General features: G+C 35.4%; 5 protein-coding genes across 7 annotated transcripts in view; 2 read left to right on the forward strand and 3 right to left on the reverse strand.

Moving 5' to 3' along the window:
• Positions 1–12017: 12017 nt before the first annotated feature.
• Positions 12018–21354, reverse strand: LOC117333890 (another transcription unit protein-like). Its single transcript, XM_033893307.1, has 4 exons — positions 21324–21354; positions 17178–17194; positions 12736–12795; positions 12018–12473 (listed from the first exon to the last, which is right to left on the reverse strand). Exons 1-4 carry the CDS (start codon positions 21352–21354, stop codon positions 12018–12020), a joined length of 564 nt encoding a protein of 187 aa, XP_033749198.1.
• On the forward strand, positions 21355–29957 carry LOC117335118. 2 transcript variants are annotated; one of them, XM_033895041.1, is made up of 3 exons: positions 21355–21402; positions 26259–26918; positions 27551–29957. In XM_033895041.1, the coding sequence occupies exons 2-3, from the start codon at positions 26369–26371 to the stop codon at positions 29128–29130; spliced, it is 2130 nt and encodes a 709-aa protein (XP_033750932.1). In that variant the 5' UTR covers positions 21355–21402; positions 26259–26368; the 3' UTR covers positions 29131–29957. The 2 variants fall into 2 exon arrangements, with proteins under 2 accessions (XP_033750932.1, XP_033750933.1); XM_033895042.1 differs by having other exon boundaries at positions 21364–21402; positions 26256–26918.
• LOC117335119 lies at positions 29172–36591 on the forward strand. Its single transcript, XM_033895043.1, has 5 exons — positions 29172–32529; positions 32833–32901; positions 34997–35080; positions 35584–35631; positions 36497–36591. Exon 1 carries the CDS (start codon positions 29576–29578, stop codon positions 30662–30664), a length of 1089 nt encoding a protein of 362 aa, XP_033750934.1. The 5' UTR covers positions 29172–29575; the 3' UTR covers positions 30665–32529; positions 32833–32901; positions 34997–35080; positions 35584–35631; positions 36497–36591.
• Positions 36592–48821: 12230 nt separating this feature from the next.
• Positions 48822–51008, reverse strand: LOC117334968 (TELO2-interacting protein 2-like). Its single transcript, XM_033894837.1, has one exon. The coding sequence runs from the start codon at positions 50855–50857 to the stop codon at positions 49307–49309; it is 1551 nt and encodes a 516-aa protein (XP_033750728.1). The 5' UTR covers positions 50858–51008; the 3' UTR covers positions 48822–49306.
• Positions 51009–61506: 10498 nt separating this feature from the next.
• Positions 61507–72089, reverse strand: part of LOC117334969 (mortality factor 4-like protein 1) — a 16952-nt gene continuing 6369 nt past the window's right edge. Inside the window, exons 7-15 of one of the 2 annotated variants that reach the window (XM_033894838.1) lie at positions 70858–70965; positions 69318–69473; positions 68889–68990; positions 68493–68581; positions 68169–68268; positions 67224–67293; positions 66469–66480; positions 63495–63579; positions 61507–62142 (exon numbers count right to left, since the gene is read on the reverse strand). In XM_033894838.1, the coding sequence (XP_033750729.1) occupies positions 62055–62142; positions 63495–63579; positions 66469–66480; positions 67224–67293; positions 68169–68268; positions 68493–68581; positions 68889–68990; positions 69318–69473; positions 70858–70965 (810 nt within the window). In that variant the 3' untranslated portion in view covers positions 61507–62054. The remainder of the gene's footprint in view (positions 62143–63494; positions 63580–66468; positions 66481–67223; positions 67294–68168; positions 68269–68492; positions 68582–68888; positions 68991–69317; positions 69474–70857; positions 70966–72089) is intronic. The other variant, XM_033894839.1, reaches the window with a different exon arrangement.

Raw genomic sequence — 72089 nt, forward strand, 5'->3', positions numbered from 1 at the left:
AGCAACAATGTGTTAGAAATGCTTCACCTGATTAAGTTTGAATTCAGATATATTTTATTTGGTTTCAATCGGTTATATATAACAAGCAAAAAAAATTATGTAAACGGACGTATTTGGTCATATATTTGTATAAGAATAACTTCACAAAAACGTTATAAAACTCTACAACTCTGTCGCTACCATATGTACCTCATCTATACATTTTAGATCATTTATCAATTTCAGTAATTCTCCATTTCCTGTAATTCTTATTACATGTGTATACTGGCAGGTGTTTTATGTACATACTGTAGGAATATTTCATATTTAGGTGAATCTGTAAGTACACTTTAAGATGTATACATAATAATTGTATTTCTTAAAAAATATTGATACATGTAATACTATTTGTGATCATTTTAAATGAATAAATTAATGTCAATCAATAAAACTGAAATTAATTTAGATGATCAGATCTTGCGATAAAAAAAACTTTATTTCAATTTTTCCAAGAAATTAAGAAAGGGGAGATAAATAACAGGTGATTAAGGAATCTATTTTATTAATTTAATTCTTTATTTTATGTCATAGTTATGTCTATGTCAGACAATAGTGATAACTTTGACATTGTCAATTAATGATTAATTTTGTATTATGTAATACAATATAATCCAATGAAAAGGGTTAATATATTACAACACGGGGTACATATATGGTAGCCATCATAAACGGATTTGGGGAAGAAATAAGTCAGGGTTACTTATATGATAGCCATCATAAATGTATGCGGCTGAGAGAGACAATGAAATAGTAGGGGTACAAATATACTTGGTATCAACAAAGGATCAGACCAAGGCTGATGAAGAAATATTACGGAGGATAATATTTGATAGCCGTTATTAAAGTTTCTGGAGAGATTATGAAATATTAGGGGGATATATAGAGGTTACACAACGAGTGGTTGTTGGATATGGAATTTATTTCACACGAGTAAGTTATTTTTTAAGTTGCAAAAGACACGAGCTTTAGCGAGTGTTTTTTGCAACGTTTAAAAAATAACTTACGAGTGCGTATGCAAATAACGTGTACCGGTGACGTCCAGGACCTGGTGATGTGACGTCATTAGATTATTGATGACGTCAATAACAATTGCAGCTTGGGTCAAAGTTCACCGTGTTAGCCAATCAAAATGCGTACAGAGTTTATACCACGTGTGGTATAAACAGATTGTTAATCAACAGCTGTAATGATTAACTGATGGTCTGAGAGTGGAATAACACAGGGTATTGTGGTAGAAATATATATATGGTATACATCATAAAAGCATCAACGCTATCTTAAAAGTATCCAGAGAAGATGATAATATATTGGAAGGGTGAGGTTAAAAAAAAGTATCCGTACATAGATACACCAATGAGCTATCCTCTTTGTCAAAATTCTATGACATACCTATGTAGATACACCACTGTGAGCTAGCATCTGTCAGATACGCCACAACTATTACAGTTCAATTAATAATATATAATTAAACAAATTTATTTTGGATTTTCGATCAATAGATTTGAGTAAAGGGCGAGTGTTAAGAGTGAAATAATGACCCGGATATCAAAGGTTAATTTAATGGCTGTTCAGTTATCTCTCAATTATAGATGGTCTTGCCATTAGTCGGTGCAGGGGGATATACATTTTATAGCTATCAGGGCACCGGTCTCGGTGGCCGTTTGTATATGTCAGATAAGGTTAACTGATGACCCCTCCGGGGTAAGGGAGGCACAACTTAGCTTCATGCCTATTGCATCTGATAATTGTTTAATTAATCATTTGTCATGTAAAGGTATATCGGGAGTATCCTGCATGAAGCTGATCAGTTCTCAGTAGATCTCGTAGCACTTGACACGTTCATGAGCAGCACTCTTATAACAACCGGTTTTTAGTATTAAATTTCCCCACCATCCACCCCTTTCACACCGCCCTATTTCAAATAATTTAGTATTTCAATTTTAAAGTAAGGTTACATGTATTTAAAATAAGGTCTCTTATGTTGTATTAATACATGTGTTTACCGCTGACGGTGTATACGTATCCGTGGCTGATGTACAGCTACAAAGTTATACGCATACATTCAAAGTTGATATTTAATTATTACTTAATGCATTTGAAAGTTGAACGATTTTGTGTTATATTACCACTTTTCTGCTGTCGAGTTTATCTCTTTCAGTACTTGATTATTGTGGAAAATCAGCAAGTGGATGGGACTTGAGTGTAACAACATTTTCTGTGAATTGGGTCCAAACATCAACCATATGAGATCTATGTATCTTGAGTGACTTTGAATTTTGGTGAAGGGAGGTAATTACATTACGGAATAAGGACTGGAACGCGGGTCAGCAGTTTTGTAATACTGTGTATTGGACTACGATCGCGAGTGCTATACTTTTATGCAGCAGTCTTTATTTCAGGGCAGGATATATAATTATATTTTTTAAGTCATATTATTTAATTCTGGTGGTATTAATTATACTAGACTGTGCTCTGGTCGGCCAATAGTCTTGCTATGGTTTACCCTGGGGGACTAAATCTTGCTAAGGAGGTATCCTAGGAGTTTCTGGCAGGCCAGTGCTAAGTATAAATATAATAATCCTGATCTTGTAATGCTTGCCACGTGATATCCTGGGAGCTAAAGGCAGGATTATGGTTTTCTCCAGGCTGGAGATGTTGGTTCCTCTTGCGAGAGGTGGTTTCGGATTTTTACAAGTGCAGGCAAAATCTGCTAGGTCAGAGGGCAAGGGGCTTTATGTCCGGGTACCTGCGGGTAGACATTTAGCATGGGTCCTTGCCTTTGCATGCACTTGTAATACTAAGTTTTGGCTGCGGCCATTGTCATAGTAAATTCATAAATTGATAAGCCTGCTCGCCATATTCTGAGGTTGTATACGTTTAGTATTAAATGAGGCTGCGGTCATTTAAATCCAAATTCATTGTTTGTTTTTTTGTTATAAAGAAGAAAAGTATACTAAAATAACCTCTGTCAGACCTCTATGAGACATACATACATAGATACACCACAGCTATCCTCAGTCAGACCTCTGTGTTGAGACATACATACATAGATACACCACAGCTATCCTCTGTCAGACCTCTGTCAGTCATACATACATAGATACACCACAGCTTTCCTCTGTCAGACCTCTGTGAGACATACATACATAGATACACCACAGCTTTCCTCTGTCAGACCTCTGTTAGACATACATACATAGATACACCACAGCTTTCCTCTGTCAGACCTCTGTTAGACATACATACATAGATGCACCACAGCTTTCCTCTGTCAGACCTCTGTGAGACATACATACATAGATACACCACAGCTTTCCTCTGTCAGACCTCTGTCAGACATACATACATAGATACACCACAGCTATCCTCTGTCAGACCTCTATCAGACATACATACATAGATACGCCACAGCTATCCTCTGTCAGACGTCTTTGAGACATACATACATAGATACACCACAGCTATCCTCTGTCAGACCTCTGTGAGACATACATAGATACACCACAGCTATCCTCAGTCAGACCTCTGTCGGTCATACATACGTAGATACGCCACAACTATCCTCTGTCAGACCTATGCGGTGAGCCATACATACTGTACATAAATACACCACAACTATCCTTCGTCAGACCTCTGTGTTGAGAACTTGAACATACATACATAGATACACCACAGCTTTCCTCTGTCAGACCTCTGTCGGTCATACATACATAGATACACCACAGCTTTCCTTTGTCAGACCTCTATCAGACATACATACATAGATACACCACAGCTATCCTCTGTCTAACCTCTATAAGACATACATACAGAGATATATTATTGCTATTCTGTCAATGCCAGTGTTCCTATCCTGAAAATCAGTCTGTGATTTTGTTGACTTCGAGCAAGTCCTGATGGCCTTGGGATAACATATCCCAAGGATTGTTGAACCATCCAGTACCGTTGTCCCCTTTTGACTACCGCTATCATGCAGATGTTTTTATTGAACGAATGTAAGCTCTCTCCATGAATGTGGACAGGGGAAGAGACACCCGCTCAGTCTCTTCAGAGTTCATCATGATTTTCTTCGGGATTTATATTCCTAATTTTAAAGTGGACAGATTTCAAGTGCTACATCAAGTCACATGACTAATGCAAGCAGGAAATTACTTGTTTATCGATGGAACCTAAAGGTAATTTCCTGCTGAACGTTCAATCTAGAATTCACTAGAATGTGTTGAAGATAAGCATAAAATTACAGAGAACATGTATATGTGCAACCAGTTCATGTGTGCCCTCCTCAAACAGCATCTGTATCAACTTATCAAATGGGAAACAGATACTTAACGAGATATGAATATAATTATACGTATTGTGGCACTAATTGTGAATCAGTGCTGATATACTTTCCCAGTTCGTGTTAATGTCTTCTCAACCTGACAAAAATCATCCCCTGTCACGGGATGGACATCCACCTCCCCTATCGGACAATTTTAGGACACAGTGTCGTACATAGGAACTTTGACCCATATTCTGCAGTGGGTCCCCCACCAATGAACATAGACTGGTTAATAACAGTAACAGGTAAGGGCCACGTTCATATAGTGAGATGATGAAAGATTATGGTTAAAGCTCTTAACTTCTTTATATCTTTATAGATTTCTCTGTCCATTTGTTGTCAAATGTTACTTTCATGTTAAAAAGACTACTTCTGTAGAATTTTAGTATCCATGAAAAAGTAGGTTTTCCATAAATATTCAAGTGGGGTAATGCAAATTCATTATTTGCCCTGTAAGCAAAATTAATACTATTATGAATCAATTAAATTGAAACTACATCGGTACATTAGGGACCGTGTATACATTTTGGTTTTGGTGGAAGGTTTACTTGTTATGGTAATGGGGTCACTATACCAGGTTTTGATATGAAGGCCCATAGCTCGATTATGCATGCAGTCCGTGGGTCATTTTATTCAAATTTGGTCAAAAGTAAACAAACTTCATTTGACAATTTTTCATTAAATCATGATTGTTGCTGTCGGTATGAAGACCTTAATCAGACATTAGAGATTTCATTTTTACTGTCATTTATTTATAATTACAATATTCTGCTCTATAATCAATTATATTTAACTTGATAATGATTTTCCATCAAATAGGCATATTGTAGTTTAACAACAATCTTTATTTTTTTTATAAAATCATTTCTAGTAAAACTAACTTGTCAAAGTGTTACAATACTTAAAAGCATTCTTCAGACTATTTTAACTGCCCATTTTAAGGAATATAGATACAGCAGTGATGAAGTAAAGGCGAAATGAACAACTAGAGCCTGTTGTTTTAGGGGGGTGCTGTCAATTTAACCACATATAACCCCCTATATAGATGGTGACAAGTCACCTGGTGTTTTGGAAGAAACGTATATTTCTATGTGATTTTGCTGCAAGTCCCGGTGTAATATAGAATTTGCATCACCATCAAAATAGTATCCGAATACTCTTTTGCTCATCATAAATGTATCCCCCTAAAGCATTTGTAACACCCAGCCCCAAAACATACACACATCATTGATTGACTGCTAACAATCTAATTATCAGGTATTATATGATGCATCAGGTAAACAGTTATAAAAATGCTAGTTGACTACGGGGATATCATGGGTACCTGTACAGGTGTCATGGTGACTCATTACACATTGTCAGGTATTGTTACAAAACAACTTGTCTAGAGGCAGGTCTGTGTCGATATACGATATACATGTATAGCCACTAAACTGGTAAAGATACAGGTAGTATCTACCTGTCTTAATCATGCAGGTATCAGGGTACCTGTACAAGAATTTTTTTTTATTACTTGAATCATCTAAAACAATATACTGTAAAAGTGGATATTTTCGCGTGTGGAAATTTTCGCTTAGCCAGCTTCCAAAGTGTTCGCGGTGTGGATATTTTCGCGCCGTCAAGATAGTTTTGCGCTAACTTGTATCTTTTATATTTAGTATTTTTATGTGTTAATATATTCGCGTGTGGAAATTTTCGCGGAGATTTACTGATAGCGAAATAAGCGAAAATGTCCACACCGCGAATATTTCCACTTTTACAGTATATTTTTTTGTGTGGCTACCATATGTACATCATATATACCTTGCATATCATTTATTGATTTCAGTAATTCTCCAAAAATTCTTAATATAGGTATATACTTAAAGGTGTTTATGTATGTAGAAGTACATGTATTCCATATTTTAGACGAATCTGTAAATACTTTTTTTATAAACTTGTACATCAGATATTGATCATACTATTTCTGATCATAATCAATTAATTAGATAATGGCAATCAACTTTGGTGTTCATACAATAGCTGAAACAGTAATGTATGCAATTGCATATAAACCAATTATAATATTATCATTGTCAGTGACAACAGGTTATATAACATCTATAATATTTAGATATAAAACTAACCCTCCTGTTTAGCTCGTACCACAAATGCTCGATTTTGGATATAGCTGGACTGTATAGTGGCCAATCATGAACTGGAACATTGTTTTGAGCCATAAAGTCACGACAAAGTCTAGCTAGCAACATATGGGACTTCACGTTGTCCTGCTGCAACGTAAGGTGATGAGAGTAAGACTGCGTGTGTCTCAAGAAATAATCTCGATACTACTGCTGTAAGATAACAGCCCCCCCCCCCCCCCCCCCCCCCCCCCCCCCCCCCCCCCCTCAATATAACGTTACCTAATCCAACTCATTAATTAAACAGTGTAATTTATATATAGTATACTCATTATACCCAACATTAAATCATGTATTAAAAACTTTTATACTGTTATTATAAACCTGTTAAAAGGAAGAAAAACACCTCAAAAATACATCTTAATATTGATATCATGCAGTGAAATATTGTTTTACAAAGAAAACAATTTCAAGTCTATATTTTACACCGGATATACTTACCTCTAGGAATTGATGTCAGCATGATGTTTATATGTAACTCTCACTGACAACATCAATGTTATTTGACCGCGCTCTAGCTTACATCTTGGTCGTCACTGGGGCACTGAGTCTACTGTTTTGGTATGTCTGAGGCTTATAGGTGGACACTCCAGTGTAATATCTCGGAAATTTTTATTTTCATTTATCGTACTTTTACATGTATCTCTATATGTGAAAGTTACTAATATTCAGGAAATCTAAAATTATATGACACTCAAGTGTCACATTCAGATTACGAAGGTCGAAGTAAATTTTAAAGTGGATAGTTTACAAGTGCTACATCAACCACAGTCACATGACTATTGCAAGTAGGAAATTTCTTGTTTATCGAAAGGTAATTTCCTGGTGAAGAATCTAGAATTCACTTGAATGTGATGTAGATGGGCATAAAAATACAGAAATATGTACATGTACCAACCAGTGCATGTGTGTCCTCCTCATACAGTCTCTGCATCAACCTATCGAAAGGGAAACAGACACTTTACGAGATATGAGTAATTATACGTATTGTGGTGCTAAATGTAAATCAGTGTTGATATCTTTTCCCGGTGGGTGTTGATGTTATTTGAGACCTAAAACAACATCCCCTGTCACGGGATAGACATCCACCTCTCCTATTGGACAATTTTAGTACACAGTGTAGCACTGTAGGATCCACATTGTAAAGTTGGCCTCCCTAGGTGGTTAAGCATTTTTACAAATGTAACTTCTTCTTTCTGTCCATTTGTTGTCAAATGTTCAACAGAATACTTTTGCAGAACTGCTTAAGGGTTCATAAAAATTTAGAATCCATGAACAAGTAGGTTTTGCAATAATGTTCAAGTGGAGTGATGCAAATATATTGTTTGCGCTGGTAACCCAAGGAAGCACTAAATTTGGGCAAAGATCTCTTAAATTATTAATCATATTGTGAACCAATCAAAATGGAACTACGCGGTTACATTAGGGACCATAGGAAGATGTGTATGCATTTAGGTTTTGTTGGAGGATTGGCTTGGTATGGTAATCTGGTGTCTATCACAGTTTTTGGCATAAAGACCCAAATACTCGATCATGCAGCCGGTGTGACAATTTTGTTATCTCAGATGGCACGAGGTGCATGCACTTTGTTTTTAGTGGATTTTTTCCTTGTCAGTGGTAATCTGGTCACTGTACACAGGTTTTGATATGAAGGCCCTTAGCTCGATCATAGATGAAGCCCGTGGGTCAATTCTATTAAAAGGTAAAAGGTCAACAAGCCTCTTATGAAAAATATCATTCGTTGACTTATGATTGTTAGTGTCGGTATGAGGGACTTGAATCATCAGAAATCAGAGATTTTCATTCTTACTGTCTTAAATTTGTAGTTGTATAATTGCAACATTCTGTTCTATAATCAATTACATTTTAACTTAACAATGACTTTTGATCAATTGGGCCTATTGTAGTTTAACAACAATTGTGTAACCCTTGATAAAATCATTTCTAGTAAATTACTAACTTGACAAAAAGTTACAATACTTTATAGCATTCTTCAGTCTCTTTCCATCTACCTTTTTTAAGGAATAATTCTATGTAATACTATATTATACCATGAACAGGGCCAATACAATACAGTAGGGGTATATATAAGATAGCCATCATAAAATTATCTGGGAAATGGTTATGACGGGGATACATATATGATAGCCGTTATAAAGAATGCGGGGTTGAGTAGACTAAGAAATATCGAGGGGGGAGGGGGGGGGGGGGGGGAGGGGGGGTCTGTATATCATAGGTATCGTAAAAGAATGCGGGGGAGAGAATGAAATATCAGGAGGGTGAGGGTTGATACTAATATGACAAAAAGCATCATAGCTGCGTTGTCCATCGTCCGTCGTCCGTCCGTAAATGAAACCATTGAACAAATCTCAATGAAAATGTTTAAGAATCTTCCATGGTATATCTTCTACTAAACCTGAAGAGAATGAAATAGTAACGGATTTTTTAAAACAGTATGATAACCATATAACGAATTCTGCATTTTAAGAGTTAGATGCTGATATCACTAGAAATGAAATCCTTAAAGATATTTATACGTTGAGTACATCTAAAGCATGTTGTAATGATTTACTAATTGATAAATACTTTATTAAGGGAAACGATGCCTTTTCACCTTGCCTTGTTGAATTATGTAATAGTGTTTTTAAGTCTGGTAATTATCCACCTGCATGGTCAATAGGTAGCATTTCCCTGATTTTAGAAGGTAAACAGGAATGATACTAATTACTACCGAAGTATTACTCTAATCAGTTGCTTGGGAACACTTTCTACTTCAATTTGAATAATAGACTCGTTGCTTTTGACTGCACATATTCAAAAATAAGTGATGCTCAGTTTTAGTTTAAGAAACATATGTCAACAGTTGACGCTACAGTTGTGTTACAGTCATTAATAGGTAAAACACTTACAAATAAGAAGAGATTATACTGTTGTTTTATTGATTACAGGAAAGCATTCGACTTTGTAAAGAGGCTGAACTTATGGTTTAAACTTATCAAAGACGGAGTAGAAGGGAAAATGCTTTATGTTCTAATTTACCAGTTCAAACGAACATCAATTATTTATCAAATAAAACTCAACACACTGTGTTCAGATTACCACTTACTGCAGCTGACGCTATTTACTAGGCACTCATTTTCACAACAAAAATCACAACAATGTCCGTAAAGCACACACGATACCGCCATAATAGTCCTTGATAATCCTGACGTCTTTACCACATCCTTGTCCGGGTTACAGACCTGTAACACAGAAAACAAGACAAGAAAATCTTTCCAACATAGATTTGGTGGGCGGGGGTCAATATAGCGCCTGTCGAGGTGCGCTGCAAAAGCTCGAATGACCCACGTACCCAGTTACACCTGTACTGCCTGTAGAACTCACCTGTATCACAGGTAAAGCACGTGCACCTCGCGCCACGTTACCCGATACATTCAATGCCCTATAGTCACCCCACGGGTGCACCTCACTGTAAACACAGTATAAAACGTAACATTGATAAATTCAAAACTATAATCCGTTCACTGTATAATGATGTTAAATGTTGTGTAAAATATGACAATAAGATGTCAGATTTTTTTCAATTGTAAGAACGGTTTATTCCAAGGAGAAATTGTGACACCTTTAATGTTTTCCATGTACGTAAATGATTGCGAGATGAGTTTTTTAACCAATGATTGTCCTACTATTGAATTACAATCTATCAATCTATTATTATTGATGTCCGCAGATGATGTGGTACTTTAAGCAGAAACTGCAGAAGGTTTACACAAAATGTTAGATACACTACTTACGTATACTGAAAAATGGAACCTAACTGTAAATACTGAAAAAACAAAAGAGCTAGCTTTCAGAAACGGCGTTAAACTACGAGATGATGAGGTATGGTTAAACAATGGCTGTGAACTAGAAACTGTGAGTGATTTCAATGACTTGGGTACATTATTGAATTTCAATGGTTAATTTAGAAAAGCACAAGATAAGATTTCTTAACAGGGTAAAAAAATCACTTTTTGCAGTAGCTAATTTATGTAAGCAAAACGTTTTTAATATAGAAACAGAGCTACATGTATTTGATGTTTTTTAAACTACGGAAGTGAAGTGTGGGGATTTCATAAATCACTAGGGATATAAAAACTACATTTAGGTTTTCGTACGAGATTACTAGGAGTTTAAAAATGCACGGCAAAAAAAGATATATCATGAACTAGGGAGATTTCCGATGACCATTATTAGGAAATTGAAGATTTTTTTTTTTTTCTCTTTTTCTTTTTTTCCTTTTTTTTTTAGTGCTCAGAAATTGGCTCATGTAATTGTTAGTTTTGCCTTTATTATTATCACCGCCCATTCTAGCATCAACATGCTCACACAGGTACATAACATATACAGGTATACAAGTCATTAGCACATACACATTGAAATACACTTCAGCTCGCTCTCTCTCTCTCTCTCTCTCTCTCTCTCTCTCTCTCTCTCTCTCTCTCTCTCTCTCTCTCTCAAATGAATAAACATCATCACAACGTTGACATTCGTCTTCTTATGCAAATATAACACGATTTACATAATTAACTTTACATATAAATTACAAGTTTTAGTACATTTTTTGGAGCTAGGCACCCAGAGCCTCAGTATTATCATCATTGCACTTTTCTGTTGATTTTTATTTTTCATCGATATCTTATGAAACATAAACATATAATAATGACATCATTGCGGGTCGACTTTTAATTAAGAAGTTATCATATTATGATCACTGTATATGCACGGAATTTTCTTGGAGTTAACCATACCATTGAACAAATTGTCAGATAATAAAATGTAATCGATTCTAGATCTGGAGTTTCCTCTTCTAAATGTGAACTCTTTATTTTCGGCGTTTCGCTCCCGCCACAAATCTCTGAGCTCACATTTTTCCATAAGATTTTTAAATTGTTGTCGTTGGATCATTTGTATTTGTTACTGGGATTCTATCATTAATATTATTTAGCGTGCAATTAAAGTCTCCCATAACAATATAATTTGCTACAGGTATTGTTTCGCCTATTTTGTTGAAAAACGTTTTTTTTTCTGCACAAGTATTTGGTGAGTATATATTCATCAAATTAGATACCAGGGTATCATCTTTTTTAATACAGCATTCTAATATTCTTCCTTCTACGTCTCTATTTGATTCAGAAACAGTTATATTCGATGTAAATTGAGTTACTATTGCTACTCCTCTAGATGAAGAAGTACCGCTATTCCATACACTATCCTTTCCTCCCATATCCTTCCATTCGTTACCCCAAACATACTCATCTGCATCTGTACAATGCGTTTCTTGTATTGCTATTATGTTAAATTTCTTTTTAGATAACCATGAAAAGAACTCGTGTCGTTTTGTTTTTTTCTCTTAAACCATTAATATTAATGGATGCAATACACAAAGATGACATGATTGCCGTAAATGAATAAAAACAGTAATTAGGGACATACTATCAACCTTCCTGAATGACAGCTGTTTTGCTCATTTTATTGGCCCGTCGTTCTGCCGACTGTGGCGTTGCTGACCTATCACTATTCGTCCTTTTATCGGCCTGTCGTTCTGCCGACTGTGGCGTTGCTGACCTATCACTATTCGTCCTTTTATTGGCCTGTCGTTCTGCCGACTGTGGCGTTGCTGACCTATCACTATTCGTCCTTTTATCGGCCTGTCGTTCTGCCGACTGTGGCGTTGCTGACCTATCACTATTCGTCCTTTTATCGGCCTGTCGTTCTGCCGACTGTGGCGTTGCTGACCTATCACTATTCGTCCTTTTATCGGCCTGTCGTTCTGCCGACTGTGGCGTTGCTGACCTATCACTATTCGTCCTTTTATTGGCCTGTCGTTCTGCCGACTGTGGCGTTGCTGACCTATCACTATTCGTCCTTTTATTGGCCTGTCGTTCTGCCGACTGTGGACTGTTGTTTTATTGATTACAGGAAAGCATTCGACTTTGTAAATAGGCTGAACTTATGGTTTAAACTTATCAAAGACGGAGTAGAAGGGAAAATGCTTTATGTTCTAATTTACCAGTTCAAACGAACATCAATTATTTATCAAATAAAACTCAACACACTGTGTTCAGATTACCACTTACTGCAGCTGACGCTATTTACTAGGCACTCATTTTCACAACAAAAATCACAACAATGTCCGTAAAGCACACACGATACCGCCATAATAGTCCTTGATAATCCTGACGTCTTTACCACATCCTTGTCCGGGTTACAGACCTGTAACACAGAAAACAAGACAAGAAAAACTTCTCTTTCCAACATAGATTTGGGCGGGGGGGGGGGGGGGGGGGGGGGGGGGGTCAATATAGCGCCTGTCGAGGTGCGCTGCAAAAGCTCGAATGACCCACGTACCCAGTACACCTGTACTGCCTGTAGAACTTACCTGTATCACAGGTAAAGCACGTGCACCTCGCGCCACGTTTCCCGATACACTCAATGCCCTATAGTCACCCCACAGGTGCACCTCACTGTAAACACAGTATAAAACGTAACATTGATGAATTCAAAACTATAACCGTTCACTGTATAATGATGTTAAATGTTGTGTAAAATATGACAATAAGATGTCAGATTTTTTTTTCAATTGTAAGAACGGTTTATTCCAAGGAGAAATTTTGTCACCTTTAATGTTTTCTATGTACGTAAATGATTGCGAGATGAGTTTTTAAACCCATGATTGTCCTACAATTGAATTACAATCTATCAATCTATTATTATTGATGTCCGCAGATGATGTGGTACTTTAAGCAGAAACTGCAGAAGGTTTACAAAAAATGTTAGATACACTACTTACGTATACTGAAAAATGGAACCTAACTGTAAATACTGAAAAAACAAAAGAGCTAGCTTTCAGAAACGGCGTTAAACTACGAGATGATGAGGTATGGTTTTACAATGGCTGTGAACTAGAAATAGAAACTGTGAGTGATTTCAATGACTTGGGTACATTATTGAATTTCAATGGTTAATTTAGAAAAGCATAAGATAAGAGTTCTTAACAGGGTAAAAAATCACTTTTTGCAGTAGCTAATTTATGTAAGCAAAACGTTTTTAATATTGAAACAGAGCTACATGTATTTGATGTTTTTTAAACTACGGAAGTGAAGTGTGGGGATTTCATAAATCACCAGGGATAAAAAAAAACTACATTTAGGTTTTCGTAAGAGATTACTGGGAGTTTAAAAATGCACGGCAAAAAAGATATATCGGGAACTAGGGAGATTTTCGATGACCACTATTAGGAAATTGAAGATAATTAAGTGTTGGTTTAAATTAAGAAATTCGAATAACTGTATTCTAAACGCTTGTTACCAAGAAATTCTTGAGAAAGGGAGTGAATAGTCTGATAGTATACGAGATGAATTATATAGAATGAGGTTAGGGTATATATGGCAAAGTGTCGTTGACAATCCTTTTGAAATTGTCCAACAAGATTGCAACGATAAGATAGTTACATCTACAAAATGTTCTTTATACAAACACATTAATGAGGGTTTTAGTTTAAAGACCTATAGGTAGTCATAATCTGAAAGAAATATCGAAAATGCGTATGTCGTCACATAAGCTGAATATTGAGGTTGGTCGTTACAACAATACTTAACGATGCCGTAGTCAGGAAAGTGGTATGAAATTCATTTCCGGTCAAAACACACAATCTGAAATTTATTGAAAATATCGCTGATGAGATCTTGCTATTCATTAAATGTAATGACACAATCTAATTCAGATCCTTATTATCATTCCGTTTCAAAGAGGATCTGACGACATCCAGGTAACCTTTACGATTAACAAATCAAATTACTGCCTTCAGAATCTTGAAGATAAATTTAATATGTGCGAACTAGCATGACTAATGTGCATAACTTGCGCACGCAGATCTGGTACAACCAACATCGCAACTGTAAACGATCTTTTACAGTGCATCCCTTACGACTTTCTCAGCTATAAAGTTCCAAATGTTTCCGCGCACTCGGCAACCGTAGATCAACAATCAACCGATCCTCGGTCAATTAGTAACCGAATAACCGATTAAATTCCATCATCAATTAAAAATCGATAACTGAAGAAAATCAATAATTGATCACCAACGACTGATCTGTTTTGAACAATTGCTACAAAGGTTATTATGATGTATCACAGTATTATAGGATTACAACCTAAAATTATTTTCTTGTATCATATCTGATTATTGTTATTTCTATAGCTGTCGTCGTCCAAATGATGTTAATGTGTTTGTACGTTATCGTGGACATTTTGAGTATCTGCATTGTAAAATTCGTTCATATTGAAATAGTTAGGCCGTATATGTACATGTGTACAACGTTTAAAGACCGAGATTCAGTGTTTTTGGTTGTCGAGGCAAACCACCGCCTATTAAATCTCTACAGCAAACTTATAACATATCGTTCATTATTAATCTTAGGATTTATTGATGTAGAATTAATATATATATATATATATATAGCATAGGCGTCTGCGCTGGTTAGTATTGATAGAAAAAAATAAATTAGCCCCTAACTCTTACTATATGGACTTTCCTGAAGAGCAGCAAGAGCTGTGAAAACGCTAAAAAAAACTTTTGTTTGTTATATATATATACCTGTAGTATATTTCGTTATTCTATTGTATTTAGTTAGAAATGTTAGTGTTAGTAGCTTTAGTAGTTCAGGTTTATGTTGACCACGAGTAATTAGATGGGGTGCCCTATTTGCCCTACATTACCCGACTTAATTATGTACATGCCGACCGTGAGATTTTAGGCAGCGTAATACACCGGTCATTCACTGATAACGTTTTAATTACCTTGATCCGTGGCTACTGGTCTACGTTTGACACTGTTTGGGATTTATTGCCCCATGGCTTCGGGAGATCACTCTGGGGGTTCTTTATGGCTCCTCTGTCTATATTACCTATGGTCATCATATACTCATCCCTAATGTGTATCCACATATCTAGGTCAACGGACCGCCTGCTCCGACAGTTTGCCCGACTGCTCCGGCAGTTTGCCCGACTGCTCCGACAGGATTTGGTCAAGATATATCATAAGGTCAGTTCAGGACACGTTTGCCCGATCGGGCAATCGTTGACTGACAGACTTTAGTATATAAGGAAGAGTGAGAGAGAGCTCGGGGAGTTCAAATTCGAGGTGCCTATGTGTTGCTATGTTGGATTATGCTGGATATGTTTGAGTAAATAGTGTATTAACATGTGTTTGTGGTTTGATCCCCGTCACAATATTTTGATGCAAACTTTCATATTTCATATATTGCCATTTATCAACCATGGATATCTGGTTTCGACAGATTATACGCTACATTCTTGCATGATATCTTTTGATTTGCACATTTAACTGATATTTCCCTTGACAACAATACTAGGACTTAAATAATAATCAAAAGTATATATATCTCCTGTTATATTTCACTCACAACTTGTAGTAAACTTGTATTATAATACAAATATTGTTTACAAATGTGTTATGTTATATATGTTATATGTTAGGCTCCCAAAACATTTTATTTTTATATACCTTTCAAGTTATGCTTTCTAATTGTGATACAATTATTCTGATGCAAATTATATGGAATATTAGTAGTATGGAATTAAATAATGTAATGTACGTGTGATACTGATTATCTGTGAACCACATACAATAAATTTGCTATTTAAAACTTTATGTCACATATATTATATATAACTTTATGTATTTTATTTTCATTAATTCTTCAATTGATTCTTATCATTTGATGATATAAAGCAATACATTTGTATGTACCAAGACAGAGGTGTTTGTCCACAAACACATTCATGACTTGTCCCTTCACTACACTGTAGACCACAGACACACGGTGTGTTTCCCCTTCAGTGTAAACTATACCTTAGGGAGCAGTGGTTGAAGCCCCCCTCGACAAAATTAATTGATACTGTACATGTCAATGGTCCAGATAACACCAACATACACAAATTGCATCCGGTGAATCTCGGCCCAATGATGTCGCCTAGTGGGAGGTATAGCTTGTGTTTCACCGTTGTTACTAAAAATAGACATTAAAACTTAATGTCTCTTAAATTAAAAGACTTCCAGTTGATATCGAATATTAATGTTATCAACACAGCAACTTCACACTACCTATAATCTGGCATCAAAACATAGAGCCATGGATACACAGTTAGACTTAAACAAGAAATATCTTTAAAAAAGATAAACGGCATAGTTTAAATGCTGGTGTTTATAATATAAAACTGCTGGTGAAATAAATGAACGAACTAGTGTGTTTCAGCATAGATAACAAAATGATATCAGTTTGAATAATTTTGGTGGTAATACCATGTGCGTAGCCAAGTTATTTTGTATGTGTATGCAGAGAAATGCAATGAGGGGTGAATGAGTACCGTATTGTTTAAGCCCGTCATTTAACGATGTGCGAATAGTTACGTTGTCCTGTTTTCTTGAAACGACGAGCCTTGTACAGCATTTAGAATGATAATTTGTGTTGACTTTACCTTATTCTGCACGCTTGGAACACGTTTACATAATGTCCGAATATGTGTTCAATAACCATACGTATATAACCATTGTCCATTGGGCAAAGCAATACCTTTCCTGCGGGAAGGGCTGTAAAAGAAAGAAATCAAGACCAAAAACCTGAGATCAACCTTGTATTTAAGTCGCGTTACCGTAACACGACGTTTTGGGATGATCATTGCGACAATGGGTGATGTTTTCATGGCGGTATGTGTAGGTAAAATACATTTATATATAAAAATGCAGTTGTAGCTCATGATACAAGTTCCAGTAAAGTCGAATTGAATTTACATGTAATACAAATGAATCTTTCAACTGTACCGGTGGTCATAACATAGCACGACATGTGTTCTGGAGTTAAGTTAAAAGTTGGAATTATAACGATTATCATTATACTCAGATAGGGGTTGATTGACGAGGATTTATGTCCTTGTTCCTGTTATAGCCGAGCCTAGGACACTCTCTCAGATAGGGGTCAGAGTTCATAAGCTTAACTACCAGGGAACAGTGTTCAAATCACACTTGGTCTCGTCTGGAGACGTTAATCCCACTACTTAGCAGTCTTGATATATAAGGCAAAACATTCGTGACAGCGTTGGTGTGCAAACCTTATGATTTAAAAATACATTAATTTACTTATTTCATTGAAGATCAGACAAGGGTACATATGATAATATCAAAATCTGTACATTTGAAAATTAGATTTCTGTGTCTATCTGCGGTCAGAAAGCTGTGTTTCATTATATTCAATAACATTCCTAAACATACGTATAGTAACGTTCACCTAACGTTTGAAAGCAAACGATTTCCTTAAAAGTATTGATTCATTTCTGCATCTTACCAACTGTCATGTAGTGAGGAAAATTCCAATAGTGAATTTTGTACTCTATGCGCATATATAACTCCAGACCTGTTCTTTTGGTTAATGTTTTATAATTCATTTTAAGAATAACAGTAACAAATATGTAAATCAGACTTCACCCTGGTTTCCGGTTGTAAGTAGTCCTTTATAGGAATGGGCCCAAAGGGAGGATGGTGGGCTAGATGAGACCCCAGAAAAAAATGTTAAATGTTACTATGCCCAAATTTTCAATCATATTTAAATGAGCAATTTAAATATGTAAATGAGATATTATCTCCAATTTTCACTATTCGCTCATTCACTACATGTACGTTTAACAATAGATGATCCAGGCACTTATTTTACTTTTCTTAATTGAGAAAGTATCAGATTATTTTTTCGACAAGTTTCATGCAATTTGTGCCGAAATACACACACACATATTTGAAAAAAAAAAGTTTTTCTCGTTGTGTATAATTGTTATAATGGAATGAATTAAATTATAATTCTATTTTGTATTGTGTTTCGGCATATTATCGTGATAACATATCTAATATAAGATAATACATTTTAAGGGATAGGAGATCTAACAATGCTATATAGTTTACATTCAGCACGTATCTGAATATAGCTGTTAGATTGTCTGACATGTGTAAAAGAGCTTTCAGATACCCCTTTTCCTCGTGAAATCAATTGAAATCAATTGAAATCTACTTTTACCTGAAATGGTTTTACATGTACGTCTAACTGTAAAAAAGCAAATACGTGTACTTGAGACATATTTAATCTGTTTAGTATACAAAAGATAATCTGAATTGCATAAAATAAATATGTATTGTAAAAGGGAATGGTAGAAGAGAAAACAGAAGAAAACTAGGAGAATTTAGAAAATAATTTGCTCTATTTTGAAGGTACAATACCAAATAGACTGATTAATCAAGACAAGAGAGGTGGAGGACGTCAAACCGGAATCAAGTTAATAATCATTTAGTAGAGTAAAATTAAAAAAAAAATATTATTGAATTATTCTATTTTTTTTTCTTTTAATTTAAGTTTCCTGGGTTAAGGACTTAACGTTTTTGTATCAAAGCTCATTTTAAACTTATCGAAACACTTTTAAGTCTATATTAAGTTTTTAAGTCTATATTAGTATATATATCTGGCATCTTTTTTATTTGACAACTAATTTTGAAATTATTTGGATTTATTTTTATTTTTCCCATATTTTGTGTAAACCGTTGGATATCAAATCTACGTTTTGTTTGCTATTTAGAATTTGCTTCAACCTCTCATATATACATACATATATCTTGCAAATTTTGTATATAAAATGCATAAATTTGGCTTTGATCTTTTATGTCCTGAATGCTCTAAAATGTTAGCGTAAGCATTTTGCAATTCTGACAACCACCAAGGAGCTTTGTTACATCAGGTGTACCATTTTGACTTGTTTCTGATGCTGATGCTGATGGTTCCTGCGGGGCGAGCTGAAATTTCTTCCAAAGAACAGGTCTTCGGATTTTTCTTTGTCCCACTTTAATATTTTATTTTTTTAAAGTCATATTTAACTTGTCATATTCATATGTTTTCATCATGGAAAATAAGAACAGACTATAGCTGAAACTCACTCATATGTAAAAGTTGACATTTGGCCAGGTAAAACAGGTAAATTTCAGAATGTTGGCTAAGTGAGAATGAACCGAATGATAAAACAACGTTGAATGTAATTAATACAAACAATATTTAATTATATCTATCAATTCTATAAACAAGCTTTATAAGCAACATGGTGATTAACAAACAACTAATTGGAGATTATGTATGTTATAATTACTGGTATGCACGGAATAAATGTTATTTGGTTTCTTTTCTGAATCCGTCATTTTGTCAAAAAAAAAAATTACTATTACTGTTAATACATATCTTACTGAAAGAACAATTTACACTCTTGAGATGACGGGTTCATTACATATGTGGATTTGATAAAATTGGATATACAATGTATTTTAAGTATCCACTGCTAACATGTAAGATTCATTATAATCAATTGAACACGTCAATGCATTTAAATATTTTATTTTTTAAAGTCATATTAAACTTGTCATTTTCATATGTTTTCATCATGGAAAATAAGGACAGACTATAGCTGAAACTCAATCAGGTGTAAAAGTTGACATTTGGTCAGGTAATACAGGTAAATTTCAGAATGTTGGCTAAGTGAGAATGAACCGGCCAGTCCAGTTCCCACATCCTTTCTCTGAAAAATTCACTCCAGGGGTCCATTTACAGTAAGTTTATGCAGTGTCTCTCTTACCTGGCGTAATTATTACTGGGGTGTTTACCTGTGGTCACGTTTAAATGGTTCATTTCAATCTACCAAACATTTTAATTTAACACCATTCCACTATGTCAACATTTGTACATGTAAGGCTCAAATTGATTGGTTGATTGTTTATTGCTGAATCTGTCGTTCCTAAATGGTTAGTTTGCTGTCTGTCCTATAGGTCGTCCGCTTGGTCGTGCGTCAAATCTCGATCTAATCTCAATTTCATTTTCAATTTCTTTATTAACTCCTCTCTCTGTCTACAGTCGGTTCCTGCCTCTAATTATCGCATCATAGGCGGATCAAGGCATATATTTAAATTATAGTTAATTAATTTTGCAACATGTGTGACCACCAAGTCAGTTCTAGGTAAGTCATCACCTGCCTGTATTTGGTAAATTTCAAATCTATCACTTCACACTTTACTATATATGGCCATCTACAGATACATTTTTTTGTATATGTGGATTCTCTGGAGAATGGAAGAGGGGGCTCCTATATGCTGGCTACAAGTATGCCATTAAGACAAACAGGGTCAATAGAATATGTATGATAATACCGTTTTGATGACCATTGAAATAATTAACTTGTATCATTTGAAACTGCTTTCCAACTGAAAAAAATAAGCCTTATATAAACATGACCAAAAAATCTGTTTAATTACAACTTTATACAGATATCTTTATTAATCGCTTATACTTATGGACTCATTAAGTACCTTAACAATCCTTGTTGCGTGTAAGTTTTTTTAAAATATTTTTTGTTATGTGACGTGGATACTGTCTGCTGAATAAGCTAGCCGAGTTTCACCTGGCCGTGACACCATGTATTTAAGCTATATCTATCAGTAATATCAAAAGGTAAATGTGTATACAATATTAGGAAAATTTACGCTCATTAATCCAATGTTAAATAAGTTAGAATTTAAGTTGCAAGTTGACGATGAAATAACAGCCTTCAATATCAGACGTTCTGTCATTACTGTGTGTCGAACCCCTCCCTCTGGCCGAAAATCCTAGCATCGCGATGCCAGGCATGGGTAAGCTTCAAATTACCTTCACTGCGCATGACGCGTATTCCCGCCATCTTTGTTATGATTTCTGACAGAACACGCGACTCGGGTTGGTGACACTGGTGAGTTTCCTATTTAAACATAGCACGCTTCACGTGAAGCATATCTCGTGTAAACAACATGTACATAATAGTCTCGTGACTGTTCATACCGTCTTTTTTGAAGGTCTGTAAACAAATGTATTCATAACCGAAGCTAACTAGACGGGTTTTTCGTCTAGTCAAACTGTCGACAATAGACCTAACTATTTGGGGTGTCCAGTGACATTGGAAACTATGCTCTTGAATATGGTGATTATATATAGGGCACATGTATATACTGAATTTAGAGCTGAATTGTGGATCGTGTTATTTCTATTTCAAATCATAAATGCTATACATGAAACAAGAGACCAACTGAAGTGCCCGTTGACACTCCTCTGCAATCGCGTAAACACTCCGGGCCCCATGACATGCATGTACACCCAAATTTGAATTGGTGTACACGTCTAACCGATCAACTTCTCTCTCACGTAACAATCATAAAACATACTTAACAAATCTCTTAAATTGCTTTTGATCATTTACCCTAGATGCACTAAATGCACTAAGTATTGTTCATTCGTTTTAAAACACATTCAAATAGAGCTTCTTTCGTAGAACAACTGCTTGGAACTCGCTTCCAGCTAGTGTCGCAGAGGTAGAAAGCCTACAGGCTTTCAAAACAGCTAGGCCTCTCTACACAAACTTTCTAATTGATCACAACCATGCACACACACACCCTCACCAACGCACATGTATACACACTTGCACTCATGATCATTGTACATCAATATCCACACACTATTCATGTACAGCTACACATGTACATCATACAGCAAATGTTACAAGAGCACCTCTGCACAACGCAGAGTAATTGTCAAGTTAGACAGATCAGTGTTTTATATAGATGTAGATGTAAAATGCAATTAAGCCAGTAGAAATTTAAATTTAAAAGATGCTTGTAGTTTTTCTTCAGTTCAGTTTATTTTTCAGACCAGGATATATATCAATTCTCTTCTCTGGACTCAAAAACATGCAATGTGTATGAATGATTGATATATCATATAATGATATATGGTATGTCACATCAAAATATTAAAGAATGCATGTCAAATTTAATACCCCATTCTGAGACTCAACGATTTGAACAAACATATTTTATTCTGCCTAATAGAAAATTCCAAGAAGTGTGTAACTTAATTGTAAGCATATTGCTAAAAACTGGTTAACACTCATCTTACAAACGATATGGCCACCAATATATCCCTAGTATAAAACAAAAGAAACAAGTAGATTGGCTTTTGAATAAACTAAAAGATATATATATAAAGCCACAAGAACCTGTTGATTTAGGCCTATATCACTACACAGTTATTACAAGTAGTATAGATATATAGCCTGTCTTTAATTATAACAAAAATTCGGTGCAAAATAATTTATCCCATACTCTGAAACATACTCATAGAAGCTTCCTAAAACCAACCAAAATGACACATCGAGAGAAGAAAATAGGATAAAAGCTAGTTGTTCATCCAATAAGATATATACATGAATATGTATCGGATAGTATCATTGACAAGGCTTGTGATTGTACCCAGCTCAATCAGCATTAATAAAGAATAAAAGGGAGCTAACCCTTAGATACATTTCTTCTTACATCAGTAAAAAAAACCAACAATAATGCAGCATTTGTTCTTGAGAAATATTCCAATTATTGTTTGGAATTCTAAGAAAATACAAATAATTGAGATAAAGAGGGGATACTGTCTACCACCAGCAGCAACAACATTATTAAATTAATTGTATACTGTATTGTCAACTCATGTTTGATAGGGTTAACATTCTTAACAATAACAGTTTTGTAAGCAATGATATAAACACCATATGCCATAATCTATAATACCAAGGAATTTTGAACGCATATAAACTATATTTATCCTGCAACTGCCACCGCATTGTCAGAATACACCCATCGTATATATTTTTGCTGTATACGGCAGTGACGGAAAACAGCTGTATTTTGGAATCTTAGTCAGTTCGACTGACCTACTTCAAAGTGAAACTACGTTTAAAAGGCGAGAATATTACTGTCATTTTTGACACTGTTTCACTTCAAAATGACTATTTTTGATGATTTTATTTTTATTGTTACAGGATAAATAGAATACATGGTCAGTGTCTTAAAATATAAGCTGTATTTTTGGCTCGGGACAGAAAGACAAAAGTGGCTCGCCACGTTTGTCTTTCTTTACCCTCGCCAAAATACAGCTTATATTTGAAGACACTGACCATGATGTATTCTCTATATATATGCAGACTTTAAATTTAAAGTGAAAACCAGTACTGGAATTCCAGAAGAAAGGTAAAAAAAAGCCAGTAGGCCAGTAGAATTTGGTTTTTGCAATATATAATTGGTGCAAATGAATTGATGGTGACTGCCAGGACATACTTGCCTGATTGGCAACAGCGAAATTTCTGGCAACTTTTTCCTTTTCCTTGGAGTATATGTAATTTAAGATGCTACTAATTCAATATAATTAGACCACTATGTTTAACTTTAGGCAAATAAATATAAATCAATATAGTTACACTCCTACTATTTTAATATTAAAGAAGGCAACTTCAGGCCATATTGTGTTGACTGTTGATAGAGGATAAAACTACAACTACCAACCACACCTTCCTGATCACATACAAGGACATCCAGAGATATACCATGTCCACTGTTCTCTTGTCATGCAGATTTTTTCGGCATACAGCCTCATTACAGGTAGCTATATACATATAGGGCATAAGATTTGAAGAGGCAACTATTACTAAATTTCTGATCTTTAGTGGATGCGCATTAAAGTCAACATCAGTTCCGTTCACAAAACAAGAAACATACCACAGCTTCACAAAACACGCACACACCCACAGGCACGCATCTTGTTCACGGCCATTCTCAAATTTATGACAAAAACTGTTGTTAAGGCATTATACCACCATTCTCTTTTGGCAGAATTCTACATCTAGATTAAAGCATTGGACACTGCGAATATAAGGTCTATTGTACATGTTTGAAAGCAAAAATAGGCTGTTGTATATTTTTTATACAATACCAAAAGCTGTGTCTTTACCCTATTGTTATCCTCCAAAAGTTTCAGTTTATTGCATTTTTGCCAGTGAAATATAGAAATTTATCAAACAACTAAAACTTGATTTTCACTGCAGTGATGAGCAGTGAAAATATCGGATTTTGCAGTGAAAATATAAGATTTTGTAGTGAAAATATGTTTTTCGTTTTTTGACCAGTCAGAGCGAATCTTTGTATTCACGTAATTGAAACTTGCTGATTTTTCCAATTGAAGCAAATATAGATAAAAAAAATTGGTATATAATTATTTTGCCCTTTTTGCAGAGCACTGTGCTCTTATTTTCAATCTGAATATCTTTTATTTATTTCCTACATGCCTTTTTTGTATAAATTTTCTTGGCCACCATTTTGTTTTTCTCTAGTCATGATAATTAATATATAAGCTCTGCCCTTCTCAAACCCCAGCCCCAGGCCTGTACGTATACAATGTAAATAACATAAATGGCATTGGCAAGGACCCCCTGGACACTATAATTAGTCTGTAAATTGGGACAGTGTTGTGTGCACTCAACCATGGAGGGCACAACAGAGCCCCTACCCCAGATCAGGTCCATTCCTGACTGATTTTCACACCTTTGCAAGTGACCAACTAACATAAGGCAACATTTTGGGCAGCAATTAGAAGTAAAAGGCAGACTATGAAGTGCTTAGAATGACATTGCGGCTTCCGCTAATGACATTAAGATGAAACTAAATCTATATTTCATATTGATTTTCAACACCCTGTTCCTAATGTTGAGCAATTTTGATCTGATTTATTATGTATTTTTTGTTTACTGTGAAGTTAATTCAGTTTTCAGACAAAATTTCATGAATTTTAACATATTGCTTTGATTTAAATATCAATTTGTTGTGTGAATACAGTTTCTACAAATTTGCTAGTTTTAGGCTGCTACTTAAATCTTTTTATACCTGATTAGGGGAGACACCCTAATTAGGTCATATACAGTGCATTATATATAACAATTTTAAATAGAATTTTGTAATTATTATAAAATGATAATCAGTATCTTCAGAAACTGATTTGGGCTACATACACTCTCATACATTATATATGATTATATATATATTAAATCATAGTTCATCAGATTTTTATCCTTAAATACATGCCCTTTTATATAAAAAAAAATATATATATATATCACAGAAATAAGCGTGATACTGGCAGTGCCCCTTTTTCTCTCTGAAGGTGCCCCTTTTTCTACTTTGATACCATGCCCTTCTATCCTGTGGGAAACACTAATATAACATATATTTCACAATTCACAAGTATCATAATATCGATATTTTCACAAGTGAGAATGACATAATATTTTGATAATTTTTTTCACTTGTGCTTCGGCAGTTCGCACTCATGAAAATATCAATATTCTGTCATACACATGAAATATTATATTAAATGGGAAACCATTCAATATCCTCTACATCTAATTAATCTTTTAGATTTAGTGGGATGAATAATTATTAATAATTTATTGCATCATCTACGTTTTGTGATTTTTGTGAGAAGCAGTGTATGTACACTGTCGGTACTGGTGATCATGATGTATATATGCTGAATATCTATGCATGAACACTGAAATTTTGAAATGCAGATTTGAATACAGCAACAATGGTATTGATTTGTAATTATATAAACAAACCAAAAAATCATCCCTCTTTTTCACTCCTTCTGCAGCAAAACAACCACTTATATTCTACATTTGCTTTGTCTGCATCAAAATTTTATCAAATGTTAACATATTCTTTTCTTGTGCAGCAGATTCTGCACAAATGGAGAAAATGTGGATCAAACCAGATTAGAAAGTGATTTCAACACTGGACAGAATTCTGCAGCCACTGAATCTGTACACTACGCAACATCACCAGCACATGGATATCTATAACATGGCTTCCTTTCCACACCCAGGCTCCCCAGAGTGGATGTGGTATCAACAGATACGAATGAAAATCCAAGATGAATCATCAGGTCCTACATTAGCAGACTTCCAGGCATTTAACCTCAGGCCACGAGGTCAAGCTCCTCAAAGAAACATGAGACCGAGATTTATACAGACTGGTTCAAGGCCCAGAGTGCCAGCACCGCCTTACCACATGTTAAACCATGGCCAACACAACATGAGGTGCAGTACCTCACCGAGCATGGTGAGGAACAGTACCCCACAGGGCATGGTGAGGAACAATGCCCCACAGGGCATGGTGAGGAACAATGCCCCACAGGGCATGTTGAGGCACAATACCCCACAGGGCATCGTGAGGCACAATACCCCACAGGGTATGATGAGGCACAGTATCCCGCAGGGTATGATGAGAAGCAATACCCCACAGGGTATGGCGAGGAACGGTATTCCACAGAGCATGATGAATCCCAGGCTGTACGAGCCACCTGTTCACAGCAGACCAAGTTCAAACCCCATTGAAGGTAATAGCCTACATCAGTGTTCAGGTGATTTTATCGGCTGATCTGATAACAAGAAATATTAATGAGTTAATCAAATGCAAAAATCCATCGTGATCATTGATGATTTTAGAAAAACTGATCTGAAGCTAGGTAATCTTAGAAATTTAAGATTGATGGAATTGAATATATTCATTCGTAATATAAGATCTATGTGTTGAAAAACACAAGGAAATAAATTAAAAGAATCAGAAATCTAAAATAAATAAAATCTAATTTACATGTTGTCTTCAGTAATGACTGATGAGACTAGAAGAAGTTTGAATATAATAGTAATTGAGAGTAATTATTTTTAGTATCGGTAACCTTATTATAAGAAAAATTTACACTGTACACGATACAGTTCTAAGTAGACAATTTAATTTGTTGAGAGCTTGAGACCAATTTCTGGGTGAAGTAGAGTCTATGACTGAAAAAAATGTGTACTCTGTATAGTAATTACATAATTACTTATTACTATACATTGCAGGTAATTGTATGATTGTTCAGTCAGATTGGTTTATGTGGGATGAGTGTATGGTATCCTTTGTGACACATCAAAATCATCTTTATATCTAGCTATAGCAGTTAATATATTTTTCTTTTTTGATTTACAGGCCTACAGGAATTAGTGAATGGACCACAAGGGCCTTCATCACCAATTAATCAATGTATTTCTCCAGCAAATCAGCGAGTTTCCATGGACTCGACTCCAAGGGGCCCATCCCCATTATCCTATATGGAAACATCACAGACAGTTTCACACCAAGTACCTCCTTCTGGTCTACAGGTCAGAGGTCATCTCCACTCCAACCTCCAACCCAACACATCACAACACCTGTCTAATTCTGGGATGAGGATGCCAGTCAGCATCAACAGTCGTCCCATTTGGTTTCCACCTCCACTTATGAAGGCTGACGGGACACTTATCCGGCCGATGGAACATTTCTCAGGTCCATGGACTAGTCAGCCAGGGAATGTTGGTTATAGGCCAGGATTACCTTATACCTTAACCGCAGATGGAAATAGAAGTTACCACGATCAAATTCACACTGCAGCTCTTCATGGAGGTCAAGTTCCAAACTTGAGTGTATCTACCAATTGTAATGAAACAAATTTTCACCAGGCATCAAGTTTCGAAAATACTAACTCAATAAACAAGGATAGTGATGAAGAAACCCAGAGTTCCCAGGCAAATGGAACTCTTTCAAACAGCATATTTGGACGTTGGTACAAACCCCCTTCAGTAGACGAGGAGGTGAAATACGACTATATCTTTGATGTGGACAGTGACACACAAACTAATAGAACAGAAAGAAGTGATCAGGAAAATACACAGACAAAATCTAGTTCTCACCTCATCAAGAGGCCTAGTAAACTCAGTCATGAGAAAAAGGGGACAAAGGGAAAACGATTAGAAGGTGAAATCAGTAGAATATTTAGTTCCTTTCAGTCACAGTTATCTCCTCTTAGTTCCGACAGTCTCCCAGAGTCTCGTACTTGGTGTGAAACGGAGCCAGACATATTTTCTGGTAGAAGTGGCAACAATAAAATCTCAAGTGATCAGTCTCATTCTCAGGCAGCAACATCTATTAATACCTTGTCATCTACTAAAGTTGGCAGCAGTATTACTCAGCAGTTTTCATCGTCAGCTATAGAATCCAATTTGAGCCAAAACGTTGCCAAAGAAGTTGACAGAAATTGCTCACAAGATAGCATAAATCATCCTCAGGCTGCGCCAACAATCACATCAACAAATGCTCAGGCGATTCAGCAAGTTCATTGTACTACAAATCGCCCAATGCCACCTTTGATGCTTGCTCCTATGACTTATATAAAGCCAGTAGGTTTACAGTCAAGTCAACAGTTTCAGCCGCCAGCTTTGACAGTTCTTTCCACAAACCATTCAGCATCTTTACAAAAGCAATCAACTGTTCCAGTTGTGTTACAAAGTGGCTCTGTAAATTCATCCGCAGGTAATTCATCTTCTAATTCTGCAGATCACCTAGGAAATTCCCAGGAAGAGAGCAACATTTGTATACTGGACACATTTTCATTGTCTCGTCCACATGTTAGTGACATTGTGATACAGCCACAGGAACTGAATGTGAATCTGGTGTCTAATTCACTCGGAACCAAACGTAGGAAAAGATACTGCAAGTCAAGATCAAGTGAAAACACACAAGAGGAAATCTAGTGAACATGATTCTGATTCTAAAATAGTTGTTAAGGAAAAGAAAGTCACTCCTCTCCGAATCAGACTACCATTTGCTTTGAAATCTCGTCTTCGAGAAAAGGTTAAGAGTAATGCCAGCAAGAACAAAAAATCAAATGGTGTAAAGGAAAAACCAGCAAAAAGGCCATTGCTTGATTGTGTTAGCTCTGTACCAGAAGAGCATCATGTCTCTGGTTATTCAGCAGCAGAGAGACTGGAAAGTCAAGATCCTTTAATCTCAGTAGTGGAGAAAGGTAATGAATCGTTGGTATATACAGAGGATAAAGACACAAATAATGAAACTGTTCAATGCAGTGTTGCCTTTGACGGTGATAACAGCTACACAAATAAGTCTACACTTCTGAAATCATCTTTACCAACTACATCCAACATAGAAACGGATCACAACGAAAAACAGTCTCAACATATGGAATCTTCCCTAGACTGTCCAGATAAGTTATCGGTTGCTGATAAGAACACACACAATACAGAAAAGCCAAATGATCCTCACCATCTAGCAGATAAATTAAAGGAAGTGGTTTCCAAAATTTCTTCTGGACGAAAGCGAAGGAAATCAGCAGTGTTGCTGGACTCCCAGCCAATTACACCAGATGCAAAGAGAAGGAGGCTTTCTAAAGAGAAAGAGCTGGATTCTTATGGCAGTTGTTCAAAATCTGTCAGAACTATTGATAAGAATGTCCAAGAACAGAATTCAGTTGTTGCAAAATCCTGTGTTATGGATGATAAGTCAAAGGATGCTGGTGAGTATTGTGAAAAATCTAGTGGCGGTTTTGTTGTGTTACCCAATACATACAACGCATCAATATCTGACTCTAGAAATACACTATCTTCAAAAGAGCCGTCTCATCATTCCAGTTCCTCATCAAGTGTCAATACATCTGCAACAGAAATGCACAAAGACAAAGCTTTGGAAACTGAAGTGGCCACAGATGATGATTTACCTAAGATTGTAAGATCAGCTAGACTGAGGAAAGTTAGAGTCTCTAAAAGACCCTGGTTGATGAAAACCAAAGAGACAAATGTGGCTGAATCCCAGAGCGAGACTGAAGATCCAGAAGGATTTGTCAACAAAAGTGAGGAGGAAAGCAACAATTCAAAAGGACCTTGTATGGAAAAAAGCAAAGAAAAGAAGAAATCAGAAATTGAAAAATGTCAAGAAAGGACAAAGTCTCTTCGTTTGGAATTGCGAAGAATTTCCTTTCCACCAACATCTTTGAAGAATTTGGATAGTAAGTCAAATGAAACTGATACAGCAATGGTAAAACAGGGTCCAGAGAAAGAGAAGGAATCAGGGAAAAGAAATTTAAACAAGGGCTTTGATATGGAAGGTTTGGGAAAAGCTGTATCCGGACAACAGTCTGCAGAAACAGAATTGGAATGTATGGAGAAGTATGGTGGAAGTGTTAATGACAATATGAATAACAATAGCTCTATTGTCTCCAGAGAGGGTGAAAGTACATCAACTATAATACCATGGATAGCCCAATCATCGTAAAGGAGAGCAACTCAGTCAGTATAGTCTGTGACACTGAACCTATCACTGAAGTGTCTGCAGTCGGAAACACAGATGATACAGTCACAGAGAGTTTGACTGGTGTACAAACGGACAGTCCAGTAACAGGCAGGGTAGTCTCAAATGACAAGATCGAAATCCATGATGAAAGTGAGGGAGATGTAGAAGTTATAAATGTCAGTCATAAACCAAAGGATACTTTTGACATCAATATTGTCAATGATCTGTTCTTTCCCGTGGAATTTCATGGATCAAAACTTATGTGTATTACCTGCTTGTCGGGGAAGTATTTTGTGGTGCGTGAACTTCTAAACAAATGTTTTATTGATATTGCAGAAAAGAACAAAAAGAGGGGAGTATTCCTTTCAAAACTTTTTAAGCAAGTATATGTTGCCAAAGAGCGGGATCTCAACATTCCTTATGTGGAGTTACCCGGGTCCTTACGCACTAGTATCGGTGATTACTTGATGAAAGAACAATTGCTAAGGAAGAGTCTTGTCTGCCACATTGGAATTATCCATGTGAATGATGCAAAGCGGCTTTATCATTTTTTCTATGGTGTCAAATCCTGTCATGATTTGAAGTGTGTGTTGCCATGGTCATCAAATGATTCCATAGAAACAACGAAACACTCTGATGAGATTGAAACCAGGCAAGACGAGCTGAAATCAGAAAAGGATGTAGTAGTTGATGTGGAAACGGGCACGACAGAAAAGGATGTTGAAATTATAACATGTCAAGTGATATTTGACAGAGAAGTGAAAGAGTCACCAGATTTGGGAAATACAGAAACTCGAGAAAATACAGACTCCTAGAATCTTGCTAGAAGCAATTCATCTGTTAGAATCAGAGAACTGTTTGAAAGTCCCCAAAATATCCTCAAGGAATGGTGGAGACCCCAGTAACAAGCAGAAGAAAAGAATGATGCTGAAGAAGATGAGAGGACGACTAGCCGTGAGAAGTGGTGACAGGAGTGACTTGTCAGATGACAGTGATGCTACCATACCTTACATGGATGAACCAGAACCCGAGAGTGATGTGGAATGTGACAAGAGCAGACTTTCTTCCTCTTCACTTCCGAAAGATTTTGAAAATTCAGGAACATATCAATCTTGTGCTCACTCAAGTAATATGAGTTCAGATTCCACTACTATCATTGACAATAGTGCTCATTCAACAAACAATGATCTGGTTACAGCCAACAGTGACATTGAAGATAGTAACAGTGATGACCAACAGGAAAGCAGAATTGATCCTGACCTAAATGAAGATTATGTCGTTAGGGGTGGAATAGCTGAACTGTATGATGGCATGTTTCGATTCCTAGTGATCAATGGTAGGAAGTTTTTTCCCTTTGAAGACCTGTGCCAGCATTATGAGAAAGAGGATCTGATAAATTGTTTGAAATCAAAACCTGGTCATTTCAAGGCTATCAGATGTTCTGTGATAGAGACAGATTTCCTGAATAATCTGGAACCAACTTTGCCAGTATTGGTGGAAAATGCTACCATCATTGAAGAAGACTTCCTCCATTGTTCAGCTAAGTTGAATTTCAGGAAATTGTTTGACAGCTCTGAACAAGAAGTTGTTGACTTGACAACTGAAGATGATGCTGTAGTTCCACAGAGACTTGCAGATTCTCCTGTACTAACGCCGGAGGCATCACCAACGTTGACCAACCCCTGCAAGCTCTCCGCATTTGAATCATTCAGCAATGAGGACATGCTTGTAGATACATCTGACGATATCCTGATGATGGAGTTAGGGGACGGCAAACTGTGACACACGAGGCAAAGAGTCTATACATACCAAGGATGGCAGTTCAGAAGATGACCTTAGTGCTATTGGTAAGTGCTACGTCAGGACATTTTGTTTATCGTGTAAGGAACACTTTCAGTCTTATTATAAATATCATACATTGTATCTGGGTCTGTGTTCCTCTGTAAACTACACTTTGCTTGACATAACAATATGTAATTTATGCATCATGGGCATAGATTGTACTTTTTTCTGTATAATTTGAAGCAAGCATATTCATTGGTTATGACTTTGTGGTATATTTGTTTTAGCCAACAACTACCATCATGCTTGCAATTGGCAGCTGGTGGCTCTCCATTCTGTGTCATGTATCTCAGGATTCTATGTTGCAGATGGTCGTGAACAAAAAGCTGTTGCAGATGCCTTTCGGGATATTTGGGTGGAAAATCATTCTCTAAAATGTAAGTGGCCATTCTGAGCACATCACTGACTAGAGTACTAGTATATGAATTTAAACATAATGTAAGGTAATGAAGGTTTTCATGCTGTCGAAGTTTTGGTAGTTTCAATTTCACATTCACTTATATTTAGGCTCACTGAATATATTGACTTATACCAAACAGAATATCCAGGAAAGGAGACCTATGAGTAATGTTGGAAGATAGAAAAATGAATTTTGTTTGGCTTTATTGTCATGATCATTGATTATGAAAAACACACTTTTAAATATTCACCCCATGGATAAATAATTTATAAACCTGTATATGACATTTGAATTTGTTTATTAGGTCATCTGACCCGAAGGGTCAGGATGACCTATAGCCATCGTGCTTCGTCCGTCGTCGTCCGCCGTGCGCCGTGCGCCGTCCGTAAACTTTTCACATTTTAATCTTCTTCTCAAGTTCCACCAGTAGGATTCACATGAAACTTGCCAGAAATGATCCTGAGATGGTCCTGACCAAGTGTTGTTATTTTTCGGGTTGGTCCGAAATCCAAGATGGCCGCCATAGCCGCCATTTTGAAAACACATTTTAAACTTCTTCTCAAGTTCCACCACTGCTGTTGGGCTGAAACTTGCCAGAAATGATCCTGAAATGATCCCGACCAAATGTTGTTATTTTTTAGATCAGTCTGAAATCCAAGATGGCCGCCATAGCCGCCATCTTGAAAAACACATTTTAAACTTCTTCTCAACTTCCACCAGTGCTATTGAGCTGAAACTTGCCTGAAATGATCCTGATATGATCCCGACCAAGTGTTGTTATTTTTCGGATCAGTCCGAAATCCAAGATGGCCGCCATAGCCGCCATCTTGAAAAACACATTTTAAACTTCTTCTCAAGTTCCACCAGTGCTATTGAGTTGAAACTTGCCTGAGATGATCCTGATATGATCCCGACCAAGTGTTGTTATTTTTCGGGTCGGTCCGAAATCCAAGATGGCCGCCATAGCCGCCATCTTGAAAAACACATTTTAAACTTCTTCTCAAGTTTCACCAGTGCTATTGAGCTGAAACTTACCTGAAATGATCCTGATATGATCTCGACCAAGTGTTGTTATTTTTTAGATCAGTCCGAAATCCAAGATGGCCGCCATAGCCGCCATCTTGAAAAACACATTTTAAACTTCTTCTCAATTTCCACCAGTGCTATTGAGCTGAAACTTGCCTGAAATGATCCTGATATGATCCCGACCAAGTGTTGTTATTTTTCGTTATTTTTCGGGTCGGTCCGAAATCCAAGATGGCCACCATAACCACCATCTTGAAAAACACATTTTAAACTTCTTCTCCAGGTTCATTGGTGCCTTTGAGCTGGAAATGGATGAGGATGTCAAGGAAGGCGAGCCAACATAGTGTTATTTTTTTGGCCTCGTAAAACTTTGACATGGCAGCAATATGGCGGCCATTTTGTAACATGATTGCGCAATCATGGTTTTCCTGAACAACACCTATTTCAAACTTCTTCTCAAATTCCACTGGTGGAATTCAGCTCTAACTTACCAGAAATGATCCTGAGATGGTCCTTACCAAGTGTAGCTATTTATCGGGTCGGCCAGAAATCCAAGATGGCTGCCATGACAGCCATCTTGAAAAACACATTTTATGCTTCTTCTCCAGTTCCACTGGTGCCATTGAGCTGGAAATTGGTGAAGATGTTAAGGAAGCAGGGCCAACAAAGTGTTGTTATTTTTTTGGCCTCGTAAAAACTTTGGCATGGCAGCAATGGCGGCCATTTTGTAACATGATTGCGCAATCATGGTTTTCCTGAACAACACCTATTTCAAACTTTTTCTCGAATTCCACCGGTGGGATTCAGCTCTAACTTACCAGAAATGATCCTGAGATGGTCCACACCAAGTGTTGTTATTTATTGGGTTGTTCAGAAATCCAAGATGGCCACCATGGCCAACAGTGCCACTATATACTTGCTACAGAGAATGCATACTACAATAATATAAGGGTTTTAATTTAGAGTCAGATGACCGTTAAGGCCCCTGGGCCTCTTGTGTTTATTATTTTATCATTTATTATTAAATTTTTATTTTATATTTACAGCCAAAATGGCACTGATGACACAGGATTTTGAGGAAACCAAAAAAGAAACAATGGATTTTGAAGCCACCTGTCAACAGTATGGAGGTATATATAAGAGGATAGTTAGGGGTCAAGGTCATTTATTTCTGCAATATTACTTGTAAAATACATGACTTTGTTTTAATGTTATATTCATTGTTAAAATACTAAACCATGCTTAGAATGCATTTTCAGAGTTTTTTGATTCAGAAGTGAATAGACATGATGAATTATGGTCAGAAAATTTAACATTTATTTTAAGACTGTTCACTTATTGCCTGATGTTCACTTATTGCCTGATAGATACAGGTTATGAAATACATATTTGTGTTTTTGCCAATTGCTATGGGCACACCTTTGATAAAGTTAAGTGAACTAAATGATAATATGCATGTATATATGTTTGAGTAATCTTATATGATGCCATGTGATTCATGATAAAGTTGTAATGGGTACATGTATTCTGTATACATGTATTGGGTAATACTGGGAAAGTCTGTCTCGGTGGATGCTATGAAGATGAAGATAGTTTAGAAATAACGCTTTCAACTGTCCTTGTTTATTATTAGATGCCATTGAACTGATGACAAAAGCCATGCAGCAAACATGCTCAGAAGGTAGGTTATCATCATGGATCATAGATGTAATACATACGTAATTGAATACTTGAATTCACACATTTCAAGTTTATACTACGTTCTTTATGAGCTGTAGACTTGTAATTCTGAACAGGTATGCAGCCAAATAGGATGTGATATGTAAAGGGCTATTTCAGTCAAATGGAGAACTCTCTAGGTTTTACCCATAGAAATGGTTTTAATTCAAACAATGTAATTATAATAATAGGCTGTGTTTTCTCATTGACAAGCACCCATGGCCACCATGCATAGATTTTCTTGATTTCTGGAGCCTCCCATGGACATATTCCCAAAGCAAGCTTGTGTTCCATTTGTCTGTCATCAAAGCCCAGAATATTAGGATTTCAATTCTGTTTTAATAGTCAATTAACTTCACAATTTCATAGTAGGACAGATTTTTTCATCTACTGCAGTCCGATGTTCTGATTGCTTGGGGCCAGTCAATAGGGTGTTTTATAGTAAACACAATCCATTTACTTATACCCATCAATCTTTAGTAAATAACTAACAGATATATATATAATCAACAGAAAAAAAGAGAAAAGATCAAACATAATAAAACAAAATTAGGACCATATCGTGGTGAACACTTTTTATAGGATTCCCTCAAAACCTATTTTGTTAAATTTTTCTTATTAACACCTGGATATATCAATTCTATGCACACAAATTAAATCTTTGGTTAGATGAGCCTAATTCATTGTCGTATGTACAGATCAGGTATGGTCAAATTGTCCCTTACAATAATAGGAATTTCCAGTCATAGAAATAAGGGCTGGTATGTAATGTTATATGTAAAGGAATTCATAGACTTGGTATTATACATATTCATGTTCTTTTTCAGATCGAAAGAAAGACCTCTCCTGATACGGACGAAGCGGATCAGATGATCATGCGACAAAAATTCTGCCCTCTATTCATGATCAGTGAAGACAGATTGTAGTCAACATTAACTAGATGTAACCAAAACAGTTCAAGCTTCAAAGTTGATGAAAGTACAGTTATACATTTTAAGTTGATTTGGCCGCTGCTTCTGTTACTGTTACATAAAAAATGCTGACTACAGAGTAAAACCATATAGTTAACTTCCGACTTGTACAGAAACTAGTACAGTTACCCTCCGGCCAAAGATGTCCGTAACCAGATTCCAGGTTCCTGTTAAAGTTTTTAAACCTCTTATTTTATATAAATGCATCCAAATTAAGATTTGTTGCAGATCTAAGATTGATTTGTAGAACCCTCTTCAGTAAGACAGCAACTGGTACACATTCTGTTTTTGTCAATTGATTTTATTTACAAATTCAGAATTATTAATGCCAAAAAATTGAAATTTGTGAAAATATGTGCCTACATATTTTTTTTTTTTTTTTTTTTTTGCAGCAGTTTTATTTTTGTAGGAACCATTTTATTCAATATTTTATACATTTTATACATTTTTTTGTAGTTGTCATATATTTTCTTCAGTATTAAACAAGTTAAAGAAATTTAGTGTTTCAGCACAGATATTAACTTTGCTGAGAACAAGACCAGCGCAATTGGTTAATTTACAAGTAGAGGTTGTTTTTTCCTGAATTTGTTTTTTGTATTTTTCAGTCTTCCAGTATTGAAAGATGATTTTTGCCATTTTTATGCGAAGATGCTAATTTCAAGAAACAGACAATCTTTTTTTCATATTTTGCAGTTTTGAAACTAGTTTAGAAACTAGTTTCAAAACAATTATGAACTAAATATCAACACTATGAGTACAAGTAACAGTATTTAATGAGATATTTTTGTTTTCTTTATCATTTATTTCATTTCCAATATCGATAATAATTAAAAAGTTATTAATGATAGTAATAAGGTTAAAGATTTGTTCAAGCTGACAGGAAGTTTTATATCAAATTATTAAAATTCAGATTATGCTGCCAAATAGTATTGTGTATACCATTCAGGTTTTTTTTTTTTTTTTAAACTAAAAAATGAAACCAATAATCTTCCAACAGTTTTTGCCTTCCATCCATTATGATTTGACACGCTCCTGTCTTTGCTCTGTTTTTGTTTAACGATAATATATTTGGTGCTGATTTGTCTTTTTTATGCCTCTGCTGCAGCTAGAACAGTTGTCAGAGTGAACACTTAATATATATAATTTTGTTAATTTTCTTCTGTCAGTTCTTCCACTTATATCAGATACATACGCATGTTTTATACCGATTATAAACCAGCCAATTTGGAATTAGCCACAAAAAGATATTCTTCCAACAATTGATGTATCTTTACATGAATTTTCATCGAATTTTTTGGGGAATCAGTGAAGATCTATCGTTCATACAAGAGAGAACTATAGGTTTGTTTTGTAGTTATGTTGCTTCCAATGTATGTAGAATAGAAGTCTTAGAATATGTATCGATAAATTCATGGCTGCTTCCTTTGATATGTTTGTATATATTTCTGTAATATTTCATGTCAAATGATAATTTCTCAGGTGATAATCATTTTTCTTTTGTCTCATTTTAAACTATTACCAAAATGGAACTTATTCAAAAATTTCATCAGCATTCTGCTATTAAGCTGCCAGATTTTGTTTACACTGTATTTAATAATGGAACTCTTATATAAGTCTGAGCATTAATATTATAAGTTGAATTTGTGCCATTAGTGTGAAAAAATCTGTCTTGTGCAATCTTTGTGAGAATACTGCTATTGTGAAACTGTTCATTAACATGCAAACATTTTCATTCATGTGAAATCTTTGTTAGGTCTTTGTAATTAGTATCGAGTATGTTCTTAATGTTAACAATACTGCAATAGTATGAAATCTGTGTCGTGTGGTAGAGTTTCAGTTTTGTGAAATGTGTGTTGTATTTTAAAGATTTTTTTTTTCAAATCATATTTTGCTCCCCTACAAGGGTGAGATGAACAGAATTGTTTTAGGTGCAAGACTGGAGGATCGATCTCATCCTGAGGGTTAAGATTCTTAAGTTGATACAAGACTTGCCAAGTGTTTGAGAATCTTACCCCAATAGTTGAGATCAACTTCTCCCGCTCCTAAGCGGTGACTACTTATTGTTCTCTTGCCCTCTTATGTATGCAATGTTGACATGTTGTGTTGTGTTGTGTGCATCATACTGTTGTGAAGGTAAATCCTACAGTTTCAACCCTAGGGTGAGATTAGGAAATCTCAAATCTCACACCACTCCATTTGTTGAAACATCTGTCCTGGTAGATAAATCGAAACCTCAGACTGGTCAGTGTGGACACAGCATCTGGATAAGAGAAAAAAAGAAATCTCATACTGGTCAAGGTATGGACACACCAGCTAGGCAAGAGAAAAGGAAATCTTAGCACTAGTCAAAGTGTGGACACACCTGTCTTGGGGAAGAGAGTCCCTTATATAACATAATTTTTCACCCTTTGGGGCTGAGACAGGGGCAGATTCTTAAGTTGCCAAATTTGAGGCTTGCTGAGTGTATTGCAACTTGAGTACCTTGCCCACGTTTAAAATCCTGTTTTACTCTCAAGGGGGTGAGACAGGGTTATTATTCTCAGATCCTCTTGTCTTCTTAGGTATGTTGTATCAATGCAATATATTGTGGGCATGAGGTGATTGAATCTACAATCGATAGGATATACATTGTGTATTGAATTGTCAATGTTACATCATTATACTGTTGCCATGATGTTATGGGGAATTCCCAGTCTCAACCAAAGTGTTGATACACCTGCCCAAGGAAGGTGAATCACTTTATTCATTAAATTTTGTCCTTACATTGTAGTATAAACAATTGTGATCACCAGATATCATGAACCCTCCACAGATTTAGTTTATACTCGCACCCTAGTATTGCGCCATCAAGTTATACACCCGATTAGATTTTGGAGGCTATCGGTCAATGTTTATTGATCTAATATCACACTTGACCACCTTGGAAATATATAAAGCTTGTCCACAACATATCTCATAAAGCCCTCTAAAGATTTATAGTATTCTGTAACTCGTTATGTTTTGATTCTAATTAAGTTTTAGCGTCCGATATCACACTTGGTCAATTTGGATGATGGAAGATATGTATTTTAGAAACATCACATATTTTTTTTCTCCTGTATCAATATCACAACTGTTTAATTCGGGCCTGCAATAGATTAGCAATAACATAGCTGAGTTTTGTCTGGTGCTAAATGTATATAATATGTTTGTTGATATTGTAGATTGCTGCTGTATTTTTTGTCATATAAATATATTTTGTAGGTAGTTGTCACATATTCTGTTCTGTATCAGGGTAAAATTTTCCATATGCACTCTTTTTTCTTCTTTTTTTTTTCTCTTTTTTTTTTCTTTTTTTTTAAAGAATACCTTATGATATGATATAATTGGTTTGCATAAGTACCAATTTCACTAAAATTTGACTAGTAATTCTCTGCTCCTCTGAGATATATTACAGTTCAAGCATTGTAGTAGTGAATCACGTTTCAATGCCAAATGAGCTTACTGATGATTGAACATCTTTGATTACATTTATGTTACATTGACTGTTTCAGAATGTATGTTTGTAAATATTCATACTTAGTGCTATTATGTTTGTTTATAATTTCTACATGAAGTGTTTTAGGTTTTGTCAGTATTATATAGCAATTGATCATGATCACTGTACGTTTAGGCAGTGAAAAATTAAAATACTAATCCAGGTATCTTATGTTTTGATATTAGATGATTTTACACATATATGGGAACTATTTCAAAATCTTTATTGAAAATTTGCTTCATACAGTAATTCATCAGTTAAAGGAAATGAAACAATAACTTTCATGGTTCAAATTTTCCTCTTTGACTTTAGATTGCTGCTTAGAATGCAAAAATTATAATTCTTTGGTTATTTGCTGTCGGCTGTCATTGTAAGCATAGTATTTTTTACCCAAGTCCTCATTTAGTGCTTTGTAATGTATGGTCTGTAGATATAATGATTGCAATAATATTGACAGCTTATATATTATGATTGAAGTTACATTCTGTAATGCTATTTTGTGACAGGAGATTATTGTATAAATGTTATCACTTTGTTCAATTCTTTATATACTTACTGCTGGATCATCTATGTAATTGTGTAACGGTTAATTTGGTTCTTAATTTAAACCAAGATGTGACTGTACAAGAGGTGTTGGTTTGTAGATGGAGGAGCCAAATCCAACTTGGGAGGTTATAATGTGGTGAACAGTCACATCAATCTAGACATTGTGGCTTTGTTGTTGAAACTTAGTGTAATCTGAGAACTATTTAGGACAATCAGAGCACTGTTCAAAATTTTTTTTTTTTAAATTGAAAATTAAAAAAAATTGGAAAATTCCATGTTTCTCAATTGTACACTTTGATATGTTTCCATGCATTTTTGGATAAATTGCTTGTCATGGGATATTGGTCCTTAGGAAATTTGCTACATCATGAGGCCATGATAGAAGCTGATCAGTAACTATCTGGCTGTCTCCCATTACATGGATGTAGGGGATTTACTTCTTTGTTAGGCCATGATAAGAGCTGATGTCTACATCAAACCAATGGAACAGTCAGATAAGTACTGATCAGCTCCCATCTTGGCCTCATAATGAAGCAAATTTGCTACATCATAAGGGCCAATACCCAATGATAAGTAATTTATACCCAAAATGTACATAATTACATTAAAGTGTATGAAACGAGAAACCTTGAATTTTACCCCCTTTTTTTTTCTTTTTTTTTATGAACAGCGTTAATGATAAATAGCTGAACTTGTCCTTCTTCAATTAAAAATGAATACATTTGAATAAGCATTTTAAAAAGGGTTGTCAAACTTATTTCATGTGTGCCAAAACTATACAAAAATTATGGTTGTGATTTTGTATTTGATATATTCGTTGATTTTGTTTTGTTTTCTGCTAACATGTAATCATTTTTAGGTCACCTGAGACAAAGTCTCAAGTGACCTATTCTTATCGCCTTTTGTCCGTCGTCGTCCGTCGTCCGTCCGTAAACAATTTACATTTTCAACTTCTTCTCCAAAACCACTGAACCAAATTCAATGAAATTTGGCAGGGAGCTTCTATGGCTAAAGTTCAACTAAAATTGTGAATTATATGGTCCCCATCCTCCAGGGGCCTGAGGGGCGGGGCAAAAAAAGGGTCAAATTGACTAAAACTTCAAAAATCTTCTTCTCTACTCTCAGATAAGGTGGAATCAAACACTCTTCATAGATGAAAGGGTCTTAAGGTGCTTTACCAAAATTGTGAATTTCATGACCCTGGGGTCTCGCGTTTGCCCCTGGGGAGGGGGTAAACTTTACTATAGTTTATATAGGGAAATCACATTTTTGACTATTATTTGTTGAATTTGTATTGGAATTCATTCTAACTTGTATCAAATTATCAACATGGGATGACACTTTGATGCTATGTACATGTTGGCCCTAGTTGACCCCCAGGGGCTGGTGGGCGGGGCCAAAAAGGGTCAAATTGACTAAAACTTCAAAAATCTTCTTCTCTACTCTCAGATAAGGTGGAATCAAACACTCTTCATAGATAGAAGGGCCTAAAGGTGCTTTATCAAAATTGTGAATTTCATGACCCTGGGGTCTCACGTTTGCCCCTGGGGAGGGGGTAAACTTTACTATAGTTTATATAGGGAAATCACATTTTTGACTATTATTTGTTGAATTTTTATTGGAATTCATTCTAACTTCGTTAACGTTATCAGCTTGGGATGGCAGTTTGATGGTATGTACATGTTGGTCCTGACTGACCCCCAGGGGCTGATGGGCAGGGCCAAAAAGGGTCAAATTAACTGAAATTTTAAAAATCTTCTTCTTACAACCCAAATAAGGTAGAATTAAATACTCTTCACAGATCGAAGGGTCTTAAGGTGCTTTACCATAATTGTGAATTTCCTAGCCCTGGGGTCTCGCGTTTGCCCCATGGGAGGGGATAAACTTTACTATAGTTATAGGGAAATCACATTTTTGACTATCATTTGTTTTATTTGTTTTGAAATTCATTCTTTCATTCAAATTTACTGAAATATTTCAAAAATCAGGTGACCGTTAAGGCCCATGGGCCTCTTGTTTCAATATGTTTTCATATTTTGTTTACTAACCGTTACAATGATCACACTAGATAGTAGTCCTGGATTATGCTTATTAAAAAAAAAGATTCTGTATCTGTCGGTTAGTTGTCAACATGATCCCTTTATGCAATATTTAAATCTGGTTACATTTCTCAAGGAATCTTTCTTGAGTCAGAAAATTTAATGAATTAAATGCATGCTGATATAATCCGAAGGTTTCATGCAGATATAGTCCAAAAGTTTCTTAAATATGTTTTATCTGCCTTATAAAAAAATCTGATATGGGTTGATTCTAAAAAGGCAGATAAACATCAGATACCTTCAGATTTTTGCACATTGTAAAAAATCTTAGCATTTTCCCTGCTATTACATGGTAACTTGGTGCAGTTACCATTGATACACCGAACTTACCAAGCTTTTAAACAAATCATAATTTTGTTGACAGTATTAAAAGTTTACACCAATCTTGTTAATTTGCATCAACCTTCTTGCATCATGACTATGTTTTAGAATAGGCTTACTGATTATGAACTGTTGTGCCAAAGACCTCATATCAACATGGAAATGCATATTGTTTTCGTCATTATATATACATGTATTAGACTAGTTGTTGTAAAAAATCATTATTTTACATTTAAGTTGATCGTTTATGCACTAAACACAGTATATTTTGTCATGTTTATAGTTGTTTTACATCAAAAACATTGGACCATTATAACTAATATTATATTACTTAGTACATTTATAATTATCTAAAATGTCCCTTTTTGAAACCATGGTTCATCGGTTACAAACATACATCATGACTACCATCTACCATGTAAACTTATCTACCATGTACCCCCTATAAACTTATCTACCATGAACCTCCTATAAACATGTCTACTTTTTACCATGTACCCAATGTAAGCTTGACTACTATCTACCATGTACCCCATGTAAACTTGTCTACCATGTACCCCCTGTAAACTTATCTACCATGTACCCCATGTAAACTTGTCTACCATGAACCTCCTGTAAACTTGTCTACTATCTACCATGTACCCCCTGTAAACTTATCTACCATGTACCCCATGTAAACTTATCTACCATGTACCCCATGTAAACTTGTCTACTATCTACCATGTACCCCCTGTAAACTTATCTACCATGTACCCCATGTAAACTTGTCTACCATGAACCTCCTGTAAACTTGTCTACCATCTACCATGTACCCCCTGTAAACTTATCTACCATGTACCCCATGTAAACTTATCTACCATGTACCCCATGTAAACTTATCTACCATGTACCCCATGTAAACTTATCTACCATGTACCCCATGTAAACTTGTCTACCATGTACCCTCTGTAAACTTGTCTACCATGTACCCCATGTAAACTTGTCTACTATCTACCATGTACCCTCTGTAAACTTGTCTACCATGTACCCTTGTAAACTTGTCTACCATGTACCCCCTGTAAACTTGTCTACCATGTACCCCCTGTAAACTTGTCTACTATTTACCATGTACCCCCTGTAAACTTGTCTACTATCTACCATGTACCCCTTGTAAACTTATCTACCATGTACCCCATGTAAACTTGTCTACTATCTACCATGTACTCCATGTAAACTTGTCTACCATGTACCCTCTGTAAACTTGTCTACCATGTACCCTCTGTAAACTTGTCTACCATGTACCCCATGTAAACTTGTCTACTATCTACCATGTACCCTCTGTAAACTTGTCTACCATGTACCCTTGTAAACTTGTCTACCATCTACCATGTACCCCCTGTAAACTTGTCTACTATCTACCATGTACCCCATGTAAACTTGTCTACCATCTACCATGTACCCCATGTAAACTTGTCTACTATCTACCATGTACCCCATGTAAACTTGTCTACCATCTACCATGTACCCCCTGTAAACTTGTCTACCATGTACCCCCTGTAAACTTGTCTACTATCTACCATGTACCCCTTGTAAACTTATCTACCATGTACCCCATGTAAACTTGTCTACCATCTACCATGTACCCCATGTAAACTTGTCTACTATCTACCATGTACCCCTTGTAAACTTATCTACCATGTACCCCATGTAAACTTGTCTACCATGTACCCCTGTAAACTTGTCTACTATTTACCATGTACCTCCTGTAAACTTGTCTACTATCTACCATGTACCCCTTGTAAACTTATCTACCATGTACCCCATGTAAACTTGTCTACTATCTACCATGTACTCCATGTAAACTTGTCTACCATGTACCCTCTGTAAACTTGTCTACCATGAACCTCCTGTAAACGTGTCTACTATTTACCATGTACCCCATGTAAGCTTGACTACTATTTACCATGTACCCCATGTAAACTTGTCTACTATCTACCATGTACTCCATGTAAACTTGTCTACTATTTACCATGTACCCCATGTAAACTTGTCTACCATCTACCATGTACCCCATGTAAACTTGTCTACCATGTACCCCATGTAAACTTGTCTACCATCTACCATGTACCCCCTGTAAACTTATCTACCATGTACCCCATGTAAACTTATCTACCATGTACCCCATGTAAACTTGTCTACCATGTACCCCCTGTATACTTGTCTACCATCTACCATGTACCCCCTGTAAACTTATCTACCATGTACCCCATGTAAACTTGTCTACCATGAACCTCCTGTAAACGTGTCAACTATTTACCATGTACCCCATGTAAACTTGTCTACTATCTACCATGTACCCCATGTAAACTTGTCTACCACCTACCATGTACCCCATGTAAACTTGTCTACTATTTACCATGTACCCCTTGTAAACTTGTCTACTATCTACCATGTACCCCATGTAAACTTGTCTACCATGTACCCCATGTAAACTTATCTACCATGTACCCATGTAAACTTGTCTACCATCTACCATGTACCCCATGTAAACTTATCTACCATGTACCTCATGTAAACTTGTCTACCATCTACCATGTACCCCCTTGTAAACGTATCTACCATGTATCCACTCCTCACTTGTCTACCATCTACCCCATTTAAACTGGTATACCATCTACCATGTACTCAATGTTTAAGCTTACCAATTTGTTTTATAACTACTGTGTACTCTGTATCTACAAAATTGTATGTAAACCTTTTCTTCGTCATGAGCCTTGTACCCTTTGTATACTAATGTACACCTCCCATTATTGTAGATTTAGAGTATGTAGTAGTCCCACTTATTACATAAGAATTTATCACAAATCTTCCCTGTGTAATGTTTGCTGATCATCCGAAGTAACTACATGTACTGATAAATACTCTATATAGTTAGTCTTGCATTCTTTATTTTATTGAAAACCTCATTTAAACATGCATGTCTACTTCATAATACTCTTTTTGAATACTGTTATATGTAAGTGTCCTTCTTAGTTTCCTGTGTTAAACTGTCCATCAAATATAATGTCCACTTAATCTTGTGTGCTATAGAATTTGATCATAGAATTATTTCTCTTTTGGTGATGTACTTTGTTGACATGTACTAACAGTAGAATTTTGTTTACCAGCCATGCCATGTACATCATTGTATTAGTACTGTTTACCAGCCATGTACATCAATATAAGTACTGTTTACCGGCCATCCCATATAAGTAAATGTATCTTCAGTAATCTTGTGAATGTTTTTTTTCTGTTACCAATGTCATTGTGTAATAATGTACCCAGAACACCATTCCAGTTTTGTGTAAACCTAGAATTCCTCCATTAAACATGTACATAGCTATGTTACTCAACAGTGTCATCCCCTTACAAGTATTTCATTTTCCCACAGGGACTTGATTCCAAACCCCATTACCTTTAAATGTAACTGTACTACATGGTATTTTGATACATCATAGGTTTGGAACTTATATCAAGTCCCTGTTAATTCTCCTATTAAGGTTTTCCATCTTTCATCAGTATCCTGGACTGCATATCCTTTAAATGTCTTAATAATATGAAAATATTTTAAACAAAGGTAGGTTTGTTGATAATGACAAAATTGAATTATTGAGTTATGTACAGTAAAAACTTTTAATTTGTTACCAATCTCGGAAAAGACAATCTGGTATTAAGAGGCTTGGTGATGAAACCAGGAGTATTGGATGTTGGCAATGATTGAAGGGCATTGTAAAGAGGTTTTAACTGAAAATAAACGAAGGGCATTGTAAAGAGGTTTTTACTGTTAAAATAAAACGCTGGGGCAATATATAGAAATTTCACTGTAAATCATAATCATTCATACCAGTCGTGGTTTTATTTACATCAGCCATTTATTGATAAAACTGTTTGACTTAGATTAGACGCCTCTTAATATTGTACTAGTTTAGATAATATAGATACAGTGGTATTATTTTGTGAGAATTTATTGATGATAGATTGAATGGATACTTCTTTCTTTGAGCTAAATCTTGTTTTATTTTGTGCAATGGTATGCTATTTTTAGTACTTTGTTTTTAAGATGTACTTAATGCATTTGATGGTTATGTAAAATCATTTATACAGGGCATTATCAATTTTTTGTAAGTTTTGTACTGCTGGTTGAAAATATTAAAACATTTTAAAATACATTGTATTTAGCTTTTATTAACATTTGTTTCAAGAAGAAACAAGTTATTTGCTGACTTGCTAAGCCAAGTCCCCAGATCACAAATTCCCAACCCAAGGTCCTGGCTCCGTATATATATAATGTAAATTGTATATATGATTCGTCAAAATGTATGATTATAGTATAATACATAGACAACGTTGGAACCAACATTGAAGAAGCACACATTATGATATTCTATTTGTTACTATTCATTGACATGTTGGCTCTTCTGCTGGATGCCAACCGATTGGCAAAATATTGGGATTTCCCGCACGCTTGATAAAAATGAGTTCCCAGAGAGATCTTGGGAGCCAACCATTGAATGATCTTTATTGATATGTCATGCTGATCTGCCCTCAACTTTTCCTTCTAATAATCTGATAAAAAGACTTGCAACTTGCATGTGAAGTTTAAAAAATATTCCTCCAGTTCTCCTCGAGTAATAATAACAAACTTCAATGCTCAAAATTCAAGATGGCCTCTTGTCAGCCATTTTGTTTTTGTGATAAAAAGTCTAAATTGAATTGGCACAACTAGGGACCAAGGGGAATCTACACATGAAGTTTGAACAAATATCCGTTCAATACTTTTCAAGAAAAAGTAATAAAAGGATTGTTTACGAATGCAGGGAGATCTAAATAGTGGGCTAAAAAAGTTGCATAAAGGAATGATAACTAGTGAGTTCGAATTCCATTATAGAAAGATAACTCTTTTGATGTGTAGTTGTAATGTAGGCAACCACCTTAACTAACAAGCTCTTGCTTTATAAGCAGACATATTTAATCCCTGGGCTGGAGAAAAATACCACTGCCCTGAGGAAAGACAACCACAAACTTGGTCCTTTGGGCTCAAAGGAAATATTCTTCAATCTGTAGCTTATACTTAAAGAGGCCGACAGCTCTAAATCTGAATAAGAAACTGAAAGCAGGTGTAACAAATATCCTGTTCATGCTGTACTAGACTTCCAATCTCCCTCAGTAAACGGCCATCCATCCTACCACTAAACTAAAGAGAAATTCCACTAGCATGAACTGGTTAGATGATCATACTCTCCACGGCTATATTTTTTCTTGTAATGTCAAGGTAAGCCCATTCTCAGCTGAGTGGAAGTTCGTGATAGCTCCCTGGGCTAAATATAGGACAAGATTTAATACGCGAGTACTTCTGTCGGTTGCCATCACCTTGCATGTGGTACGTATACATCTACCTCTGGTACACCTAACCCACACACTACATCCTGTACAAGCTTTAATGTGATTATCCAGTACTGTGAAGGAGAAATGTCAATACAGAAAATTTGGTGGTATACTGTAGGTCAATATACAGAGTTGTCGCCCCTTCTTTACAAGTCATTAGTTCATCTCATTTACTCTGAGAATCATTTACACAACAGAGCTAAGTATGGTAGACAATAGGTCTAGACTGACTGGGAATCAACATGGTATACACAAAGAATTTCATTTGTTTGAATATTGAAAAGCTTGACAATTGTTTTATACTGCATCTTTAATCAATCAGAACACATTTTGAATAAAATATGATTTTAACTAAAAAGTAAAGTTTATCTTCAAATCTTGATATCTTCTACAATGGTCTTCCATGCATGCATTGAAATATGGAAGTACAAGTGTACTAAAATTTTGTCATAAATCCATTTTTGTCATAAAAAATTTTAAACTTCAATTTAATGTATTATATTAAAATGCAAGTTAATTGAACAAACAGTACGCGAGAGTCTACTGATTACAAAAGGGTAGTTTTCTGATTAATATTTAGTTCCCCAAATTTGCGACAACTGGTTTGGGATCACTTATTTATGCCTGATGGTAAACACAGTGACTTGGCACCAAGGTCCATATATACATGTACATGTGTAATATAGTATCCATATATATATGGTCTGGGTTGGAAATTTATGTGAAGTCCCTATGATGGTAAATACTTTGATGACAATATTAAGTACATTCTCTTGGCTTTTATTGTTTACATGCTGTTTCATCACTCTCTACCACATGTTTACAAATTTCTCTGCAAAGATCTGGTATGCCAACATAATCTAAAGGCTCTAACTGACCGACAACTTTCTGTGAATCTAGACACTTCATCATAAGCAGTGTTTCTTTAATGGCCGCCACAAGCTGTCCTTTGATCTCCTCAGAGATTGTTAAACTGTCCAGTGACAGATCACATAAACACTTGACCAGCATTTTCAGAATGCTGTCCATGTAACGAGGAATTCTAGGCCAACAGTATCTGATGATCTTCTGTAACAAGAGTAGCATGTTGAATCTAGCCTCTTCACCGGGAGAGTCGGAAATCTCAAGGAAATGTCCGATCACTCTAAGAGTGTTACCAAGATAGCGTACGGTAGATATCTCCATGATTTCCACAAAACTGTGAAGATGCTTGGTATATATTCTCCTCAGTTTCAAAATGTTCTCACCTTCTGCGTTTTGAAGAAGTTGCTGGTATATTTCTTCAAACCTAGTCACCGATCCAGCTGTTCGTTCTGTCTGAGTACCTTTTTCTACAACCTTTAATATACTCAATATAGCTGGAATGGTTTTGGCTAAAAGTGGCGGTTCTCTCGTGTAAAGTTGATGACGCAGTGCCTCTAGAATTACCTCCCCTCGTCCGTACCACCGTAACTCCTCCGCAGACACATTGTTTATGATATGCATCAGACAATCTACTCCGCTGATTTTGTTTTCCAGCATGTAGTCATCTGTGAAAAGAAGAGCAGGTGGCAATATATTCTCTAAGAATTCACTTAGAATGGGGAATGATGTATGATTTAAACACCACATGAAAACAGACTTGGCTCCAGGATTTTTCTTCCATGTTTCCCTCAATAATTTCAACTTCAGAATTTGAAATATTTTGTAAAGCAGTGTCGATTCAGTCCTTTCAATTTCATCATTAAGTACCAAGTGGCATTGTAACACTTTTGAATTTTCATCAACATTTAGAAGTTGCTTTAAACACTGGAGCATGTTTTCGGCCGATTTCTTGGAGGTTTGTGTAGTCCAGAGTCTTTCCTCAACATGTTGTAATGTAAGGAACAAAACAATGGGGCAGGAACTGTATATTAATTTTGTAACTTGTGGAAATGTGTTCCTCAAATCTGTCAAACGGTTAAATAACGCTGTCACAAACGAAATGATTTTCTCTGCATGAGATGCAACGGAGGGGAAGTCACTTGAATCAAAAGCATAATGTTCCTTGTCATGGAAAGTTGGCACAAGTACAGCGCTGACGATCTCTTGTAATCTTTTATGGAGACAGATCCCAGTGCACGCGTCTTCCTGTTGGAAGCTTTCAATAAGCCATTCGTCATTACATTCTTTAATAAGGCATGTAGCGACTTCAACATTAACACAAAGATCTGTTTTCCTTTTCAACTGTCTAAGGAATTTCAGAACGTCCTGAAATGTATAGCGCGACCATATCTTGGAGAAATCATGTCTACTTTCACTTTGACTATTGTTCCTTACGAAACCATCAAACAATGTTTTCAATCCCTCCATGGTTGCAAATATAACAACGTTACCATTAGTGCAACACTCATGTGTTACTTCAAAAGCTCTATGTTGGCAATATTTTCATTCGGTCTAACATATAGACCATAAGTCATGTACGTCCAGTCAACACTGCCGTGTTATGGAAGGCGCCATTATTGGGATATTCTAAAATTAAAACCGGAAACGGAAATGGAAATAAAAGTCTCGTTGTTCCGGACACAAAGTAAGGGGAGAGGGCGTAGCTCACACCACTTATAATTTCACGATATGTTATTACTAGTGACTATATCCTTCAAGCTCTCATTCGAAGTTGAATTGACGTGAATCTATAGTGTCAAATCAAAGTTTAAAATAAATGCTACATCATTCTATTTTGAGTGTAGGAGTGCATATTTTTTGCCAGTTTTCAAATTTTAAGCTTTACTCTTTATTCTCCTATATAGAAAGAACTTACATATTTCATAAGTTGGTTATATATACAAGAAAAACCTCAGAAACACGTTTTCTTGTAATTGGACCTTCCCTGGTGTGTATAGCACATTAAAATTCGGTAAAATGTCACCCAAAATCATATATCCGAACACCGAGGGTGTCATTTTTACCGAATTTTAATCTAGCCCAAAACAAAAAAAAATCTAAAAATAAAAAAAACCACCAGGTTTGGAAGGTCCAAATACTTGTAGACTGTAACAAATTCTCAAGTCCCTGTGTAATCTGTCAAAGGCTCGGTTATAACCGGAACAAGAACGACAAGTCCCATCAATCAATTAATACAGGCATTCCTTGTATCAATAAAACCCACACACATGAAACATTAAATTGATAACAAGAAATCTTAGAGTGATCTTGGTGCCCACCATTAAACATATAACATTAAAGTTCTTTTTGGTCTTCTTTTCTTTCCTCCCTTCCCCATACCTTTTGACATCAATATATCGCATTGACAAAAGCATTATTTTACTTTAATTCTATATCCCAATATGTTGACCACATATCTGGAACAACAAAGAAACCACCAATGACATTAGAAATAATGACTCCAAACTCCATCTGTCATAAATGATAGCATATGTTGGCTATTTTGTTTTCTAATCAATCTCAAAATTTAAAACGCTCAGATAGGTACCAAGGGTAACATTCAAGTGTCAATATTCGAAAGGCAGCCTTCCAATCAATCTCAACATTTAACATGCACATATGCAATTTGAGAAAGCGTCAACCAGTATACTTTCTGAAAAAGGCGGGAACAAACTTCAAATAACAAAATTAAACATGGCCGCTATAGTATTCATTATTAGTATTAAAACAATACAAATTTTCATTGATCTACCACTATAGTATCCCAGTTTATTGCCAGCTTATTAAAGCTTTTTTTTCGATCCCTGTACATGTTCCAAGGGTGATCTATTTGATGAAATTGAACACTTTTCACAGCTTGTGTTCTGACTTTTTAGTAACAAAAAAATACCATCAATTATTTCTTTGTCGACAATATTTTGAAATGCCGTAAATATGATAACAATATTTAATATTGTGTTTCGCATTATTGATTTATTATTTATTTTTCATTTTTCTGATAAGTTCTCATCACAATGCTTTTATAGTCTTTGAATAGATGACCTGGTTATTGGAGACTTACAAATCTTGAAAAACGTTTTTGTAATATTTTGTCTTTTTAGAAGTTTTGTTCAGCTGAGAGTATATTTTCAGAGAATAACAAAATTGTTAGAAGGGATAATTAATAAAGTATAATGTTCTGGTACATTTTGCAAACAAAAGTTATTTATGCATTTTCGTGCACATTTGTGCATTTTTGAACGTCTTGGAAACTTGGTCTCTTGACACTCTCTGAAACTTTCAACAAGTCTGAAGATTGCGTATTTTTATGGTTGCAGTGTACGATTGCCACAACTGCCGGAAACATCCAAACACCAAACACCAAAAAATATCAAAAATAACGATAAAATCACGTTGTTTTCGAAAATTTTCATATTTTTTGCTGTTTCTCGTGCGAGTACATTTATATGGGGGCATTGTAAAACTTCTGTTTTTCTTTCAACAATCTGAATCAGTACGCCATTTCTAGACGTAGCAACTAGAGGCTTGTCTTCTATTTCATCTAAAGTGTCAGAGTTTCTCTCATGCAAAAAGTGTACAAATCCCGCATACAACATACACTTAAAATATAGAAATTGGACATTAGCTCAATGTCAAAGCAAGAGCCAAGGTCACGCAAACACCATAGAAGACCGTTGTTGGTAATGAGTTTGTAGGGTCACACTTTCCAAAGGTCGTGGCCAGTACTTCAAGGTCACAGTCATAAATAGTCAAAAGTCCAGTAATTGTATTGTATCAATGATTAATTATTCAGTCTGGTAGTCATTGTTTTAGGTCTCATACAACCTTGTGGAGAAAGTATCAAGACTAGTCATGTACATGTATGTAATTCAGAAACCCTATATATAGGTCAACGTTATCTGAAGCTATACAGAATACATTAATATAAGCAAAAGGTCAAGGCCAGAATGATCGAAATATCATGGTCAACGTCCTAAGTAATTATCAGAGAATTAATTTTTCAGTTAATTATTCAGATCTCTTATAGCTATAACATATAACGGGTTGAGTCGGCACAAAGTGAAGATGTTCAGTTCTCTGGAAGAACATGGAAGAGGTCTGCACTATCCATAGTTCAATCGTTAAGTCACATTTTAAAATGCCAAGGCCAAATGTCTGTCATCCCAAAGCACGGCAAGTATTCTAGTAACAAGGTCAAAAGTTGATCATCTCAAAGCACGCCAAGGATTCTAGTAACAAGGTTAAATTTGGTCATCCGAATGCACGCAAAGGACTCTAGTAACAAGGTCAAAAGTTGGTCATCCCAAAGCACGCTAAGGATTTTAGTAACAAGGTCAAAAGTTTGTCATCCTAAAGCACGCAAAGGACTCTAGTAACAAGGTCAAAAGTTGGTCATCCTAAAGCACGCCAAGGATTCTAGTAATAAGGTCATCCTTAAGCAGCCAAAAGTTGTAGTGCTTAAGGACTGCAGTGCCCTTAGAGGTCAAAGCTGGTTATTACACAGAAAGAAAATATGCAAAGTCTGTACCATCAAGGTCAAAGGTTAAATACTGTTGCAGTGTTCCGAGTTATGAGACAGTCATCTATGATCATGTCCATGTAGCACTAAGGTCAAAAGATCACAGGAGTTTTCTTTCCTCTTAATAATCTTGATCAGACTCAAACCTCAATGGGCACAACTAGGGACCATGGGGAACCTACATGTTAAGTTTGTGAAATATCCCTCCAATACTTCTCAAGAAATAGAGGTAACATGAATTATTTACAGATGGATGGACCATGGACACGGGTGATTTGGTCAGCCCACTATCTACTGATGGTGGGTTAAAAATGCCAGGATTTAAGAATAGGGAGAAAACAATATCATATTTGTGATAAGGAAAATAAACACAAAAGAAAATATCTTTTGACTTTTTTTTTTTTTTTTTATTTCTCTTCTAAAAAAAGATTACACTATGTACATGTACACTACATTATACAACCAAGAAGTAAAAATGTTGATGAGTTTCATCTTTTGAAAAAAACAGATGACAAACATCATGAAACATAAAAGCTTATTAATTATTGAGTGCATGTGGTGATTTTTCTGTAAAGCATTATTTCTACGATATTATTTACAATCACAACATACTGATTTACTGCACAGGGGCTCGACACATACCTGTAATTGTTTGACCCAGCATGAATAATTTACTCCAGGGTCTGACACCTTTATAACTTATTTTAATAAGTGAGCTAGGGGTCGGACTGTGGAATTATTTTTTTCATTCTGGGTATTAGAATATGTGAAGCCCCTGTGGATAACTGTAATGGAAACAAGTTACCAGCAAGTGTCGCTGACGTCAATATTTATTGATGATGTGATGAAATGTAATACTGACCCAAATTCAGATTCTCAAACTAAAATTAACTTTCTAGTCAGAGTCTACCAACAATTGCTTATATTTACATGAAATTCTTCACATTTAAGACAATTTACGCATCTTTACTTCAAAGCAAAACACATATTTCAGTAACTTGCTGAAATATTACACAAACAAATTGACGTACTCACGAAGGTGTCTCTCATGAAATGCAACTAAAATGCTACAATAAGGCATCTTAATGCTATAAATTCCTTCACTATTCAACATTGACCAATATGTAACAAATAAAAAAATAAGGTGAAAAACTGTTGTGCATGTACTTCAAAAATCTATTTGTATATTTTAGCTCCAGGTGGTCGAGTGCAAAATTAACAAGAGATGATGATTGTAAGTAAGTGTATTAAGCTTCAGGCCAACTGGATTATTAATGAAGTCAGTAGAGTGAGGATATAAAAAATCTATTTATAGTAACAGTGACCTCATTTTTTATATGGTGGTTGAAATGCAAACTCGTAAAAGAGATGCTGGTTGTGAATATGTATTATAAGAAGTTTCATGAAGATTGGATCAATGATGAAGTCAGTAGAGAAAGGACTTAGATAGTTACTGTAAATGTTACAGTAACTGCACTTTTGACCCGAGGTAGCTGAAACAAGAACTTCTATAAGAAATGATGGTTTTGAGTAAGTGTATGATGTTCCAAGACAACTGGTAATATTAATGAAGTTGGTAGAGCAAGGATGCTCTTTATACGAGCCTTATTCTTATATCCCCTCACTGCCTTCTTGCGAGGAGATAAAACTTAGCCATGCCATGACCCATCTCCATTTTACAATAATTTTCTCCATTATAAATCTCACCAGTTCCCATTTTCTAATAAATTCCTCTATCACCTCCCTGATGAATGATTTCCCCAGAATAATTTTCACAGATCATGAGATGGGAACACAACGTAACAAAAAAATTGTCTGCACATCACTGTATATATACCCTCCATAGACATAATTATATGTTGTAATTAAAAGTCAAAATTGGAGGAGGAAACATTTTCGTCAATGATGTGCATAGATGTATATGACTGAACTGGTTCAACTGACACCAGTGAATAAACAAGAGATCCCAGAGGGATCTTGGCGCCCACCATTGAATGATCTTTATAGGTTCCATGTCAGATTGATCTTTTCTCTACTTTTCCCTTCTTCTAAGTCTTACTAATCTGTGTAAATTCAGAAACAGCCCTCTAGATCTAGTACTTTTCAAACAAGGGGAACCTATATATAAAATTTAAGATTTAGCGATAATGGCTTGTCTCTGTCGGCCATGTTGGTTTTCCATTGGTCCCAAAATGCAATACCAGGGACCAAGGGGAACCTACATATGAAATTTGAAAGACCCTCCTCTTTCTTAGTCAAAGGTTAAATACTGTTGCAGTGTTCCGAGTTATGAGACAGTCATCTATGATCATGTCCGTGTAGCACTAAGGTCAAAAGATCACAGGAGTTTTTCTCTTTCCTCTTAATAATCTTGATCAGACTCAAACCTCAATGGGCACAACTAGGGACCATGGGGAACCTACATGTTAAGTTTGTGAAATATCCCTCCAATACTTCTCAAGAAATAGAGGTAACATGAATTATTTACAGATGGATGGACCATGGACACGGGTGATTTGGTCAGCCCACTATCTACTGATGGTGGGCTAAAAATGCCAGGATTTAAGAATAGGGAGAAAACAATATCATATTTGTGATAAGGAAAATAAACACAAAAGAAAATATCTTTTGACTTTTTTTTTTTTTTTTTTTATTTCTCTTCTAAAAAAAGATTACACTATGTACATGTACACTACATTATACAACCAAGAAGTAAAAATGTTGATGAGTTTCATCTTTTGAAAAAAACAGATGACAAACATCATGAAACATAAAAGCTTATTAATTATTGAGTGCATGTGGTGATTTTTCTGTAAAGCATTTCTACGATATTATTTACAATCACAACATACTGATTTACTGCACAGGGGCTTGACACATACCTGTAATTGTTTGACCCAGCATGAATAATTTACTCCAGGGTCTGACACCTTTATAACTTATTTTAATAAGTGAGCTAGGGGTCGGACTGTGGAATTATTTTTTTCATTCTGGGTATTAGAATATGTGAAGCCCCTGTGGATAACTGTAATGGAAACAAGTTACCAGCAAGTGTCGCTGACGTCAATATTTATTGATGATGTGATGAAATGTAATACTGACCCAAATTCAGATTCTCAAACTAAAATTAACTTTCTAGTCAGAGTCTACCAACAATTGCTTATATTTACATGAAATTCTTCACATTTAAGACAATTTACGCATCTTTACTTCAAAGCAAAACACATATTTCAGTAACTTGCTGAAATATTACACAAACAACTTGACGTACTCACGAAAGTGTCTCTCATGAAATGCAACTAAAATGCTACAATAAGGCATCTTAATGCTATAAATTCCTTCACTATTCAACATTGACCAATATGCAACAAATAAAAAAATAAGGTGAATAACTGTTGTGCATGTACTTCAAAAATCTATTTGTATATTTGAGCTCCAGGTGGTTGAATGCAAAATTAACAAGAGATGATGATTGTAAGTAAGTATATTAAGATTCAGGACAATAGGATTATTAATGAAGTCAGTAGAGTGAGGATATTAAAAAAATCCATTTATAGTAACAGTGACCTAATTTTTCACATGGTGGTTGAAATGCAAACTCGTAAAAGAGATGATGGTTGTGAATATGTATTATAAGAAGTTTCATGAAGATTGGATCAATGATGAAGTCAGTAGAGAAAGGACTTAGATAGTTACTGTAAATGTTACAGTAACTGCACTTTTGACCCGAGGTAGCTGAAACAAGAACTTCTATAAGAAATGATGGTTTTGAGTAAGTGTATGATGTTCCAAGACAACTGATAATATTAATGAAGTTGGTAGAGCAAGGATGCTCTTTATACGAGCCTTATTCTTATATCCCCTCACTGCCTTCTTGCGAGGAGATAAAACTTAGCCATGCCATGACCCATCTCCATTTTACAATAATTTTCTCCATTATAAATCTCACCAGTTCCCATTTTCTAATAAATTCCTCTATCACCTCCCTGATGAATAATTCCCCCAGAATAATTTTCACAGATCATGAGATGGGAACAAAACGTAACATAAAAATTGTCTGCGGACATCACTGTATATATACCCTCCATAGACATAATCATATGTTGTAATTAAAAGTCCAAATTGGAGGAGCAAACATTTTCGTCAATGATGTGCATAGATGTATATGACTGAACTGGTTCAACTGACAACAGTTAATAAAAAATTGCCAGTGGATAACAATACAGGTTATTAAACAGTAGAACAATGTAAACTATGTATATAGATATGTCTCTCACAATCGTATATCAAGTATAAACATCACAAGGTGAACACATATAACTTTAATGTTTAAGTATGTTGAACTTATATTCAAAGTGAATTGAAGCTCATCCCCACTTCCAGTTTTTCGAATGTTACTACTTGTTGGTATAGTATTATACCTCCCCCCCCCCCCCCCCCCCCCCCCATTAATACTAACCAGAAGCAGACACCTGTTGTTATATTGATTGCAATTTTACCAATCATTGAAAAAAAAAATTGTTGGTGTACAAATTTATCATCTCACTAAAGTATTCATTTAAAAGTACATGGTATCCACAATTGTGAGATCTTGGTTGCATTTTAGTTGGCCTTAGCCAGGCCTTATCATGTGACTATCACATGACTATCATGTGACTTTCACCACACTGTAATAAATTAGATCTTGGAATTAACTACCATGCCATAATCTGGGTCTAAAATCTCACCCTCCTTACTGTGTAAGGATTTTGCAATTTTATTTGCAGTAAATTGTGCAATGCTGCAGAACTAAAATCTCCGATTTGGAGAAATGTTAACTGTACAGTAGTGAATCAATACAAATGAGTTTCATTTCAGAAAAAAAGACTGATTATTCTCATGATTTGAAATTAATTACATGTACATCATAATTTTGTCATTACTCATCATATATCATGCTTTTAAAAGTAACAATTAACAATAGTACCTCTAAAATTGGATCCAAATTTCAAGTTCACAATGTCAAATATGGACATCATACTATCAATGCTTCCATTGATTAAAATTTAAATGTCTAAGGTAAATTGCAGTACAGTGTATATGGAAACCCAACATAAAATTTTCAGAATTAATTTGACTCCACAGTTTAGATTAAGTGTCTCTGCCAGGTCATGATTCCATCCTCCATTGAAAGTAAAACATACAAGTTGAGAGGTAAGTTATAATGTCTTCATAAAATGGCCTTTCGATGATAATCTGGAGGTGCCACTATGAAATCATTCATGTTCAGCAGGATGGCAGAGTTTTTCTGCATGTACCTGTGAAAGATCAGAGAAATTTAATATTAGAATAGGAATCAAAAGATTGATACATGTATGTGTAGGCTTTAAATTCATTCTACAATCATGTAGAATGAATGAAGGGCAAAGATAACTTTTTCAAAATGACACAGGAAAGCACAACACCAACTGATCAATGAGTGGTGAGCTGCTGATAAAAAATAATCAAAAGTTAATCGAAAAAAAAAATAATAAATAAATAAAACTGATCATCAATTATGATTTTGAAATGGTAATAACAGTGTAATTGGAAAGTTCTGGAAGTGTTTCTAAATCTTCTGCTTTGTCTATTTTTGTTATGTAACCAAACCAAGAAGTATTTGATTTTATATTTTACAAATACATGTATTCATTTGCTTTGTGTTCAGTATTAAAAACATTTGATAACAAAGGCTAAGACGTGTAATAAGTGCACTTGAGATGTACAGAAATTTTCACCAAACAGGTAATTCTTCGCTAAGTGTAGAAATCTAGTTATAATAGATAATAGATCGTTTTCGAGTTTCCAATCCTAATATGAAATTTGAGAAAGATCCCTTCAGTACTTTCTCAGAAATAGCGATAACAATCTTCAATTGTCAAAATCCAAGATGACTGCCTGTCGGCCATGTTGTTTTCCGAATAGTCTCAAAATGCAATATGCATAACTAGGCACAGAGGGGAACTTACATATGAAATTTCAGAAAGATCCCTTCAGTACTTTCTGAGAAATAGCGATAACAAACTTCAATTGTCAAAATCCAAGATGGCTGCCTGTCGGCCATGTTGTTTTCAGATTAGTCTCAAAATGCAATATGCATAACTAGGCACCGAGGGAAACCTACATATGAAATTTCAGAAAGATCCCTTCATAAGTATCTGAGAAATAGCGATAACAAACTTCAATTGTCAAAATCCAAGATGGCTGCCTGTCGGCCATGTTGTTTACCAATTGGTCTCAAAACGCAATATGCATAACTAGGCACCAAGAGGAACCTTTATATGAAATTTCAGAAAGATCCCTTCATAAGTTTCTGAGAAATAGCGATAAAAAACTTCAATTGTCAAAATCCAAGATGGCTGCCTGTCGGCCATGTTGTTTTCCGATTGGTCTCAAAACGCAATATGCATAACTAGGCACCAAGGGGAATCTACATATGAAATTTGAGAAAGATCCCTTCAGTACTTTCTCAGAAATAGCGATAACAAACTTCAATTGTCAAAATCCAAGATGGCTGCCTGTCGGCCATGTTGTTTTCCGATTGGTCTCAAAATGCAATATGCATAACTAGGCACCAAGGGGAACCTACATGAGAAATTTGAGAAAGATCCCTTCAGTACTTTCTCAGAAATAGCGATAACAAACTTCAATTATCAAAATCCAAGATGGCTGCCTGTCGGCCATGTTGTTTTCCGATTGGTCTCAAAATGCAATATACATAACTAGGCACCAAGGGAAGCCTACATATGAAATTTGAGAAAGAGCCCATCAGTACTTTCTCAGAAATAGCGATAACAAACTTAAATTATCAAAATCCAAGATGGCTGCCTGTCGGCCATGTTGTTTTCCGATTGGTCTCAAAATGCAATATGCATAACTAGGCACCAAGAGAAGCCTACATATGAAATTTGAGAAAGATCCCTTCAGTACTTTCTCAGAAATAGCGATAACAAACTTCAATTGTCAAAATCCAAGATGGCTGCCTGTCGGCCATGTTGTTTTCCGATTGGTCTCAAAATGCAATATGCATAACTAGGCACCAAGGGGAACCCACATATGAAATTTGGGAAAGATCCCTTCAGTACTCTCTGAGGATTAGCGATAACAAGAATTGTTTACGGACGGACGGACGGAGGGACGGACGGACGGAGGGACGGACGGACGACGGACCACGGACGCAGGGCGATTTGAATAGCCCACCATCTCATCCCCACTTCGTTTTTCGAGTGTTACTACTTGTTGGTATAGTATTATATCTCCCCCCCCCCCCCCCAATTTTCGGAGTGTTACTACTTGTTGGTATAGTATTATATCCCCCCCCCCCCCCCCCTCCCCATTAATACTAACCAGAGGCAGACACCTGTGGTTATATTGATTGCAATTTTACCAATCATTGAAAAATAATATTGCTGGTGTACAAATTTATCATCTCACTTAAGTATTCATTTAAAAGTACATGGTATCCACAATTGTGAGATCTTGGTTGCATTTTAGTTGGCCTTAGCCAGGCCTTATCATGTGACTATCACATGACTTTCACCACACAGTGTAATAAATTAGATCTTGGAATTAACTACCATGCCATAATCTGGGTCTAAAATCTCACCCTCCTTACTGTGTAAGGATTTTGCAATTTTATTTGCAGTAAATTGTGCAATGCTGCAGAACTAAAATCTCCGATTCGGAGAAATGTTAACTGTACAGTAGTGAATCAATACAAATGAGTTTCATTTCAGAAAAAAAGACTGATTATTCTCGTGATTTGAAATTAATTACATGTACATCATAATTTTGTCATTACTCATCATATATCATGCTTTTAAAAGTAATAATTAACAGTAGTACCTCTAAAATTGGATCCAAATTTCAAGTTCACAATGTCAAATATGGACATCATACTATCAATGCTTCCATTGATTAAAATTTAAATGTCTAAGGTAAATTGCAGTATAGTGTATATGGAAACCCAACATAAAATTTTCAGAATTAATTTGACTCCACAGTTCAGATTAAGTGTCTCTGCCAGGTCATGATTCCATCCTCCATTGAAAGTAAAACATACAAGTTGAGATGTAAGTTATAATGTCTTCATAAAATGGCCTTTCGATGGTAATCTGGAGGTGCCACTATGAAATCATTCATGTTCAGCAGGATGGCAGAGTTTTTCTGCATGTACCTGTGAAAGATCAGAGAATTTTAATATTAGAATAGGAATCAAAAGATTAATACATGTATGTGTAGGCTTTTAAATTCATTCTACAATCATGTAGGATGAATGAAGGGCAAAGATAATTTTTTTCAAAATGACACAGGAAAGCACAACACCAACTGATCAATGAGTGGTGAGCCGCTGATAAAAATAATCAAAAGTTAATTGAAAAAAAAAAAAAAAAAAAAAAATAAAACTGATCATCAATTATGATTTTGAAATGGTAATAACAGAGTAACTGGAAAGTTCTGGAAGTGTTTCTAAATCTTCTGCTTTGTCTATTTTTGTTATGTAACCAAACCAAGAAGTATTGGATTTTATATTTTACAAATACATGTATTCATTTGTTTTTTTACATGTGATGAAGGAAATTTAAATATATAAACAACTGTTAAATGCTTGTGTTCAGTATTAAAAACATTTGATAACAAAGGCTAAGACGTGTAATAAGTGCACTTGAGATGTACAGAAACTTTCACCAAACAGGTAATTCTTTGCTAAATGTAGAAATCTAGTTATAATAGATAATAGATCGTTTTCGAGTTTCCAATTATTGATTCTGAAAGTGAAACAGAATCCCATAAATCAGGTGCGGATCCAGGATTTTTGAAAGGGGAGGGGGGAATCGTCTAGTAATTTATTGATAATGCAAGCGCCATAGACGCAAGCCATTTTTTTTCCCATTTTTTTTAACGCTATAAAAAAACTTACTCATCCCCCCCCCAAAAAAAGGGGGGGGGGGGGGGGGGGGCTGACCCCCAGGACCCCCTAGAACCACTAGTGATTATGATCAATATACATGTACAAGAGACTAATCAAGTAAGCTAAGATTTCTGTCGCCTGGTATTAAATACTTGTGCTAACACATATATATATATGTACACCTAGCTTTGATCAAATAAAGGAAGTTAAAACAAAACTTTTTTCAAACTTTCTTTGAAACTACCTACAGACTATTCACTATTCATCTTGTTTTACACCTGATGGATCCTTGATGGATGATTTCATCTTTTGTATTCCTTCAACTTTCAAAGTTTGATATTTGTACATTAATTTTTTACTTGTCTTGGAACACAGGTTGTAAACTAAAGAAAATTTGAACAGTTTTCAATTATGAACACTGACCTTGAACAAATTTGTAGGTTATTTCATTGAGAAAACTTTGTAGGTTGACAAAGAAAGGAACTGGCTGAATTGAAGTTTAGCATTCAATTTGAATTTGACCCCTGTTACCTTGAATACAAGCTAACAAGTACATACCTGGCTTACTAATGAAATGAATATGTGTAAGGATGAATGGTCAGCATTCAAGAACTTACCTCAGGAAATCCTGCAGGTGGGTCAGTAGAAGTTGAATGCTTTTCTCATCTAAGGAGGTATAGGCCAGCATGCCACCAAGTTTTACTGTTGGGCAACAGAAAATACTTAAATTAATTCTTATCTAAAAATTCAAATAAAAAATGAAATCTAAAAATAGAATAAACTAGAACAGTTGACAAGATGGCGGATTCATACCCTGCTCACTCTCATCAAGGCAGGCTAACTGTCCATTCCCCTGCTAAGACTTTGTTAAATATGTATTTCAACAGAGATTGCATGAAAAAAAATCTTATAAAACAGAAACTAACCAGCAATTTAAGAATAAATACATGCATATCTGGTAAAAGTCAAGCTTTGGGAGAATACAATTTGAAAAGGGTTTGAATGCATAAATAGACAAACTCTCGCCAAGAATTTCAACAAATTGCCACATCCTTCTGCATTAATATAAATTGAATGAGTTCTTAGAATGTGAAATGTCCTATCTAATGCTACATCTTCACCAGAGAGAACATTTATATAAGTAAAAGATTACATGTAAAACTATAAATAACGAAAGTGTTTTCTTGGGTACAATGTGTAACTTTTATCAATTAATATTTTAGTATTAGCAGTATTTGAGAGGGTTTCAGTCATAATATTCATTTTAGCTATATATAACATTTAGATGATAATAACATGCATTTCTGAATGTGTGTAAAAACAGCAAGCCTCGAAAATAATAAATAACACATCAATTCAAAACTTTAAATCTTGAATGTGTAATATTTCATTATAACTGGGGAAAATGAAAATAAAAGTTGGCTGTCATAGTTCGCTGAGTGGGAGTGGCATTCAACCTTTATTTTTAAAAGTAGGTCAATGGAAAGGTATTATGACAAGAAACAGTGGTCAAATATGAAAGCACTATCTCTAAACATAATGTGGCCAAGGTCAAAAAAATTTAAAAGTAGGTCAAAGGTCAGAGTCAAGGTCAACCGGTCCACAAATTTAGTAGACACTGAAGCCAGATGTATAGCAATAGCTCCCTTGGACTTTGTCTGCGCAATCTAAAAATGGAGCAAAGGCCAGTAAAAAGTACTTTAATTAAAAAAAATTGATTTCATAAAATATAGATAAATGGACTAATAATGTCTTATTCCTATCATCAGAGGTGATCTTTAAGTAAAGTAGACACCTAATTCATTGAAATTCATTAAAAATTAATTAAATGAAATTAAGGATATTTCTTAACATCCTGGATATTCTTCAGCATATAAACAACTTGATTTTATAACCATTTTCAATTCTAATGTGAACATAAGTGAAGCTGTGTAGCCACTGAGTGCCCAAAACAGGAGGATCTTTGGCCTGGAAACATATCAATTATTGGCCTGTAACTGTAGTATACAAGTCACTTTAAACCTAAAACATTTATCTGTATGCTGTTCATTACCTATTGTATCAAGTTACTAAGTAAAAGATATACAACACGGTATAATGTGGTCCTTTCTAGATATATCCACGGTTAGTACTTTACATTTATATAATACATCGAATATAATTTTCTACATTAGAGTTTTTCACCTGTTATTAACTTTACACTTAGGGATTAGAGTTAATCATTATAAAGTTACATATACATGTATTTCTATTTCATAATAGCTACATTTAGTGAGAGAGGATTGTAGTGGAATTACAAACTCATGATTTTAGATAGGGTTTCATTTTCTGGATCAGGCTCAAAATGAATGGGTTCAACTACAGAACAAGGGGACATATATATCAAGTTTGATAAACCTACTTCCAGTATTTCACAAGAAACAGCGATAACAAATTTTCAAAATCCCAGAAGACTGCCGTGGATATTGTTAACAGATGGACCACAAACCATGGACCATTAATAAAGAGTGATTTGATGATGGTGGGCAAAAATTCATGTCTATGATATAAAATGTTTGGTTTCTTAAATTGCTTTGCCCCACCATGTTATCAAACACGTATATGGTAGACTAGGAATGAGTTCCGTCTATTTATTCTTACATATTGTATATGTCTGTACATAGAAACACGGTCAAGTTAAACCACTGGATAAGTTGAATATATGTATTTCACTTGGCCCCATAGACATTGACTCATCTGAGTTTTTCTATAACTGATTCAATCCAGTACCATTTTCAACTATAGCCGACAGAAAAATTTGCTCCCTTGATGATTTCAAGCTCCCTCTTCCCCACTGTCAACTTTAGTCACCAGGCTATGCTGACTTTATTTAAGTGCTGATTTACTGAAAACAGTGTTCGACAGATACATGTACAATTATTTTATACAATGACAAATAAAAGGTGTCCAAGACTTTTAAAACAACTATTTTGGTTCCTAAATTTGTGTTTATTTCATTCAGGTTATATTTTGTCCATCAGAGTAATAGCTTTAGGTAATATTTTACTCCATAGGTTGTTAATGTAAACAATATGGCGGCATGCTACATTTTCATTTAAGATATTATTGTCTATGATGTTGTATAGTGTTCACTGTGACATCTAGATCTACTTTAGTTAAATATTTCTCAATAATGTGCAATGGTAATTCTAATCTTTGTGCTTCTATACAAAAAACCAACACACCAAAATGCACATGTAGTCTGTCATTTTGTTTAAACTAGAGTTGAACTTAATAACTACTTCGAAATCCGCAACAAAAAGTACGAAAAGAGTTAAACCCAACACATACATATTTATGCCCATACTAAAAACGATTGCATGCCTTGTATTACTGCAACAATGGTTGGTTCTAAAATCTGATACCAAAACCAAATGTTGAAAATTTCAATTTAAATTAGTAAAGTAATGTTCCTCAAAAGTTGTCTAACATGTGCACTGTAACTGGGACAGCAAGTGTTAATAGTTAGTGGTCGAAGATGGTTAAAGACAACTTTACCAGAAAAGCGGGAAAATGAATACAACCGAAGTAAATTAATCAAATGAGCTCTACCTTTGATGGAGACTGAAAAAACATATTACAGGAAAGCTTAACAATTTTCTAGAAAAGGGTTTAGAAGAAAAGCTTTAAGAATTTATGGAAAGCCCCTTGAATATGTTCAGATTTGAGGTCATGGAAAAAAATTCCCGATAGGTGTCTGCATGATTCTGATATAACCAGGACCGTTAATGATAAAAAAGAAACTAAATCAAACGTAACCTCGACCTTTGGTTATACATCAACAAACTACCTCATACCATTAATATTGTTTAATTATAAGTAACATCATAATGATAATTTTGGGAATGTGTACAGGTTCATTCATACAGATCAACATTACAGCATGTTTTCTCTAAAAGAAAATATAAACATGTACATTACGTACATTACCAACACCCGGAGACAAAATGCAAAATAAGTCAAGAGGACCATAGGCCTTATTAGTCACCCGAGTCTGAAATACATTTACATAGATAATTGTATACTGATAGACGGTAATAACAAATTTGACCAGTGTGACATTGAGGAGGGTCAAGGTCATTCATTTGAATACATTTTTCAGTTTGTTATCAAAGCATGTCACTATCCCAATATCATGACCCTAGGCCTCTTGGCTATTGAGAAGAAGTTGAAAATGTAAATTGTTTATGATGCAAAACGCTGGACAAAAGGACTTTGTCACAGGTGACCGAAAATATTTTAGTTCACTGCTATTAATACTGTGATTATTTTATATATGAATGTCATTTTTACCTCAAGTAACTTACCAAATAGTCGTAATAGATGAACAGCACCATATATACTGGACATTGGTTTGTCAGAATGTTCCTTTACTATCTGTAAAAATCAAAGTAAAAAAAGTCAAACAATGGGCGTTTTAGCAAATGCTGCTATGATCCTAGAAAACAAATTGATGACAAGGGGTCAGAGTCACTATTTATGCAACATCTGTTCCCCTTCCCCCATGGACTTTTATAACCAAATTTGGTTCTTATCCATTCAGGACTTTTTGACTAGTAGAGATTTATAGCAAAAGTTGACGGACGACGAACGGACGGATGCCGCGCCATGGCATAAGCTCACCGGCCCTTCAGGCCATGCCAGGTGAGCTAAAAATTAAAAGTAACTAATTAACCTGACAATTGATAACACAATCTATGAGTTTCAATTTCAATCTAAAGAATTTCTTCACTCAGCTGCAAGAAACTTGTATGAGTTTGTTAAACTTTAAAGCACTAGTTTTGAACTTCTTGGTGATGTTACATGTAGAATGAGTGCAGCATTATTGTTGTATCATATCAGCCTTGGCATACCTCAGCATATATACATAAGCATCATAAAGCATGACCCCACACTGACCGTTTTCTAGGAGGTGATTGGCTAAACTCACAGGTCATCTGAGTGTGACCTTGATCAAAATATGTTCAGGTGTAGCACATAGAGAACAAAACCATGGACAAATGACTCAATTCATATGGATTCAGAAGCGTTTTAAAAGGATAACTTAGAGCCCTTAAATCTTTTGGTCAGACATTGTAACTGACACTGACATAAAACACAAGAAGAGAAGCATCAGCTCAAGATTTAAGTTGATTATATTTGTAACCAATTAAAATAGTTAATTACTACAGTTAACCATTGGCACACAATACACAGACTCAAGATACTAAATATTGTATCCCAAAACTTCCGTGTCAATAGATGATACTCACCTCACCATATTGCGGCCTTTCAAATTTGTAGAGAAGTTGTGTGCCTAGCATAACATTAAAGTATTCTCGGATTCCTTGTGTAACTTCAATGACTGCATCTCTGAAAACACACAAGGTAGAGTCATGTAGGTGGTAAACTAGTCACTAACAACTACTGAAAATACACATACCAATCATATTCTATTGTACAAAGCTAGAGGTGATTTATGCATGAAATTTACATTTAAATTAAGTTTTTGACTGATTTTATTTTCATTTGTACAGAGATATTAACCTTTAATTTTGACAGAGAACCATAATAGAATTTGCTGTATGGAGACTTACTTGTTACAACTGTTACCCTTGGTTGTCTTGCTTTTTACATATTCATCCAGAATATTGTCAACAGTTGATTTACAGGGAAGTGATACTAACTGTGAACAATAAACAATATAGGTATGAAAAGTCCACTCTTTGTAAATACATACAAAACTGTTTATATCCCAACAAGTGAGCCAGAAATAATCATCCTTTGATTTAAACATTTACCAAAATATCATTGGACAGGGTTAATTATCTATATTTTACAACAATTTAAGAACAACTTGTTTAACAGGCTAACTTCAAATTTGACCAGATATTGTTATTCCTCTTGATCAGGATAAAAATTCAAATGAAGGGATTGAAAAACAACTTTGAAGGTTAATACCAATTGTCTAACCCTCAATTAATAAAACTGACCTGTTTTTGTCGTGTAATGAGATCCCAGTCATCCACTAACCACGGTTTTAGTTCATCAGGTATTTTTATTTTAACTTCTACTTTGGCTAGGTATGCTTCCTCCTATAAAAAATATATTTAACATCATTTGTTTTCATCTTAAAACGTTTCTATACACTGTAACTGGTTACTGAACAACTTGACAAGAGAAAATTACTGGTAGACATCGTGACTATGTTTAAACACACAAAATTCAATCATTATTATGTGAAAATACGAGGCCAAAACTCTTTCAGTTTTCTGCTACATGATCAGAAATATTAAAATAGCTCGAAATATAAATAACTTAACTTCAAATATATTCTGATTAATTTAAAGAACAAAAAAGGTGAATTTGTTTTGCCATTTTAAATTAAAGTTCAGAGTTTCCTGGCCATTTTAAAGTCATACCGATTCAATAACGGCCTCCACTGCACCTCTCGTACGCTTCCTCTTCTGATCAGCAGTTGTGGGTGTGGCTACTGAACCAACAGTTGTGGATGCGGTGGCTGCTGTTGTTGTCGGGATAATGGATGTGACAGGTGCAACAGGCTCTGGTGTCGGTGTCTAATGTCAGAACAACAAAAACACACTAATGAAGTATGTATGAACTTTAGAGTAATTTTTATAGGAAATATGTGAGAGAATTAACTGAAAGTTGTCCTTGTCAATGAAATGCGGAATGTAAAGGGTCAAATTTGACACATACAATTTATGCTCTGAAAGTAGAGCAACCCTAATCATATTACTGACTTTCAGATCGGGAATTACCAGTATTTCGTTTGAAAAAGCTCGTAACTTTCATTAAATCTTTCGAATCTTTGAGCAAAATCTTCTTTGCGTAATATTTGGAATTGTGTGACATCGTCCCGAGTCCAGTACTTGATTTGACCTCGGTAAATAGAACGAGTCAATGTACGTAAACGCTTTGCATCAAACTCCCCTTTAAATGGGCGATTCAAACGCAGATATGATATGACTTCAATAAGACTATCCAAGCGCATGCGCGAATCGCAAAACCAACAACAACACGATGACTCACGGTAACATTTTAACGTTGACAAAATAATGACTGGAAGCTCGTATAAATCCAAATTTTTAGGTTGTCTTATGTTAACAGCGATTGGGAAAATACAGACCGGAATTGGGAAAATATAGACCGAAATTGGGAAAAAAACATGCCAATTTTCAATTGGGAATGGGTCCGTGTACCGGACCCAAAATATGCCTGGCAAAAACCCTGCAATGACAATTATATAAATGTTGGTGAGACAAAACCTGGCAATAAGTGGAGTCATGTAGGTTGTAAACCAATACCTAACTATAGACTGCAGAACACTGACAATAGTTGGGGAGATGAAACCTATCAATAGGCGGAGTCATTTATGTAGGTGTTTATCCAGTACATGTACCTAACTATAGCAGACATAACATTTACTACTTAATAGATTGTTAGATGAAACCTAGCAATAGGTGCAGTCATATAAATGGTAAACCAGTCACCTCACTAACTGTGACAAGTTTAATCCATGCAGAACTTATAGTCAACAAATATATCTACAAGAAGTAAAGGTGTCTAGTTCTGTGACCAATCCAAACAAGAAGTCTACAGACATTTGACTTCACTTGTTTAACATACCTTCAATCAAATTTTGAATAGGCATACATGTGTCAAAACCACAATATCCTTGATATTAGAAATTACAGAAGTATTCTCATCATTAAAGAGGACAAATATTTTTGTATAAAATTGAAAGTGGCAATTTTTTCTATTATTTCCAAACAATGACCCTGATGTATATAGTACCCTGCGTAGTTTGAACATATGTGTATGGTTTTTATATGTGTAGCTATAGTGTAAAATCTAAATAAGATGTTCAGCAGGGCAGTATAGACAAAATTAACAAACAGAGATAAAATCACGTGTGGAATAGTTATTGTTTACACTTACAGACACGGGAGTTGGATCTGAAGGTGTTTCTGCTCGCATTCGTTTCCTCTTCTGTTGGTCTGTGTTTGAGGAAGTTGGAGTTCCAGTCGACGGCTCTGATGTTGGCGTCTATAACATATCACATCATAGTTTGGTTTGGTTTGACATTAACATCAACAGCTATATGGTCATTTAAGGAGGGGCAGTGCTTTTTCTGGGGACTTTCAGGGTCTGTTAATGGGCCTCATTCTCAATTGAAATTATGTCATATTTAAGCCAACTTCCCAAAATTTGCAGTTTATTCCTGAAAAAATCACCAATTTTCTTTACAAAATAAGGCAAAAAGGCCATTTCCCAAACCAGTGAGAAAAAGCCATCAGGGGATCAATGCAAGTAGCCATTTTTGCTGATCAAATTTGCATGTCATTATTTATATGAAACACTCTTCTCTTTTACACCAACAGGGAACTCGACCCCCGGTTTAGACATCATCAGTAATATACATCATGACCACTTTTGAGAAAGAGTTACAAATGTTTTTATGATGGATGGATAATTATTTTAATACCTAAGGATTTCAAGGGCAATCTTAACATTTCTCTATAATTATGATAAATAATAATTTCAAGTTCTTTATAATATAGCTTTACCATATCAACATAGCCATCTCAAAGCGGTTCACAAATTATACTGCCTATGTTATAACCATTAGCAATCAATCATCTTCTCAACTCCCTCGGGAGCCAGCATACATTGGTTGGTAGGGAGCCAATCGGCGGTAGCCGTAAGAACATGCAGCATTTCCAGATCAGAACTGCTCTACCACATACTCATTTACAACCAAGTCAAACGGAATACAACAGAGTAAAGTATGTTGTTTAAGGATAAAACTTGACGTCCGTGCAGCACTCAAACTAGTATTAACCCTTTAATCACATCATCACTTGTCAAGCATCCTACAACAAGATCATAGTGCCGTTCGATGAGAACAGATTTCAGCGTTACTTCCTTCCCACAAAATTCATACTATTTCAGACTACAAAATTCATACTATTTCAGACTATCTCCCCAAGGGCCGCGGTGGCCGAGTGGTTAAGGTGTCCTGACACTTAATCAGTAGCCCTCTACCTCTGGGCGGCGAGTTCGAAACCTAAGTGGGGCAGTTGCCTGGTGCTGATTGTAGGTCAGTGGTTTTTCTCTGGGTACTCCGGCTTTCCTCCACCTCCAAAACTTGGCACGTCCTTAAATGACCC

The sequence above is a fragment of the Pecten maximus genome, chromosome 9 (assembly GCF_902652985.1).
Source record: "Pecten maximus chromosome 9, xPecMax1.1, whole genome shotgun sequence".
Taxonomy (NCBI): domain Eukaryota; kingdom Metazoa; phylum Mollusca; class Bivalvia; order Pectinida; family Pectinidae; genus Pecten; species Pecten maximus.

What these genes read in the sequence shown, in the direction of transcription:
- LOC117335119 (XM_033895043.1), top strand. Translation starts at nt 29,576, where the DNA reads ATGGAATCTTCCCTAGACTGTCCAGATAAGTTATCGGTTGCTGATAAG.
- LOC117335118 (XM_033895041.1), top strand. Translation starts at nt 26,369, where the DNA reads ATGGATATCTATAACATGGCTTCCTTTCCACACCCAGGCTCCCCAGAG. An exon ending in AAGTTCAAACCCCATTGAAG is followed by an intron (nt 26,919 to 27,550) that starts GTAATAGCCTAC and finishes TTTGATTTACAG; the next exon opens with GCCTACAGGAATTAGTGAAT.
- LOC117334968 (XM_033894837.1), bottom strand. Translation starts at nt 50,857, where the DNA reads ATGGAGGGATTGAAAACATTGTTTGATGGTTTCGTAAGGAACAATAGT.
- LOC117333890 (XM_033893307.1), bottom strand. Translation starts at nt 21,354, where the DNA reads ATGGCGGGAATACGCGTCATGCGCAGTGAAG. An exon ending in TATCAAGGACTATTATGGCG is followed by an intron (nt 12,474 to 12,735) that starts GTATCGTGTGTG and finishes AACAGTCCACAG; the next exon opens with TCGGCAGAACGACAGGCCAA.